The following is a 72,089-nucleotide window of genomic DNA, read 5'->3' as shown; positions in this document are numbered from 1 at the left end:
GGGTGAAACCGGAAACCCAAGATGGGGAATTAAGGGTAGGTGAATTGGAGGAGTTTAGGCGAAGGCGTTGGTGGCGACGGGCTAAAGGGTTGGCGGAATGAACAGTGGTGTCGCATGATTGGCAGAGGAAGGCATCGTCTGCGGCGCAGTACCATCGTGCTCGTCTACGAACGCAGCTGTCGCAGGCTCTTGCGGTCTTTCCGCCTACTGCGTTTGCTATGTTTTTTCTTGACATCATTTCATTCAACCTTGTTTCTTGTGCAGATTTATGAATTTTGGAGTAAGAAAATCAAAGAGAAAGGGGGGAGGGTGAAGTAGCAACAATGTAGTCAGACACAGCAGTGAGTTCGCGAAAAAATGTTGGCGTTGTTGCTTTAACTTAAGAGACGCCCAGCGTGTCATAGTCATGGCCCACACTGCAAGGACCCAAATCCCAATTATATATACATAAATTTATTCTTTTATCAATATATTTAAAATTGGATTAAAAAAAACAATAACAATCACTTTCTTTATCGACTTACTCCTTCCTTACTGCAACTTACTCTTCTACCATCAAAAACGGTAAGATATATATCATTTTCTTTAGTATAATTAGATTGAGGGGGATTCGAATTGTAGATATTGTACGACTATGCTTTTCTTTTCTTTTTCTTTTTTTTAAACTAATAAAGGCTACAAGTCTAAATACAATAAATAGCCTTACTTTCGAACTACAGGCCTTCCTATGTGTTTATAGTTTTTGAGATCATTGAATGTTATTGTTTCCAAAATTAATATTCATTTTCCTTGTTGGGTCTTATTTATATTTCAACCTCCCATAATTGAGGAAAAGTATTAGATGATATGATATAAAATTTACATTTATCCATAAGCTTAAACTTTTTGGTCAATCATATAATTATATAGGGTATAATTCATTTTCGGTATAAAACCTCACATGCCAATAAAAATATCTTTAATTTTGTGATTTTTTCCTTATTTAACCGATGTGTGTGACTTTGGTCACTTTCTCAACATGCCCAAGCTCATCCCTAATAGGTAATCCCCAACTATGAGAACATTATATTTACTATCCTAATTCAACTTCTTTTGATCTAGCAAGAACAAAAAATATATTAACCCAAATGAAAATTTTAACTAGGTCCTACTTGAGTTCTATACTCTCCTAAACCTTACGTTGACACACTTGAATACACACTCTATTAACTTAAATATTAGAGCCTTAATGACTAGCTAGCTAGTAGGAATCATCATATATAATTGTGCATTTTTCTTCATTAGTAGATTCAATCGTCTTAAATTTGTGTTAAGTATTTGGGATGCGCCTTATAACAATTCCTACAATTTACGAGTGGAGTTTTGTGTAATTATTGCATCTGATAAATTATTTAGAGAAACAAAAATATATATATATATATATACAAAAAAGAAAGAAAAGGAAAAAAGAAATTGTAAATGAAAATAAAGTGGAAAAGAAGAACAAAAGGAGTGGAGGGTTCGGGAAGAGTATGTTTTGTTGTTTTCGCTTTAAGGGCTATGACCCACATCGTCTTGCTCTTTTTACACTCTATTTGAATACCGATGTGTCTTTCAAGCCTTTGCACTTTGAAGGTTATCCATGCAATAACAAACAGATAGAAATCTCTCTCTCTCTCTCTCTCTCTCTTTTTTTACTTTGTGGGGGTATGGGAGCCATACTAAGGTCTTATCTATTTTCTCATTGGTTGACACCTTAAATATAATCCTAATCTCTGTATTCTCATTGGCTACCTCTCTAATCCCAAGGATTTCCATGGTGGGGTACACCATATGAAAATGAACCCATTTAGTTTTCAACTTGAATATGACTTGTTTTTTTGTGGGCTATTTTCTTGCTTTCTCTCTCTCTCCCTGTCTCTCTATCTTTTCTCACTTAAAGAGTTCAGTTCTTGTTTCAAGCTTAAATAATGGGTCCATTTTGGTCCCTCTTCAAATTATTCTTTCTATCTTTCAAAATTAAAATTCTACACATAACCGCCCTCCCCAAAAACAATAATTAATAACCCATCTTTTTCAACTTTCGCTTCCATAGTCATTCGAAAAAATTGTATGGAGTAATTCTTACGCCTTATTACAAATGTATGTAAGATATTCCTGAGAATGTTTCATTCATTTCAATATATATTTTTGTTTTTTTGGGTAAGATAGTGTGGATTTTTAAACTAACTGATACATAATACTATATAAGTTTTGTATTATTACAAAATAGGGAATTCCTCCTCAAAATATTATTATCATACGTTTTTACCCATTAAAGATATTCCTATACTAAAGTTCACTCATTTATTTTTATCGTGCGACTCTTATACAAGATTTCTTTGTATTTCATACTTATCTTTTCTTTTCCATTTTTAACTTTTTTTTTCAATACTAGCCCTTATGTGTTACGTGAAAAATCTATATATAGTTCTATTTTAATACATATTTTTTTGGGAAATATGGAAATTTGATCAAATATTTACAAAATACAACAAATTTTCAAATTCTATCAATAATAAACATTGATAGACAGGATATATTTCTATCAATAACATTAATAGACAGTGATAAAAGTTTTTCAGTTTTCTATCGTTGATAGAATCCAAAATTTTGTTATAGTTCGTAAATATTTTAATTTATTTTACTATATTTGAAAACCCCCCTACTTTTTCAAGAGATAGTGAAATGGTTCTTCTACATCGTTGGATTTAGATGCTTGTAATTGTTCGAAGATAAAAATGAAATAGGAATAATTTAGGGGTCTTTTCAAAAATATAAAAAGCGACAAAGTATTTACACTATATAGAACAATTCCGAAAATGGAAGAAGCCCAAAGGCCCACCATGTAAAATACCAAAAATGACCCGTCAACAATGCGCGTAATATATTTGATAACGCGATTTGTAGACAATCGTTTAGATTTGACTATTGTTTGGTAGACGATCGTTTAGATTTATTTTTTCAATTCTATCATTTAATTTGGTTACACGATTGTTTAATTAATTGGATTACACGATCGTTTAGATTTGGCTACACGATCGTTTAGATTTGGATACCCCAAATCTAAACCATTTTTTTCAAAATTTGGTATACGATCGTTTAGATTTGACTACACGATCGTCTAAATGATTTTTTTTTCAAAATTTAGTATACGATCGTTTAGATTTGACTAACGATTTTTTTTTTCAAAATTTGATATAAACGATTTTTTTTCAATATTCTTTATACACAATCTTTTAGTTTTGGTTACCCTAATTTAAATGTATAACCAATTTTTTCAAGATTCTTTATACACCATCCTTCATATTTGTAAACGTAAAAAAAGAAAAGAAAAGAAGAAAGACGATAAGATGCATGTAGTGTATAAAAAAAAAAAAAAAAAGAAGAAGAAAGACATGCACAGAAAAACAAGAAAGACGATAGAACGAAATAGATTTGGTTACCCAAATCTAAAAAAGAAAAAGATGGAAGAAATCGCAGGTAAAATAGGAGAGTATAGAGAAAGACGATAAAAAAATCGCAGAGAGGAGAAAAAGATGGAAGGACAAACCTTTAATATATAAAAAATGGTTAACTTTATGGGCTTTGTTACACGGACAGTAAATATTCCAGTACTTTGTTATATTTAGGAAAGTTTTCCAATAATTTATTTTGAAGTTTTAAATAGAAAATAGCTTATTATCTATTCAAACATATCTCCATATAACAAGTCATGGTGTTCTATATTCTACAATATTTTAAATCATGATCGAATGTAGAATATATGATCTATTCACTACCTAATCATTTTTCCTCGAATAGTTGTAATGGTAGTGCAAATTATTATTTTGTTCAAACATATTTCTATTGTTAAATCATGGTATTTTATATTTATAATTTAGATCACACCATAGACAAAAGGATACATCACTTTAGATATGTTGGAGAAAACATAATCGCTTCTACCTATAAAACTATCAAACATAAGAATTTACGTAGTAAACTCCAAATTCAGAGAAAACCACCCACAACAAAGAAGATATTATACGAAAAGTTGTTACAATCACAGATAATGAATCTCTTCCCAATTCTAAATTATAAGGATACTTCTCAAAACATAGTTTCACACCGCTTACACTTTTTTTTCCCAATTTTAACTAGAGTGCACATTGCATGTGCAAAATGTTAACTGATATAAATTGGAATCAAAGGCCACTTCTTTTATAGTGTTTGGAACTTATTACTTTTGTGAACTTTTACAGTGTATAACAATTCCTCTTCAAATATTTTTTTTGAAAACCCAACAAATTTCACCTTAGCAAGATTTTTAAAGAATTCACAATCCTTGCAACATCTATTGATAATTTCATCGATAATCAAAAATTGTTTCAACTCAAAGAACTATGACTTACTTCACCATATAGAGTATAGACCACTTGGAGTATCATCACATTTCAAGACTTTTTCTTATTTGTCACATGTTGATAAACCATCAAAAAGTTTATGGGCAACTTCCACTCACACCCTGAAGTTCTTCAACTATCAACATTAACTTCTACCATAAATACCTTGATGAATTGTCAAATCAATAGTTCGGTGCAAACTTGTGAAAATCACTTACACGTATCGTTTATTATGGTAAAGCGATCGAACATACTATGAAGTTGATCGATTTTATCATCCATGAGAAGAATAGATCGTCATCTTCGTGATGATGGAGAGGACATGTTAGTGCCTTAATATTGGCTAAGTACATTTTGTTTAAAGTTTCTAGCGCTTGCTCTTGAGTTGTTTTTAGATTGTCTCAAAATGTGTTTCAGAGTGAGATCTTGTGTCTCTAAAGTTTTTTAGGAAGATGTTGTAAGGCCATGATCCAAAAGTAAGTCCCGTTGAAGAAGAACTCCAACGAGATAAACTATTTTGACTAAGTGTAGGAAGAGGCATTCTGCAAAGAAGGATGCGATTGAAGAAAGGGTAATGTAAAGAGAAGTATTTGAGCCATCGCGTGAAGTAGGTAACGTGTTAAGGTTGCTGGCGTAGAAGAAGTTTGTATTTAACTCTAAGAACTAGGCAATTGAGGTAGTAATGCGTAGGGAAGTACGTAGCCTAAGAGTATGGCAATGAGGTAGGTGTTTGGTTGAAGTGACTAGATGGTCCTCTAAGAAAGTAAATGTTTATTGCTTCCCAAGACAAAAGTCAGACAATTTAAAGATGTTTTGCTTTCCAAGGAGATAAGGTTGGCATCTTAAGAAAAATGTCTAATTGTGACTAATGTTTAGCTTACGTGGCAAATTTAGGTTGGCTACATAGGTGAGGCAAAACAGTAAGGTGACACGTGTAAAGCATGGAGGTGACCCTTGGCTGTGAAACATCGTTATATATAAGACCAAAGACTGGAAGAAAGGACAAAAAAATGTTAAACTTTTTACTCAGTTGTTGAGAGGAGATTTCAGAGTGTTGAAAAGTCGGTTGAGGGAAACCACTAGGCAAGAACAGAAATCTGAATGTTAAAGGGAGAAAGAGTTAAGGCTAAGTGTTATTGTGAGTCATCCTAAAAAATGATTGTTTGTTCATAAACGTTTTCTTGAATGAATGATTTTCTGAATAAATATATGTTGTTTATCACATAAACGTTGTAATTATGATCTTTACAAACGAAAGGAAATTTTTTATGAATGTTTGTATGAAAAGCTTTCTTGTGAAATCCTTTTGTTGATGTCTGTTGTGTGATATCAGTATTATGTGTGATATGCTAATCTAATGTCTCTCATTTGATGTTGATGTTGTTTATGTAACAAATAATGGTGATTGATTTATCGCAAGACGCTGGTGAAAGTAAATCCCAAGTCTATGCGGATGAATGCTGGTAGAAGTGAATGCCAGGTCTGAGTGAGTTTGAGTCGTGTTCTTGATGCTAGATGCTGGTAAATGTGAACCTCAAATCTAGGCGAGGAATGAAATAAGAGATGTTGGTGAAAGCGAATCCCAGGTATATCGCGTGATGATGGTGAAGTGAATCTTAGGTCTAGGCGATAAGGCTCTAGTAAAAGTGAATCTCAGGTCAGCGATGAGATTGAGATTCTTACGAGATGCTTGTAGAAATCCCAATTCAATCGTGTGATGCTTGTGAAAGTGAATTCCAGGTCTATTGTGTGATGTTGATGAAGCGTGTCACAGGTCTAGGCAATGAGACACTACTGAAAGTGAATTCCAGGTCTAGGCGATTAGATGTGAATGGGAGAATCCCAGGTCTCGACAGTTATTGGTGACTGTTCTTTGCACTGAGCACGTGGCACTATTGCACAAACTATGTTTGTATTTGTGTTGAGAATTTGTGGTGATGCATTGAAATACTTATGTTCTTGGGTTTAAGATTGTTGTTGTTGAATCTATTGCATTCCCCAAAAAGGTATTTCCTAAGTCCATCACTCACTACGTCTTTAACTTACGTTTTAAGTTTTCCCTCTCTAGGGTGTTTGGCGCAAAAGCCAAGTAAAGGAATGTAAGCCGGGTTGTTATGTAAACTTATGCGATGAGCAAGTTGTGTTATCCTATCTTTCATTTAAGGAGTCTTTAGGTAAGAACTTCACTTTTTAACGCCAAGGACTATAGCTCAGATTAAAGAAAGGTCGCTTGACGCTTTAAGGTTGGTGAGGCTAAAGACGATGAGTTTGAAAGGACTGGGCGAGGGAAATGAAGCCCTAAAGGTTGTCCCTAAAATGATTGTTGGGCGGCCGAAGAGAAGGATGAAAATAAGGTCCTTACACCTTTAAATGTTGTAAGGAGCAATATTAATGTGGATGAAGAAAGACGTGTAGATCAGAACGTAGGTTTATTTATGTGCCTTGCGAGAAAAGGAATGTAACTGTTAAGTGTGAACTTCATGTAAAGTGTTAAGTTAATAAAGGAAGAAGTTATGTTCATTTCACTGCTTATTAATTGTATTTTACTGCTTAGTAAGAATTGTGTTATGGCAAGAGCATTAGGCAATGAAGTAAAGTCTAAAGATTACATATTTTTCGTTGCGATAAGTAAGTCTCTAAGGTTCGAGGCGAAGGCTTCGTAATGAGACAAGTTAAAGTGAGTTATTCTGCTTACTAGGCGTTCATCATGTCATCTCTCTGTGAGGGACACGGTGGGTGTCTAGGTGGCACACCCCCATCTTGTCGTAGGAAGTGGCGTTTGGGGCAAGCCATGACAGATGTTAATTATGAAGATTATTTTCTTCCATATTTATCTTGCTATGTAGTTTATTTATGCTATGATTTTTTCATTTACTAGTGATTCGTCGATTTTCTATGGGGATATTTTTCATAATTTCACTGTCCATTTTAAAGGCAAGAAGCCTTCTTTTCTAAGGTTGACTTACGTATTTTTTTGTGAGTTTGATAATTACTTGTTATAGCGTGTGCACTTGAAGATGAGAGTTATCTTCGAGTGTGGTACCAAATCTTTTGCATTGTTCTTACAAAGTTCATATTGATTTCCAAAAATAAGTATATATGTCCTCAAGGTGAGTCTAAGGAAAATATATTCGAGGAACCATAAAATATGATCGTATGAGAAGAAAGTTTTCATATACTTAGGGGGGCCTAAATTTTCAAGTGAAAGGAGTTCACAAAAAAGAAGGAAATTTAACTTCACAAGTGAAAGAGCTAGTCTCACACGCTTAGAGGGAGCCTAAGGTCTACATCACTAATATATCATCAGACTTAGGAAGAGTGTAATTACGAGAGAGAAGCTAGGAATTTTACATCTAGGGAGACCCTAGGCGTTTCCCTTGGTGTTTAGATGAGTTAGGTTATATGGTTGCCACTGTAATCTTTATTATCTATAGACAAGTACAACATTGTAATTGGTTAACTTGATTATATTAGTGGGCTCTCTATCCTTTGCACTCTGACCCCCAAACGTAGGTGTTTTATCACCAAACTGGATTACAAACTTCGATGTATTATTGATTGTTTCTCTTTCTGTTGATTTGCTATTATCTCTGTGATTGTTAAGTTGTGTCGTCTAACATCTATATTCTATGTGAAAGAACCCCTCACTAAAATTTTAGAACACATGAGTATCTGATAATTTTATAAATATAAGTTTTAATGGATTTTAATTTACAATAATGAAGGAAAGTTGCATCAGGTGACCAAATCATGTTCTCAAACAACTAAGAACGCAATAAAAAATAAATCACGTGATGAGAATTGCTAAGAGACAAATGAGTTGATGGAATGTCAACAAAGATGCTAGTCAACAACTAGAATGACACAAGAAAGAAGTGTAGTGACACTACAAGAAATTGTGACTCTCCCAATGTATCCAATCATCGGGATATATATCAAAAATGAGTTAAAAAAGGATCTCCATATGCATAGAGGCCCGTCAATGCAGCCATGAAGCGACGTTGGACATTCTTAATTCCGGATGCAGGAATGAAGCGTGTCGAGAGTAAAGAACTCCTGACGCTTTTACGCATGGTGTCGGGAGTGCCACTATCCCAACGCTAGTTCAAAAGTGTCCGAAGATCTTCTATCTGACACCTACTAGAAGCATCGGGCGTGGGTAACAACTCCGATCACTTGTGTGCATCAGAAGACAATGTTTTTTTTATTTTTTTCAATTATTATCTTCATTTTTTAACCTATGGTACTTTTTTTAGTTCCGATTCAATTTAAATTCAATAAAAGTTTCAAACAAACCAAACACAAAATTAATAACTACATTGAAATACGAAAGTTTAATTTACAAAATTAGAATATATTAGTAAAAAAGAAAAAAGAGTTTTACAATGTTCGTTTGAAACAAATACATGAAAAAGAAAAATACATCATCTCTCATCACCAGACGTCATCTTCAAACAAGTCCACACCTACAATCACATGAAAGTAAAATACATGGTTTAAACTTCAAATAAACCTAAATGAATGCAAAAAAAAAAAAAAAAACTTTTTCAGTAACAATAATAGAACTTAACTCCATAATCAACCTACCATTCCATAACAACCCATAGAACTCACTCCAACATCAACCTATCTCTTAAGAACCCAATGTAACAACTTTGACTCTATGAACAAATGTAACAAACAATAGAATACAAACTCTTTACACAAAAACTAACTTTAGCGTGACCCACCCAAGGTAACAATGAAATTGAGATACCTTCAAAGTGACGTTTAAGTCTCCCCCCCCCCCCCTCAAACTCACTCCATGATCAAACTGTCCCATAACAACCCAACCTATCAACTTTGACTCTTTCTACATACAAATGTAACAATAGTTAACTCCTTCTAAACCTTTTTCTTCAAAACGGTTGCAAGTTTCTTCATCAACTCTTTTTAAATGTCTATGCAATTTTACTGGCTCTCCATGATACACCCAGTCTGTATAGGAGATGGATATTTCAACTATTAATAGATGTCGCTCCACACCATATAATAATTCCCAAATCGAGTCTATATATTTCTTGCATTGACACCTTGTTCGTTCGTAATCATCAACATGAAACTTTGCACCCTCTAAACATTGGGACACTCCCTCTTTATACTCTCTATACTCAACCTACAATTTATTTCTAAGTTTGATCCAATCCTTGTTCATCATTAAAAACCTAAAAGATTAATAGTTTTGATCAGTGAAAGTTAGCAAAAATGGAGTTGAGAGGACCTAAAACAAATTTAGACCTCACATTTATAAGTTCGCAATGACTATTTTACTTTAGTGTGGCACTCTAAGCACTTTCAAAAACACTGATTTCAAGCCTAAATACTACACCAAAACCAGCAAGAACAATGGAGGATTAATTCAATTACCAAAATCTTTCATTAAAGTATCAACAACACAAAGGGCAAGTGATTAATTTCGCTTTTTCCATGTCAGAAACTAATAAACTTATTGTTCATATCAATCTCTAAATTACATAATGGAATTCTTTATTTTGTAAGTGCAACATTAAAACTTAAGAACACCACGATAAGCATTAGAAGTTCTCCACTACTCCCAACATATTACTGAACGTGTCGAGTTTACCCTTATAACTCGTGACGCATACATGCATGGCGTAGGGAGATACACAATGATTACTGAAACGATTTCTTTCCGTTGATGCCTCACTGCACGCGTCAGTAGATATAAGGATACTTCCAACTCCTTTAGTAATGCGTCGAATGTTCCTCACTATTGATCGATGCCTTTGTTAAAGCATCGGGAGTTTGCCTCTACCTGTCGATGCATAACCTTATGTGTCGGGAGATGCGCAATTTCGCACAAGCCGTTTATTGTGTTGAGAGATATAGTATCTCTTGATGCCTTTTCTCCCGAAAGTTTAAATCGACATCAAGATATTCATAATTTCTTGTAGTTTGAGGTAGATAATTTATTTTTAATGTCAAATGAGTGTGAAGATGTTGCCTTCAAAGTTGATAAATAGATCCTAAGAACTCGAAATCAACATGTACATTTTATAGATCATCTTCCTAAAGCTCTGCACTTCTGCCATTTTCATCCCATTTTTTCTATATTTTCTTTGAATTTCTAGGTGAGAACTTAGTTCTTCTCTGAAAATAAAGATGGAGTTCTCCATTTTCATTCCCCTAACATTCTTACAACAGAAAAATATGAAACCAAAGAATGCAAGAGATTGCACTCCACAACTTGACACATATCCCTTTTCTTTCCTTTATGTATTTTCAATTTCATTCATAGTTGTATTATGAATTTGAAGATTTTTTATTTCCAACATCTCTACAAAAATTATTTTATAGTTTACAACTACTTTGTAACAAATCTATGCTCATCTCACAAATTCATATATGTGTGAAAAATATTGTAAAAGAAGAACAATCACTCATCTTTGTAGCTTCAAAAAAAATAAACTCCTCTTTTTCGTGGATGTAGGTCATCAATGTTGGAATTTATGTCCTAAAACTCGTAATTTGTAATTTAAATCATATTCTATTTAATAAAGTAGTTATTGAGGACTTGTTAGTGAAAATAAAATACTATAATGTTAAATCCAATAAACTAAGGTCTCAAGGCTATCTAGTGTAGACTTGAACTTTATGTAGAGACATAAATGTGGATCAAGTTCGAGTTTATTGCCCAAATGATCTATAGTATATGAATAAGGTTAGGCGCCTTATTCTGGGGACGCTATGGATGCGGCCCGCTTCGTAATTAGTACAAAAAATGTGATCATAAATCGTACATGTAGAGACATGAAAGTGGGGACATCCTATGTAAAGAGTTTTCATAAGACTTGAACCATGAAGTAGTCACTTTTAAGTTATAACACCGTTGTGTAAATAAATCTGACTATGTCGATTATGATGACCTAGGTAACTTAATTTTAATCCTGAGCTAACTATGAACTTCTGTTCAAATGGAGTTATCCTAAGATTTGCATAGGTGAGGTCAGCTCAATGACGTTGGCCCAATAAGCCTCCTATTTCAGAGGTAAGATCATGCGGATGGCTAGGAACATAGGGTACAAGACGGAATTCACTCACTTTTAAAGTTAGTAGATAGGTTGTTCTCTTAAGAACTAAATCCAAGTCTTGAACAATGGGCCCCATCCTCTCATTGGCTGAAGTGGGATTCGGTTTATAGATTGGACCTTAAAACCAATTGTTCAATAGTGAATTAATGAGACTTAAGGAACAAGATGTAGTCTCAAGGGTAAAACGATATTTTGACTCAGCTGAGATTACGTACAACCTGTGAAGGATTAACTTACTAATCATGGTTATATCAGATGGACAAAAATATATCTATAGTGAGAGGAGTACAACTACAAGGCTTTAGGGGAATAACCGTTAGTTAACAGATGTTAATTTGTCTAAAAGGGTTAAGCCAGTTAATATCGGATCATTGGAGCCCATGACCAGTAGGTCCATTAGGTTTCCTTGCTAGCTCATATGGAATTAATTTAGAATAATATGTTGGATTAATTCGAATTGTTCGAATTAGGTAAAGAGAGAGAAAATAATAAGTATATGTGATATAGTCGTCGGTTATAACTTTAAGATAGAGCTTTACGTTTAAACATGAGTATGTACCCAAAAATATGAATAAGGATTCATATTCAAAAGTTCAGAATTGATGGAAATGGTTAAGGTTGTAAAAAGTCAAAGTTTGACTGACTTTATATTCAAATGTGATTTGATTTTCAGAAAAAGGAATGTAGATTCATGCTCGAGAGGTCGGGATTAGTCAAGACGGACAAAATGATAAAAAGTCAAAATGTTAACTGTTGACTGTTGACTTGAAAAAGTCAAAGATTGACTTTGACTTAAATGGTCAAATGACCATTTTGCCCATTGACTAAAGTTATTGAAAAAATCCAACACTTTGTCGGATAATCCCACTAAATCTTAGTGGGGTATGTGAAAGCTCATGCTATTCACACCAAGCCCAATAAGAGAAATTGGAATGGTGATTAATTCCATTACTTGTAAGTGGAAAGTGAGGTGTTCAATTTAGGTAAACTAATTAAATGATTAGGTTATTTAAAGATCATTTTTCAAATATTTGAGGACTTTTGAAAATTTTTTGTTTTATTAAGGATTTATTTAATTAATTAATCAATTTAATTAATTAATCAATTTAATTAAATCATATTTAATTAAAATTAACTTAATTAATTAACCAATTAATTAATCATATTAATTAATTTGTTTATATAATGGTTATATAATGTTGAATGTATGTTATAGATTATTGTCTATAGTTTTATAAGAGTTATAAAATAAATTAGACTTTTAAAAACTATCGCAAAGATAAGTTGCATGCTCACCTAGGTTAAATACATATTTTCCAAATTTTCCCTAAAATTAGATTGATATCTTGTAAAACTGGTTACAAAAGGCTCATCTGATTCGATCTTGTCAACAAGTCAAATAAGATGGCTAAGGTTGGAGGTTCTTAAGTTGATGGTTTACAAAACATTTGCTACCTGGAGATCGTAATTATTTCTTGAGCCTAGTTAACCTAGTTTTATGAGCATGCATGAGAGATGTAAGGTAATAAAACTGGATTATCATCTAGACATCGTAGGTTAAAATCCAGTATAAGGGTTATACTCGGATGTTTAACCTAGACTTAGGATATGTTTAAGTTAACCTAAATATGATCCTATTTTTCTAAGTACCCTTTAAAATCGTCTTAGAACACTTCAACTAGAGAAAAGTAGCATACTTTTAGCTCTAACGTCCCTAAGAGTTCACATCGTGAGATCTATGCAGGGCTTTGGGCGATGCATAGGAGCGGACTCCCTTCGGAGAGTGTCTACATGGATCAATGTTAAGGTGAATAAGGGAACTAGTAAATGGGTAAGGGATATATGACAACACATCCCACAGTCTCTTCCATAGGATTGCATCATGGGATTCCTATAATGCACCTACTTGTCTACCCTGGAGTGACGTTCCCTTCGGAGGGTTGTATTATATGATTTGGAACACCGCAAACTCCTTATAAGGATAGTCTCTTTGATCGATTTTCATATTAACTTTCCACTTTTTGGAGCATAATGATTCTTATCTCTAAGATCTGAAAATGGAAGGTTACTCTTACAAGAATTACTAAGTTGTTAGTATATTATTGACCGAAGTAGCGGTAACTAAGTGCTATGTGAGTATGAGATATTCAAAAGTTAGCATTTGGTCAAGATTGTCTTCGTTTAAAGGAGGAGTAATTAACTACCCTTCGGTGGAGGTTATTCTAAACCTTTGAAATATAGTTGCAAAACATAATAATGATGGGTATACTATTAATATTTACTAAATTAATTAATTCTTAAAGGATTATAGTTTTTCACTAAATAGAATATGTTTTATTTTTTTCAGCATGAATAACTCAATAGTACAAGTCTTAGCTCCTGAAAAATAATGGCGACAACTATGTGATTTGGAAATCAAACCTAAATACAATACTATTCATAGATGATTTAAGATTTGTCTTAACTGAGGAACATCCTCAAGCCCCGACCTTAAATGCTAACCAAAATGTTCGGGAAACATATGATCGATGGGTTAGGGTCAATGAAAAGGGTGGTGTCTATATTCTTGCCAGCATGCCTGATGTTTTGGCAAAGAAGCATGAATTCTTACCAACGACTAAAGAGATTATGGATTAATTGATGGAGATGTTTGGTCAGCCTTCATGGTCCCTAAGACACGAAGCAGTTAAGTACATTTACACCAAGCAAATGAAGGAAGGGACCTCTATTAGAGAACATGTTCTGGACATGATGATGCACTTCAATATTGCTGAAGTAAATTGCAGTCCCATCAATGAGGCAAATCAGGTGAGTTTTATTTTACAATCACTTCTAAAGAGTTTTGTACCATTTCAGACGAATGTGTCTCTCAATAAAATAGAGTTCATCTTGACAATTCTTCTAAATGAATTCTAGCGATTCCAGAACCTTACCATGGATAAGAGGAAGGAAGTGGAAGAAAATGTTGTTAACATAGAGAAAGAGTTTATGGGAGAATCGTCCTCTAAGACTAAAGTTGGACCTTCACAAATCAAGAAGAAGGAAAAGAGGAAGACTCCCAAGAATAGTAAGGGAAAGAAAGTTGCTAAAGGTAAATGTTACCACTGCAACTAGGATAGACATTGGCTAAGGAATTTCCCAAAGAGCCTTGCTAATAAGAAAGCTAAGAAGAAGCACAAGGTAAATATGGTTTACTAGCTGTATAAACGTGCTTAGTCAAATATGACACTTCAACTTGAATACTAGATTCAAATATTTACTTCCTATTTCAAGAAACTAGTTCTTAAAAAGAATGTAGAATGTAGGATCATCCTCAAAGTTTGGAACATGAGCGGTTGTCTCGTTTGAAGCAGTGGAAGATCTAAAGTCGTTCTGATAGATATATCATACTTAAAGTTATTTTTTATGCTTCTCAAGAAGTAGAGAAATTTAATATCTGCTTCATGTATTTCAGAATAAATGTATAGAATATTTTTGAAATCAACGAAATGTTCATCTCTCTATAAAAAGTATTCAATTTTTTGTTCTGTTTACTTATAAACAACTTATATAAGTTAAAACCATTTGGAGCGAAATTTGTCTTTAATACTGAAATGTTTAGCATAAAAGAAAAAATAAAAAAGAAAGGTTTCTTCTAACGTCTATATAGTACTTAAGATTCGGTCACATAAATCTCAATGCGATTGGGAGAGTGATTAATAGTAGACTTCTACATTATTTAGAAGATAACTCTTTACCTTCATGTAAGTCTTATCTTAAAATGAATAATGACAAAAAAAAATTATCAAAAAAGGTGCTCAAAAGCAAAATACCATCAGAACTCGTACATTTGAACCTCTATGGACCAATGAATGTCAACGTTCAAGGGTAGTATGAAATTTCATCAATTTTGTTGATGACTATTCAAGGTTTGGTCATATTTACCTATTGCATCACAAGTCTGATTCTCTAGAAAAGCTCAGAGAATATAAGACTAAAGTTGAGATTGAATTAGGTAAAACTGTAAAACGACACTTTGATCAAATCGAGGTGGAGAGTATGTGGACTTAAGATTCCAAGATATTTGATAGAACACAGAATTCAGTCACAACTCTCTGCATCTAGTACGTCTAAGCAGAATGGTGTATCAGAAAAAAGAAACTGAGCCTTATTAGACATGGTTTGCTGTATGATGAGCTTTGCTCTTTCATCATCAAGGAATAAAGAATTTGTATAGACAAATACCAGATTCTTAGAGAAAAAACCTCACCATAAATCATCAAACCAAGTAGTAAATTAGTATTAGGATTTTCAAAGACGATATAGATAAACCTAGTTCATCTACTAAAGTAGTTGATAAAACTAGGAAATCTGCTTAATTACATCCTTCTCAAGAGTTGAGAGTGCCTCGAAGTAGTGGGAGGATTGTTCATCAGCCTGACCGTTACCTAGTTTTATTGAAAACTAAATCGTCATACTTGATGATGATTTAAGAGGATCCATTAACTTATAAATAGGCAATAAATGATGTAGATTATCTAGCTAACATCAAGAAATGGCTAGCTACACAATTTCAAATAAAAAATTTGGATATGTGTAATGTGTTTAGGGATCCAAATTATTCAAAACCGCAAGAATAAATCACTAGTCATGACTCAAGCATCTTATATAGACAAAATGTTGTCTAGATATAAAATGTAGAATTTCAAAAAGGATGGATTGTTGTTGAGTATATTCTAAAATAGTTTAAGAAATCAAAAGATTACATGCTTGTGTATAGAGCTAAGGATATGATCCTTATCAGATACAGTGATTCTGATTTCCAAAGATGCTAGAAAGTCTACATCAGAATCATTATTCATTCTAAATGGAGGAGCAGTAGTGTAAAAAAGCGTAAAGTGAAATTGTACTACCTCGTCTAGATAATTGTGCATCATAGCGACGTTGTAGTAACCTTGATACTAGTTAAGCAAATAATGGCTGCTAGGTTTACAAAGTTCTTCATGGCTAAATTGCTTGAAGGTCCCCTAAAGAGTTTAGATTTATGGAGTTTGTGCACTAGGACAAGCGGGAGAATGTTTGGGTGTATACCCTAGTTTATTGTATTCATATGTTTATTGTACTCATATGAGTAATTCTCTCATGGTTAAATTCAAAACTCATAGTTCGTAGTTTAAATTATATTCTATTCAATAAAGTAGTTATTGAGGTCTTATTAGTGAAAATAGAATACTATAATCTTGCATCTAATAAACTAAGGTCCTGAGGCTATCTAATGTAAACTTGAACATTATATAAAGACATAAACGTGGATCAAGTTCGAGTTTATAGCTTAAATGGTCTATTGTGTATGCATAAGGTTGGACACCTTATTCTGAGGATACTATGGATATGGCTCGCTTTGTGGTTCATACAAATAATGTGATCTTAAATCGAATGTAAAGAGTTCGCATAAGACTAGAATCATGAAATAGTTAATTTTAAGATATATCACCGTTGACTAAATAAAACTGACTATTTCGATTATGATGACTTGGTAATATAATCTTAATCCTGAGATAACTATGAACTTCTATTCAAACGAAATTATCTTTAAATTTTTATAGGTGAAGGAAACTCAATGGTGCTTGCCTAATAAGACTCCTATTTCAAGGGTAAGATCGAGTGGATGGCCAGGGACATAGTGTGCAAGACAGAATTCACTCCTACCCACTTTTAGGGTTAGTAGATAGGTTGTTCCCTTAAGGACTGAATCCAAGTCTTGAATAAGGGGCCCTACCCTTTCATGGGCCCGAGAGGGATTTGGTTTATAGCTTAGACTTTAAAACCAATTTTTCAATAGTGGATCAATGGAACTTAAGGAACAAGATATAGTTTCGGGGGTAAAACAGTATTTTGACCTAGCTGAGATTACGTACATCCTGTGAAGGATTAACTTATTGATAATGGTTATATCAGATGGACACAAATATATCTATAGTGAGGGGACTGCAAATACTCAGTTTTAGTAGAATGACCCGTTAGTTAACAAATGTTGATTAGCTTGGTTTAAAAGGACTTAACCAATTAATCTTGGATCGTTGGAGCCCATGATCTATAGGTTCATTAGGTTCTCCTACTAGCTCATATGGAATTAACTTAGAACAATATATTGGATTACTTCGAATTGTTTGAATTAGGTAAAGAGAGAGAAACTGACAAGTATGTGTGATATAATCGTCAATTATAGCTTTACGATAGAGCTTTGTTTTTAAATGTGATTTAAATATTAGAAAAATATGTATACGAATTCATATTCAAAAGTTTGGAATTGAAATGGTCAAAGTTGTAAAAAGTCAAAATGATTTTGACTTTTGGCTGTGAAAAGTCAAACTTTGACCAACTTTATATTCAAATGTAATTTGCATTTTGAAAAAGGAATGTAGATTCATGCTCGAAAGGTTAGTTTGGTTAAGACGGACAAAATAGTTAAAAGTCAAAACATTGACTTTTTACTTGAAAAAGTCAAAGTATGACTTTGAATTAAATGGTCACATGACCATTTTGCACTTGGACTAAATAAGTGGAAAAATCCAAATTTTTGTTGGATAATCCTACAAACACTTAGTGGGATAGGTGGCTACATGAGATGTAAACACCTAGTCCACTAAATTTCACTAATGGTTAATGGAATGTTAGGTGTTGAGATTGCCCACTAATTAAATGCAATTTTGCATGTAATTTGGTTATTTATAGGCCTCTTTTCAAATTTAAAAAGACTTTTGGCCGTTTCGATTTTTTTTTTAATTTCAAAATATTTTTCACCTCTAAAAAAAAAAACTCAAACCCTAAATCCCAACCTTCCAATTTTCATCTCTTTCTCAATTCCATTCACTTAACAGATCCCACAACCTTGTTTTAAGTCTGGAAGATAGTGGGTCAACACTAGTAGTTCAAGTTCGTGAGTAGTTTTTTAGGAATTGGAAAGCATCAAAGGTATGATCTTCTATTAACCCTAATTTTAGTTTTCGTTAGGGTAATTTACATGTTAATCTCTAATAAGTTAGATGCAATTAGAGAAAAAATTATTCTATTTTTCGATAGGAATGTGTGCTTTCCATCAATCATTTGCTGAACCACTTACATTCTCTTATTCGTCTTCCTTTCCTTGTTCACCTTCTTTATTTGTATGTGTGTTTTCTTCAAGCTTCCTAATTAAAAACGCCATTGATAAAGCAATGAGGTTGAGAGAAAAGTTCAAATTTGAACTAAAGAGCAAGGGAGCTTATTGTTATTATTATTATTATTTCTTAATCATTCTACCTAAATAAAAAATTGCATCAGCAAAAGTGTAAAAAAACTTTACCACTTAAGTGAACCAAGAAGCTTCTACATGTCCTTCTCCTCTCCCAAGTGTTTCACCAACTACCACACCTAATTTGGATTAATCTTTACTTTGGGCCTGAAATTCAAAATGGGGCCCAACAAATTTGGTATCAGAGCAATAAAGACAATCAAGAAAGCAGTTGTTGGAAATCAAAATTCAAATTTCAAGATTCAATGATTTGATGGCAGTAGCAAGGTTTGAGATTGAGAAATTTGATAGAAATGGTGATTTTGGCTTGTGAAAGGCCAAATTAAAGCCATTTTTAGACAACAAAAGGCATAAAAGACCCTTTTAGATCCATCCACTTTATCTAACACAATTACAGTAGAACAAAAGAAGAATGGGAGCTTGCTGCCTATGGTACTTTGGTTCTAAACCTCAGTGACAGTGTCTTAAGGCAAGTTATCGATCAACACACGACTTTCAAGATGTAGACAAAGCTGGAGACCTTATTTGCTACTAAGAATCTTCCTAACAATATGTATTGGATCAGTTTCATTGAAGCTAAAAGATGGAATTGTGAAACTCCCAAGAAATGTCAACATGTACCTCTTCTTTAAAGATGGAAATAATCAACCTTTAATGTTAGATGGAACCGGCTATGAATACGGTGAAAACAAATGTACAGAATTTAAAGTGGTCAAAAAGACTCTAAAGTGGATTTTGTTGAAAAAAGGTCAATGACCTGTTTGTGATCAAAGGAGTTTAAATGGTGACAGGAGATTATACAGTTTTTCCTAATGACTTAACAGAAATAGATATTTGGCATAAAAGGCTATCTCATAGTAGTTCCAAAGGGCTTAAAATTCTGTCTAAGCAAGGTATTTTACCTAAAGGCATCAATGACTAGTTATCACATTGTGTGATGAGCAAGGCTACTAAACACAGCTTTTCTAAGGTGAAACACTCAACCAAAGGGATTCTTTACTACATATACTCAGATCTTTGGGGTCCCAACCCCTATGCTAATCCTAAGTGGCTCAAGATATTTACTTTCTTTTACTGATGACTACTGTAAAAAAAGTTGGGTCTATTTTCTTAAAATAAAAGACCAAGTTCTAGAAAAGTTTGAATAGTGGAAACTAATGATTGAAAAGCAAACTTCTAAAGAAATTAAATACTTAAGAATTAATAATGGGCTGGAATTTGTAGTGATGAATTTAATCAGCTTTGTAGAGAGATTAAGATCACTAGACATAAAATAGTAAGGTACACACCTCAACAAAATGGGGTAGCTAAGAGACTAAATAAAATTATCCTAGAAAGAGTTAGATGCCTACTATTTGATGCTATTCTAAATGAAAAAAATATTGGGTTGAAGTTGTTGCCTATACTATATACACCTTAAATAGATGTCCACATTCTTCCCCAAACTACTTAACATTTGAAGAAAAGTGGTCTAGTCATCCACCTAACCTAGATAACCTAAAGGTGTTCAGTTGTGTTGTCAACGTTCATCAAAGTCGAGGGAAACTTAAACCTAAAGTGCTAAAGTGTATGTTTGTAGGCTTTACAGATGGTGTGAAGGGTTTTAAAATGTGGCATCCTACTGAAAAAAGATTCGTTATAAGTAGGGATGTTACATTCAAAGAAAGAGAGATGTTTATGCTAAAAGAAAATTTGATAGTGGAAGTCTACAAGGCTCTTACCACTAGAATTGATGTGAAAAATCTTAAAGATCCACCTACTGAGACTAGTCTTTAAGTAGAGACAACTGAATGTGAAAAGGAAACTATAAGAGAGCATGTTGAAAATGATGAAGCTCCACCTGTTTTGAGTTACTACTCATTAGTTACGAATAGATAGATGAGGGTGATTGTTCCTCCAGGTAGGTATACTAAAAATAACTATGTGAGCCTAGTTTTAAATGCTACTATTGTCCCAAGTGACCAAGAGCAAACTACTTTTGAAGAGGCAATAAGTTGTCCAGAAGCTAAGAGTTGGATAGAAGCTATGAGTGTGGAAATGCAATCACTAAGTGTAAATGAAACTTGGTCCCTCGCACCTCTTCCTAAAGGACGCAAACCTATAGCATCTAAATGGATCTACAAGCTGAAAGACTGTGTCTCTAGTGATAAGAAGCCTAGATACAAGGCTAGACTAGTGGCTAAGGACTTTACATAAAGAGAAGGCATTGACTACACTGAAATGTTCTCACTAGTGGTAAAACATACCTCCATTAGATTCCTATTGTCAGTGGTTGTTTCGAAAAACCTTGAGCTGGATCAACTAGATGTCAAAACATCTTTCCTACATGGACATCTAGATAAAACTATCTATATGGCAAAACATAAAAGGTTTGAGGCTAAAGGAAAAGAAGATCATTTTTGTCTCGTACATAAGTCTATCTATAGACAGTCTCCTAGATGTTGGTACAAAAGATTCAATGACTACATAAAAAGCATTGGCCTCAAAAGAAGTTCTTATGATATTTGTGTCTATGTAAACTCATTATTCTATAAGAAAAAATTTTACTTACTTCTCAATGTTGATGATATGCTACTAGCAAGGAGTTCTAAAGAAGATTTAACTTATGTCAAAAATCTCTTAAAGAGAGAATTTGACTTAAAGGATATGAGTCAGTCTATAAGGATCCTAGGGATTGAGACTGAAAGAGAAAAAAGTTCTTCTGTTATAAACAAAAAAACAAACAAGCTACTGTAAGAAGATCCTACCAGTCTCTATACATATTGCATACCACTTTAACCTATCATCGACTAATTCACCTACAGTACAAAAACAGACTTGGAACAACTAAACCACATGCAAATCATTCCCTACAATCAAGCAGTGGGAAGCCTAATGTATCTAATGATATCTACTAGGCCTGATCTATCCTACTATACAAGCTTGGTAAGCAGATACATGTCTAATTCAGGTAAAAGACATTAGGAATCAACTAAATGGATACTAAGGTATCTACTATGGTCAAAGGATTCTAACCTAACCTATAAGAGTACTCATTTGTCTAACCTAGAACTATATGGGTATGTGGATTCTGATTTTACAGGGGACTTAGACAAAAGAAGGTCACTAACAGGTTATCTGTTTCTATGTGGTCCTAGTCTACTAAGTTGAAAGCCAACTTATAAGCAGTCACTATTTTATCTACAACAAGGTAGACTACATGGCATTGACAAAAGCAATTAAAGAGGGATTGGGGTTAAAAGGATTGATGAAAGATTTTTGTATCACTCGATCTATACTTAAGATTTATTGTGACAACCAAAATGTCATTCATCTATCTAAGAACCCACAATACCATTTAAGGACAAATCCCATAGACATTAAATACTTGTTTATTAGAGAAGAAATCGAAAATGGGGAAGTGGAGGTTACGAAAGTACATACCTCCGAAAACGCATCTGATATGCTCACTAATCCAGTTTCCAAGTTGAAATTTTTCAGATGTTGTGAACTGATAGGGTTCCATTTACTTGAAAATGGATGAAAAACAAGTAAGTAATAGAAGGAACTTATACTCATTGGAATCGTGGTGGAGATTTGAAGATTTGAAGAATTTTTATTTCCAACATCTCTACAATAGTTATTTTACAGTTTACAACTATTTTGTGACATATCTATGCTTTATATAAATAGATCCCATCTCATAAATCCATATATGTGTGAATAATATTGTAAAGAAAAATAATCACTCATCTTTGTAGCTTCAAGAAATAAACTCCTTTCCGTGGATATAGGTCGTCGTTTGTCGAACAACTACATCCTCTTGTTCGTCTTCCTTTCCTTGTTCACCTCCTTTATTTTCATTTGTATTTTCTTCAAGCTTCCTACTTAAAAACGCCATTGATAAAGCTGTGAGGTTAAGAGAAAAGTTAAAAAAAAATTGTCCTAATCATTTTTACCTTAAATAAAAAATTGCATTAGCAAAAGTGAACAGAAACTTTACCACTTGAGTGAACCAAGAAGCTTATACATGGCTCTCTCTTCTCCAAGTATTTCATCAACCACGCCTAATTTGGATTATTCTCTATTTTGGACCTGAATTTCAAAATAAAGCCTAACAAATTTGATGGTCGAAAAACCTAGAGTTTTTATTATAAATACAAATGTATTTCATTATCATTCTCCCATTTCTTTACTTGTTTCATACTGAATTAAAAAGATAAGACAATTTCTTTAAAGAGTATGATATTTAGATAAAATAATCATTTTGTTTAATCTGAGTTATACCCAACGCCTAATTCAATTCGAGAGAGTGAATTAAGTATTGGTAGTTGCTTGTTCAATATTAGGTTCAGTTCTAGGATTCAGTATTTGTTCTACTAATTATAGTCTTAATCACTACGTGGCGAGTCATGGTCATTGCATGTGAGATACTCACTATGTCTCTAATCCTCACGTAGTTACTAAATCCTTGTAAAGTACAAGTTTTCCTATCGATTGCCCAAGCGTATGCGAAACAATAAGTTTCTTGGGAAGTTTAGGGTCAAACACAAGGAATTGATATAAAATCTTAGTTATAAAGCTTACTTCTTCATCTAGGCAGTATAAAGTAACTAATTTATTCAATATAAAGTAAAGTGTCTAAGCTAATCTAATATCTACATTAGAGAATCTGTAAAAGGTGGTGAGAATGGTGTAGAGGTGGAAATATGAACTAACCTGTATTAAGAAAAAAAGTGAAGGAACGTCTCTGCATTGCTAGGCGATTAAGCCATGTAGCAACCTTGATGCCATAGTGATTAGTCAATTAGCTCTTGCGATTAAGGTGAACACCTATTAATACCTTAATCACCACACTTGCTCGCTTCTCGGGATGCAAATGATAGTCTTTGGTTAAGTGATATCTATCTAGAAGTGTTTACATATAAGACTTATATCACCTCTCTTTTAAGGGTGGCAACCTCTCGATCCCAAGTCACCACACTTGTTCTCCTTTCAGGACACAAATGATGGATGTTTAATCGCCAAGGTGGAGTTTGTCTCCAAACTCCCTCTTGCACGCGTTAGCTATATCCTTCCTCTTACTATCTTGAGTAGTTGGGAACAGACGCTGGTCAAGCGATGATTATAGCTCAATAACACGATAAACCTTATAAGCTAGGCTTTTTATCAAGAACTTATCACAAAGCCTAAACTACTTATAACATATTGACAGATGAATAATAAAGGAATGATAGATTGAAAAGGTATAAACATGTAATGTATTAAAGAATGTAGGCCTTAGGCCACTGTACAATATGAACACTATACATTACAATGAAATACAAAAATGGAAAGTAAAAAGAATGAAGAATATTACAAGTTAGGGGAAGGGAAATGGTGGAATCTTTCTAATCTTCTCGAAGCTCTCATTACAAGATAGATCAAAAAAGAAGAACTTTTATAGAGGGCTGAAAGGCTAGTCCTTTCCATCGGCTACAATGGAGCTCTCTAGGGTTTGGCCCATTCAGGCCAACAAGTTCACTTTTATAAGCTATACATTCAAGTTACTTTTATAAGCTACTTTCGACAGGAAACTTCTATTCTTCTTATCATGTCAGCGCCGATTGCAGTCTTTGTCAAGTCACTTCAACTCCAACTACCATTTTTGTCTTCTAGTGAATCTTTTTCGCATGCTGATGTGGATCCTTACCTAGAGATGTTTGATCGTCAAACAAGCCTCTTATCGCATCGGACACACTCCTTTGGGATTCACTGACTTTCTTCTTTCTCAATAATTATGAGATAAAACACTAAAAAATAGGCTTGGAGACTTATGTAAGATGTATTCTCTAATAGTTATGAATTTACGATAGAAGATATGTGCTGACACATTTATCTTGCATTTTGGCTCCATTGTTCTGCCATAATAACTTGTATTTCTACAAGTTATCAATAGTCAACTATTTGAAAAAGCAAGTGACTACGACCTCATTAGGCAAGTGAGGAAGTAATTTTTTAGAAATAAATTAAAATTAGTTCTTCGGCTTTGAATCTTATCATACATATCATAAATGCAAGTGTGTGTAGCATTTAGGTGCCAAAATGTTTCTCACCTTAAATAAAGGTTAAAACATGAATATTGCATTCTTATTTACTTAAATAAAAATCAAGTTCTTTAACTTCAATATTTATATCTCAAAAGGTCATATATATGCGATATAGGCACCAAAATGTTGTTTGTCTTAATTTGAAGTTAAAATATGAAATCATTATCGTTTCAAAGAAGTCTAAACCTTTTTATATATAGAGAAGCATTTTCTTCATTTATTCGCCCTGAATTTGCTAAGCTAGAGTTAGTTCAACGTCATCTCTATGAATGAACTTAGATTAGATAAACAAATACTAGGAATATGAGATTGATTATAGTATAATCATTATTGCAACAGATAAGAACAAGGAGTCTAAATTACTAATCATTAATTATTCTCTATATTTGACCCTGACTTGTTCAGAAAACATGTATTTCTACTTATATTTGGGCAAGAGAGAGAAAAACTTGTACTCAATAGGAATACCATGAGAAGTTTTGTAACGACCCAACTTTCCGGACTAAGCTGAGGTCACTACCAAATACCAAAACTCGACCATTCAACATAAAATTTAAAACGGACCAGTTACGATTCATTAAAGCATTAGAAACCTTACAAAAAAGACAGTTTCGGGCCCTATTTTAAATCAATCAAAAAAAAAGTCACAAATAAAACTCAAGTCACCAGTTCAAAATCACAAGTCAAATATTCTGACAAAATACATAGCGGAAGCGATAAGAAAACCAGACGCGTCCATATGACCTTCACGCGTCCTTCCTGCCTCTCGTCGGTCTGCCCCTCGCTGTGCCCTTACCTGAAAAGTTAAAGAAGAGAAAGGGTGAGTATAAACATACCCAGTAAGGGACCCACTACTGGGCCCGTTAGGGGACAACAGTTTACTTCCTATTCGGGGGTGCCCTACATAACAGTCTAGTGGTTCCGTAGAACGCACATATCAGTCTAGTGCTCCCGAAGGATGCACATATCAGTCGAGTGCTCCCGAAGGATGCACACATCCGTAAGGCACACTACCCCATAGATGAAGCTAACCGTTACCCCTCAGTCCATACTAAACCGTCTACATCAGTCATACCCCAACGGCATTCATATTACAGTTCCGCCATAGGCTTTGTCAGTCAGATAGTATAGGTTTAAACAACTACGCCCTCAGTTGCTATACGCATCACCAATTCGCACACCATTAGGGAAAACCCTAAACCCAATCAACTAACCAACCAAAACCGGACTCACTGTCCTTCCCCGTCCAAACTCCATGATCAACATCCAGACCAATGCTTTACTACATACTGAACCGTAACTTCAAGGTCCATCAACATAAAATCTCAATCTACAATTAGCAGTCACAGTATCTTTACATCAGACAAAATATAATAACAGTGCTTAACAGTCAACACGCATACAGTTATTCAGTACAGTCACTAACGTGTAATCCCCTGTGGATTACCACGTTTTCAGCCTGGATTCGGGGTCCAATAGTAGGAAAACCCTTACCTGATACTCGGTTATGCCCCTCGATCGAATCCACGCTCAACGGATCAACCTAAACGAAACACGAAGGTTTTAGTTGATGACTTCAGTAGAAGTCGTTTTAAAAGGTCAGAAGCGACATCCGTTGACTTACCCAAGAAAAGGAAAACTACCTCCAAACAAGCCTACCGCGAGACCCGAGAACTCAAGCGTCAACTATGTACTACCTTCAAGGGAGAAAAGTAGGGTCATATCTTATTCCAATATTCAAACTCTAATCGGATGTAGCAACATTAGGGAATTCATCGAAAACAATCCTTACCGAAGACTCACCGTGACCCGGAGCGGAGGAAGGAAGGCTTAGGTGGCTTGGTGAAACAAGGAGCTCGGCTTGGCTTGAAGGCGTTCGGCTCGGCTCGGCTCGGCTCCACCTCGGCTCGGCTCGGCTCCACTTCGGCTCGGCTCGGCTTGGCCTCGACTCACAGCTCGGCTTGTGGCTCGGCTCAACTCGGCTCGCGGCTCGGCTCAACTCGGCTCGCGGCTCGGCTCAGTGCAGCTCGCGGCTCGGCTCGCTCGGCTCGACTCACTCGTATTCGTGTGTGGCTCGCGGCTCGGACTGGAAGCGGGTCTCGGGTTAAATGCGGGTCCTCGGGTCGGGTTGGATGAAAAGGGCAGCCACGATGATCGATTTTCCCCCGGCGAGCGATGGCGGCGGCGATTCGCGGACGACGCACGAGGAACGCAGCTGGCTGTTTCGTGGAGCGGCGGCAGATCTGCTGTTGTGTGAGGCCGAGAAGGAATCGGAAATGGATGGGGAGCCGCGGCGGACGACGGTGGCTGGTGGCTTCAATTACCGTGGATGGACGAGGCGGCAACGACGTGAGGCTCCAACATGCGACGGTTGCAGGCCAGCGTTGAACGGAAACGACGAAGAAGAATACTCGTCGGGTGAAGGAAAAACGGAAGAAAAAGAAGAAGAAGAAGAAGAAAATCGGGGGGGGGGGGGGGGGGTGGGCGGCGCGCGAGGGTTTCCTCTCTTTTTCTTTTTAAAATATATATATATATATATAAATTAAATAATAATAAAAAAAAATTATTATTAATATTAAAATAAAATGATAAATTACCTAATGATAATAATATAAATAAATATTATTTTATTATTTTATCGCTTTACAAAAAAAATCCTAAATTCCCGAAAAATTCACATAAAATACTAAAATTTTACCTCGATCTTCGGGGCGTTACATTCTTCCCTCCTTAGGGAACTTTCGTCCTCGAAAGTTTTATTTCTCGAACAGCTCGGGATAACGGGATCTCATGTCATCTTCTCGCTCCCATGTAGCCTCTTCCACCCGGTGATTCCGCCATAAGACTTTAACCAAAGGAATTTCTTTATTCCTCAACGTTTTCACCTCTCTAGCCAGCACCTCAACGGGTTGTTCGGTATAGCTCAAGTTTTCATCAATTTCCAGTGGCTCGTAATCCACTACATGGGATGGATCTGGCACGTACTTCCTCAACATGGAGACATGGAAAACATCATGAATTGTCGAGAGTGATGGTGGCAACGCCAAGCGATAAGCTACAGGGCCAATCCGCTCCAGAATCTCAAACGGCCCAACAAAACGGGGACTCAGCTTTTCCCTCCTTTCGAAACGCAAGACACCTCTCGTAGGTCCTACCTTTAAAAACACCTTATCCCCTACCTCAAACTCAAGGTCCTTCCGCCTCACATCTGCATAACTCTTCTGCCTACTCTGAGCGGTATGCATGCGTGATCTAATCTTCTGTATCGCTTCGTTAGTAGACTGAACTAACTCATGACCCATCAATCTCTGCTCACCCACCTCACCCCAGCAAACCAGGGATCTACAACATTTGCCGTACAAGGCCTCAAATGATGCCATGCCGATAGTAGCCTGATAACTGTTATTATAAGCAAATTCCATCAAATGTAAGTGGGAGTCCCAGCTACCTGGAAATTCCAATGCACACGCTCGCAACATATCCTCTAAAACCTGGTTCAGGCGCTCAGTCTGACCGTCAGTCTGTGGATGGAAAGCCGTACTAAAGTCCAACCTCGTGCCCATAGCAGTCTGCAAACCCTTCCAGAATTTGGAAGTGAAACGGGCATCTCTATCAGAAACAATCGACACTGGCACTCCATGTAATCTCACTATCTCAGACATGTACAACTGTGCCCACTTACTAGCAGTATAGGTGGATTTACCCGGAACGAAGTGCGCTGATTTAGTAAGTCTGTCCACCACAACCCAGATCACTGTAAAACCCCTCAGAGTTCTCGGCAGCCCTGTAATGAAATCCATGGACACGTTTTCCCACTTCCATTCCAGTATGCTCAAGGGTTGTAATAAACCCGCTGGTTTCTGCCTTGGTGCCTTAACCTGCTGACACACCAAGCATTTACTAACAAATTCTGCTACTTCCCTCTTCATGTTACGCCACCAATAAACCCGCTTCAGGTCCTGATACATCTTCGTACTACCTGGGTGCATGGAAAATGGGGAACTGTGAGCCTCAGATAATAATTCTGTCTTAACCGCACTATCTGACGGAACACAGAGGCGTCTCTCAAACAACAGTCCACCATCAGAGGATAACGAGAACTCAGCCGCTTGCCCTGCCTCTGCTAGGCCACGTTTCTCAACCAGATAAGGATCGTTACTCTGAGCATCAATGATCCTTTGCCTCAAAGTCGGCTGTACCGTCAACTGGGCTAACTGCATAGTAACTGCCCCCACCGACACTGCAATCTCAGCCCGCTCAAGATCCCGATGCAATGGGGCCTGTCGGGTAATAAGCGCTGCTGAATGTGATACCTTCCTACTAAGAGCATCAGCTACCACATTTGCCTTGCCTGGATGATACAGTATCTCACAATCGTAATCCTTCACTAACTCAAGCCATCTCCGCTGTATCATATTCAATTCTTTCTGAGTAAAGAAGTATTTCAGGCTCTTATGGTCCGTGAAGATCTGTATCTTTTCACCATGTAAGTAATGCCTCCATATTTTCAAAGCAAAAACCACTGCTGCCAACTCTAAATCATGTGTAGGGTAGTTCTGCTCATGACTCTTCAACTGACGAGAAGCATAAGCGACCACCTTACCCTGTTGCATCAAAACACAACCCAAACCCTTCTTGGAAGCATCACTATAGATCACAAAACTGCCAGAACCATCAGGTACAGTCAGAACCGGTGCGGTAACTAGCTTCTGTTTAAGGTTCTGGAAACTGTCCTCACATGCCTTGCTCCAAACAAAAGGAGCTCCCTTCCTGGTCAACTGAGTAAGAGGAGTAGCTATACGAGAAAAGTTCTCCACAAACCGTCGATAATAACCTGCTAAACCCAGAAAGCTACGAACCTCACTGACTGTGGAAGGTCGGGTCCAACCGGTGACTGCCTCTATCTTAGCTGGATCCACAGAGACTCCAGCCTTAGAAACCACGTGACCCAGAAAGGACACCTGCTTCAGCCAAAACTCGCATTTCGAGAACTTTGCATACAACTTATTATCCCGAAGTGTTTGCAAAACCATACGTAAATGCTCCTCATGTTCGGCCTCCGTCTTGGAGTATATCAAGATATCGTCGATAAACACAATCACAAAAGTATCTAGGAACTCCCTAAACACTCTGTTCATCAAGTCCATAAACACTGCCGGAGCATTCGTCAAACCAAAAGACATCACAATAAACTCGTAGTGTCCATATCTGGAACGAAATGCTGTCTTCGGTACATCCTCATCCTTAATTCTCAGCTGATGGTATCCCGACCGAAGATCAATCTTAGAGAACACTGTGGCTCCCTGTAACTGGTCAAATAGATCGTCAATCCTGGGCAAAGGATATCTGTTCTTTACGGTTACCTTGTTCAACTCCCTATAGTCAATGCATAGACGCATCGATCCATCCTTCTTCTTAACGAATAAAACTGGCGCACCCCAAGGTGACACGCTCGGTCGGATGAATCCCTTATCAAGCAATTCCTGTAACTGTACCTTCAGTTCTTTCAGTTCTGCGGGGGCCATTCTGTAAGGGGCTCTGGATATAGGAACCGTGCCCGGCTCCAACTCTATGGCAAACTCAACCTCTCTGTGCGGAGGTAACCCTGGAAGTTCCTCAGGAAAGACATCCGGATAGTCCCTCACTACTGGTTCTGATGACAGGGATACATCGGCCTCTCTAGTATCCACCACGCTCGCTAAGATACCCCAAGTACCCTGACTGAGCAGTTTACTGGCCCTGATGGCTGAGATTACCTGAGGCAACGACTTTGACCCTCCTCCCTTAAATTTAAAACTGGCCATCGAGGGAGGGTTAAACGTTACCTCCTTACATGAACAATCTATGCTGGCGTGGTTAGCGGCCAACCAATCCATACCCAGGATTACATCAAAGTCCAGCATATCCAGGACTATCAGCGTTACTTCAATCACATGGCCTGCTATCTCAATCTGGCATGCTTTCACCTTTTCCTTCGACAACATACATTCCCCGGAAGGAGTAGATATTGATAGAACATGGTGTAAGGGCTCTACCTCTAAGCGGGCATGCAACACAAATGCGGAAGAGATAAAAGAATGTGACGAACCCGAATCAAACAAAACTATGGCGTAATGCCCCAACACTGGGAGCGTACCTGTCACTACCGTGCCTGCCTTCTCAGCCTCAGTCTTGTTGGTAGCAAAGACTCTACCCTGATGTGGAGCACCTGCTCCCTGATTCTGCGCGTTCCCCGTAAGTCTCAACGGGCATCTATCAGCTGTATGACCCTCTTGCCTACACTTAAAGCAAGTCCTGGTCCCGAACAAGCAACGGCCCAGATGGTGCTTCCCACAAGTGGTACACAACGGCTTCCCTCTGGCAGCCTCCCCTGCCTCAAAAGGTTTCTGCTGGAAGCGGCGAAACTCACCACCTGATCTGAAATTCCGCTGTGGCACTGGAACAGGCTGCTGCTCAGCCTTCCTCTTCTGTCCCGATGTCGAACCTCTACCAGCGGTCTTAGACGAGTTAGCCCTCTCCTGTAAACTGAGATCCACTGCCAGGCGCAGTGCATCGGCATGAGTAGCGGGTCTGAAAGCTCGGACCAAACCCTGAATGTCCAGTCTGAGGCCTCTAACAAACTTATCAGCTCTGGCCGCCTCGGTCGCTATCATCTCGGGAGCGAAGCGGGATAACATGTCAAACTCTGCATCATACTGCTCCACTGTCATGTCACCCTGCTCTAAGTTCAGAAACTCCTGCCGCTTGGCATCTCTCAAACTAGCAGAGAAGAATTTCGCATAGAAACTCTCCTTAAACTGCTGCCACGTGATCTGGCTCACATCACCACCTAGCATTCTCTCTGTAGTCTCCCACCATGCAGTACCTCTGTCAGTCAACATAAAAACAGCACACTGAACTTTCTGATCCTCAGGGCATTTCATGTAACGGAATATGGTCTCCAAGGACGATAACCACATCTGAGCCCTGGTGGGGTCCTCCAAAGACCCATCGAACGTCGTTGGATTATACTTCCTGAAATCCCTCAGGTGCTTAGCCTCTGCTGACAACTGATCCGGCACAAACTGGGGCGCAACTGGTACTGGAGCCGGAGCTGGAGCAGGAGCTGGTGCTGGAGCTGGCGCCGGAGTTGGCGAGGCAGGCTTCTGCTGCTCCCGCATCTGCATAATCAAATCTCTAAACCTCTGCTCCATGGCGGCTAGGTCCGCATGAGTAACTGGCGCAGCCGGGTCAGGAGCTTGGGCTACAGGCTGCACCTCAGGTTGAACGCGTCCTGCTCCTCTTCCTCGGCCTCCTCGGCCACCCCTACGTGCACCTCTCCTTGGCGGCATTTCCCTAACAACCACCAACGATCCCTTTAGTCATAAATGGTAATTGAATTTGCAGTTTAACTTAGGTAAGGTAATGCATGTAGAGTTATACATATACTTTCATAGGAGCGTATCTGACGAGTGGCAAGGATCGTTTCAGCCATAAGGACACAAAACACAGACTCACATTATAAGCCAGTCTACAGAACCTAAAACTTAGGCTCTCATACCAACTGTAACGACCCAACTTTCCGGACTAAGCTGAGGTCACTACCAAATACCAAAACTCGACCATTCAACATAAAATTTAAAACGGACCAGTTACGATTCATTAAAGCATTAGAAACCTTACAAAAAAGACAGTTTCGGGCCCTATTTTAAATCAATCAAAAAAAAGTCACAAATAAAACTCAAGTCACCAGTTCAAAATCACAAGTCAAATATTCTGACAAAATACATAGCGGAAGCGATAAGAAAACCAGACGCGTCCATATGACCTTCACGCGTCCTTCCTGCCTCTCGTCGGTCTGCCCCTCGCTGTGCCCTTACCTGAAAAGTTAAAGAAGAGAAAAGGGTGAGTATAAACATAGCCAGTAAGGGACCCACTACTGGGCCCGTTAGGGGACAACAGTTTACTTCCTATTCGGGGGTGCCCTACATAACAGTCTAGTGGTTCCGTAGAACGCACATATCAGTCTAGTGCTCCCGAAGGATGCACATATCAGTCGAGTGCTCCCGAAGGATGCACACATCCGTAAGGCACACTACCCCATAGATGAAGCTAACCGTTACCCCTCAGTCCATACTAAACCGTCTACATCAGTCATACCCCAACGGCATTCATATTACAGTTCCGCCATAGGCTTTGTCAGTCAGATAGTATAGGTTTAAACAACTACGCCCTCAGTTGCTATACGCATCACCAATTCGCACACCATTAGGGAAAACCCTAAACCCAATCAACTAACCAACCAAAACCGGACTCACTGTCCTTCCCCGTCCAAACTCCATGATCAACATCCAGACCAATGCTTTACTACATACTGAACCGTAACTTCAAGGTCCATCAACATAAAATCTCAATCTACAATTAGCAGTCACAGTATCTTTACATCAGACAAAATATAATAACAGTGCTTAACAGTCAACACGCATACAGTTATTCAGTACAGTCACTAACGTGTAATCCCCTGTGGATTACCACGTTTTCAGCCTGGATTCGGGGTCCAGTAGTAGGAAAACCCTTACCTGATACTCGGTTATGCCCCTCGATCGAATCCACGCTCAACGGATCAACCTAAACGAAACACGAAGGTTTTAGTTGATGACTTCAGTAGAAGTCGTTTTAAAAGGTCAGAAGCGACATCCGTTGACTTACCCAAGGAAAGGAAAACTACCTCCAAACAAGCCTACCGCGAGACCCGAGAACTCAAGCGTCAACTATGTACTACCTTCAAGGGAGAAAAGTAGGGTCATATCTTATTCCAATATTCAAACTCTAATCGGATGTAGCAACATTAGGGAATTCATCGAAAACAATCCTTACCGAAGACTCACCGTGACCCGGAGCGGAGGAAGGAAGGCTTAGGTGGCTTGGTGAAACAAGGAGCTCGGCTCGGCTTGAAGGCGTTCGGCTCGGCTCGGCTCGGCTCCACCTCGGCTCGGCTCGGCTCCACTTCGACTCGGCTCGGCTTGGCCTCGGCTCACAGCTCGGCTTGTGGCTCGGCTCAACTCGGCTCGCGGCTCGGCTCAACTCGGCTCGCGGCTCGGCTCAGTACAGCTCGCGGCTCGGCTCGCGGCTCGGCTCGCTCGGCTCGACTCACTCGGCTCGGCTCACTCGGATTCGTGTGTGGCTCGCGGCTCGGACTGGAAGCGGGTCTCGGGTTAAATGCGGGTCCTCGGGTCGGGTTAGATGAAAACGGCAGCCACGATGACCGATTTTCCCCCGGCGAGCGATGGCGGCGGCGATTCGCGGACGACGCACGAGGAACGCAGCTGGCTGTTTCGTGGAGCGGCGACGAGCGGCGGCAGATCTGCTGTTGTGTGAGGCCGAGAAGGAATCGGAAATGGATGGGGAGCCGCGGCGGACGACGGTGGCTGGTGGCTTCAACTACCGTGGATGGACGAGGCGGCAACGACGTGAGGCTCCAACGTGCGACGGTTGCAGGCCAGCGTTGAACGGAAACGACGAAGAAAAATACTCGTCGGGTGAAGGTCGGGTGAAGGAAAAACGGAAGAAAAAGAAGAAGAAGAAGAAGAAGAAAATCGGGGGGGGGGGGGGGGGGGTGGGTGGGCGGCGCGCTAGGGTTTTCTCTCTTTTTCTTTTTAAAATATATATATATATATATATATATATATATAAATTAAATAATAAAAAAAAATTATTAATATTAAAATAAAATGATAAATTACCTAATGATAATAATATAAATAAATATTATATTATTATTTTATCGCTTTACAAAAAAAATCCTAAATTCCCGAAAAATTCACATAAAATACTAAAATTTTACCTCGATCTTCGGGGCGTTACAAGTTTAAGCAACAATATAGAGTTACCTGATTGTATCATTTTTTGGTTAGTATAATCTCTCATCGTCTGGACTAAGTTGCATACTTAGAACCATTAAATGATAAATCTATGGATAATTGAATCATATCACATACACACATCTCAAACAATAACATCCAACTATATTAAGACAACCCTTCTTCCGCGTGTCCTTAATTGGTACACTCAAATTTAAAGTGTTCCTAACTGGAACAATCTAAAACCAAAGTTATAGGTTCATTTTCTATGATGTTTGGAGTTCATCATTGTCTTAAAACATTTTCGATTTGAGACAAATGTTCTTAGCTTCTAATATTTTGTCAAAACCTAATATGATATAACAACTTTGACTCAGTAGTCATAAATAACGAACGGACAATTATATATATATATATATATATATATATATATATATATATATTATTAAAAGATTAAATTAAAAAGATGGGATATAAAGATTTTTCCCTTAACTATAGTTGATCATCATATATAATATTGTAACTAGCATTTAACATAAATTTGCTTCTACATTATTTTAAACTACATAATTTTCTATTCATAGAAATAAGGGGTTAATTTTCATAAATATAACAAACCGGAAAAATATTTATGACCCGTGTAACAAAATGAAAAAGTCCATGAAACTGCCATTTTTTTAAAATATTCCAAGTTTACCATTCCTTTTTATCGTCCTTTTTCTTTTCCTCTCTTCGATTTTTTTTCTTTCCATCTTCTTTCTTCTACAATTTTTCTTTTCCTTTCTGTTAAGATATTGTGGGCCCGAAGTTCTTTTTTGGTGGACAGGTTTAGAAAATATTAGTTACCGAATTATATGGGTATAAGAGCAAGATACGGGTGATTCAGTTCTATTAAGATATGCGCGATTCATTTTCATCCGTGATTATGGGAGAAAATATATATATAATGGTTGAAGCCTCGTTGAAAGGTGATTTTTCCAAAAAGACTATATAGGCAGAGCAAGATAGAGAGAAGTTCTGAAGGTGGGTTGGCGGTAAATTTGTGTGCTGACTTAATGTAGAGGAAAAGCATGAACTGTAAATGAAAAATGGCAACGGAACATCAATATGAAAATCACGTATAACTAAGATTATGTACAGAACCCTAATCGGATGATTGATGAGAAAAAGATCAAGGGGGAGATCTTCATGATAAAATTACTTAGTTAGAAAGTTGAGTAGAAATTTGTTTCAGGGGGAGATTCTAATTAGTTGTGATATGTCTCTATATTCAATGACAAAGGTCACTACTATATAGAGTAGAAATAAATGTGTAAACTTTGTACGGATTATCATAAGAGAATACTTATGATATGTTATTAATCAACAAAGCCCATAAAATTAGTCATTTTTTAAATATTTCAGGTTTGCTCTTCCGTCCTTCTTCCTCATTCGTCTGTTCCATCATCTTTCTTCTTTTATTTTTTTTTCTTTCTTCCCGTTTTCGTCTGTTCCATCAACTTTTATTCTTTTTGTCTTTCATTCTTTTCCTTTTTTTAGTTCAAGATCGTGTATCAAATATAAAAGATATTTTTTTTTAAAACTTTTTTTTTGTTGTTCAAGATCATGTACTGAATATAAAATACTAAAAAAAAAAAGTCGTTTAGATTTGGGTAGTCAAATTTAAACGATCGTGTACAAAAAGTAGCCAAATCTAAACGATCATGTACAAAAAAATCCTATAAAAAATCGTTTAGATTGGGGTAACCAAATCTAAACGATCGTGTACAAAAAAATAAATGATTGTGTAGACAAATCTAAATGATCACGTACCAAAAGAATCTTACAAACAAATCGTTTAGCCAATTTAAACGATCGTAAGACAATTTAAAAAATAAATCGTTTAGATTTGGTTTTCCAAATCTAAATGATCGTGTACCAAATAATAGCGAAATATGAGCGATCGTGTACCAAATATATTACACACATTTTGACGACATGGTTGATAGGGCATTTTTAGTATTTTTCATGGTGGGCCTGTGGGTTTTTTCTGTTTTCAGAATTTTTCTATACAATGTAAATATTTTGCCGGTTTGTTATATTTTTTAAGAGACCCCTATTATAAACATAAAGCTTAGATATTTGTTACGTTATGGATAAAGAAAATGAAATTTTAGAAAGCATCTTTATATATCTATATTTTATATAAAAGTTTATCTATGTATTATAAAAGTTATATAATAGGTAATCACATTATTTTTCAAAAAAGTGCGAGATAAACTAAATTGTAATAACTTTTAGCATTTCAAATCTCTTTTAGAAAAGAAATTTATTGAACATTTCCTTCAAAAAACAGAGAGAGAGAGAGAGAGAGGAAAAGAAGAGAAAAAACTGAAATGTATAAGTAACCACAACAGGACTCTCAAGAATTGTGATGGAGAGTTTCACTTAAAAGGAAAATACAAAACTTTTTCCTCCAAATAGATTTTTAATTAAGGAACAAAGAATCCACCTTCAAAAACCCTCCACGTTGCATTTATTGTTTCATTTCATGGATGGCCATTGGGGCCTATTTTGAATTGTGTCGTAATAGAACGAATGTAAGAGTGACAACAAACACTTCTGAAAATGAAGAAAATAAAAAGGACATGCAAAAATAAAGGCAAGTTAAATAATTAATTGCTTAGTTTGGAGAGGAGATGTGGTGAAAGCAAATCATGATAAGGTTAGGGTAAACTTTACCTTGCTTTACAAAAAAAATTCTCTAAGGCTTGATGATTAATAGGTTAGATGAAGCAAATATGTGTAAAAACAGTTTTGATCAATAGATACCAATATACATTCAACACTAAGAGGTTAAAATTTCCATAATGAAATTAATTTTCTCTTTGTCTATGGTCGACCTAAAGTATTAAAAATAATACCACAAATAATATAATTTGTAGATATCCAGAACTTTTTGAAGATATAGTCAAAATTCAAATCCATTTCTTAGAGTTTATTAATGATAAATCATAACACCGGTTGAAATCTATTAGCAACATAATGTATTGTACTCATAGTTTTTTTATATATTTGCAAATATTTTAAAGTTTTACTATGCAATTAATTATCATGCCTAAAAGTACAATCCAACCACAATTGTACTTTAGAGTTTTTACACGTAAATTATGGTATTCCTAGTTTTTACACGTGTAGTGATAATAGGTTCTTTTCTAACATTTGAGGTTATGAGTTGAGTTATATATGAGGTCCTAAAGTTAATTGTTCAAATTTGGGTAGTTTTTATGTTTGAGGTAACACAGTTGTGATGATGAAATTTTTCACTAAAGATGAACTGAGGAGTGAGAGGAAGAAGCCAGAGGAAGAAAGGATAAGCGAGAGGAAAGAATGAGAATTCATGAAAGTGTTTGACCCTTGCACTTGTTCTATGAACAAATCAACAATTTCACATGTCGCTAACCTCCACAAAAGACCATTTCTCAAGCATTTTTTTAATCCCTGGACCATTTTTCATTTGCATGTGTGGGAAGAGGCCATTCCAACAATTTCCCCCTAAATATGCAATTAATCAATATCATATTTATTTTTGGAATTTTTTTGAAAATAAAAAAAAAAATATTTACCCCATAGGAAAAAAAACAATTGAAAACAAATTTCGATTTCTTGTAACAAGGTTAATTAAATATTTTGTCAATTTTTTTTCTATTTTTAATAAATTTCGTTCATTTATTTATATACCTGTCTTTTTTAAATTTAAGATTATAAATGTCAACGGAAATTTAACTTAAATTTTTGTTATTATGTGTGTATAACGAAACAAATAAATTAATTTATAGGATTATTTACTTGTCATAAAACTAAAAAGAAAAAAGAAAAAAGAAAAAAACTTAAGGATAAGGTTTTTAAGAAGGAAGTTAAGACTTCTTTAACTTATTTACATTTAATTCTTTTTGGTCTTTTTCATGTTTCAGCCTTATATGATGTGGAATGGACCAATATCTGAAATAATATACAGAGAATTACATCAGCTCACGAAATCACATCACAAACTAGGCTTAATTTAAATAATAAAAAACATTAGAGCCGACAAGAAGAATAGTAAAATTAGAGGTTTACTTTGGATAAATGTTAACTTTAGTTTTAAATTGACAAAATAGCAAAACATAAAATTTTTAAATAATAAATGGAGAACAATGCCTTAAGTGCTCCTATCTAATTGACAAATGTGATTTTTAAATACATTTGTAACAGAATCCACAAGTACCTTATAATTAATACAAACTATGCACCCACACTTGGAACATGACTGCTCGAGGACGGAGGCTTCTTCAACAACAAGGAGAGCACGTCCTGGTGCGGTAGCGTGCTATGGAGAAGGATGGATAGTGCAACAAGCTCCACGCGAATGGGAAATCGTGACGGAAACGACTGAGTTCGTCGAGATGCGACGATGGCGGTCAGAGCTTCGCGGACAAACACCGGTTGGAGCAGACACAGTCCGCTTGCTTCAGATCTAGACGTCGCGACGCAGAGGAGATGGCTAACGGAAAGGGCAGTAGCTTGGGCTAACAACGAATAGGAACTTGACGGAGAACTAAGGTGACGGTGGCTGCTTCGACTGACGGAAGGAGATTGTCGCCGGAGATCTCGGTGGACAGAATAGAGCCAGGGGTGGCAGCGGCCATGTGATTTCGAAGAAGAAAAAGATGAAAATGGGGGCTGTGATTGAGATGAAGAAGATGATGATGAATTTAGAGTTTAAAAATGTAACGACCCAACTCTTTATACTAAGCTGAGGTCATTACTAAAAAGAAACAATGACAAGAGACACTTTTTTGAAACGAGGGAAGAATAAATTTTCATTAAAAATGGAATATTAAAACACTGAAACATAAACGCGGAAGCAAAACTGAGTCCCCATATGGCATGTCACGGATCCTTCTCTGTCGCTCGCCAACTTTCCTCTACCTTTACCTTCGCCTGAAATGTTAAACATAGAAAGAGTGAGTATAAACATATACTTAGTAAGGGACCTACTACTAGTCCCGCTAGGTGTCTGTTAACTTCCCATTAGAGTCCTGAAAATGGTACCCAATCTCTGGCACGTTCCCGAACACGTGCAACATGCGCTCCTGTAGGAACGAAAATCTGGTCTTCGGTGTCCCGGGGGAGCACCTAGGACATGCTGGTCTGTAGTGAACCCGGGGGTAACACTAAGACAATCGGGATGCGAGGACCCCGTCGAATCACTCGAATCATATCTATATACATGCTAGACTGGCGTCCCGTCGGACCACACAGTCCTAAATAGGTGGTGATCCCGAAGGACACTCATGCAGGTACGACTCTAATAGACAAAGTTAACAGAACACCCTATCCATAGCATGTAGCATAACATAACATCATAATATGGCATGAGTATTAATCTTAACGTCCTTAATCATGTGATTAATATATCATGCATTAACAATCATCAACAGTCATCAACAACATACTACCGGTCATTAACATAACATCAGTCATCATCATCAATCATCAACATAATAATCTCAGTCATCATCATCAACATCAATACAATGACAGTCATTATCAGTAGCATCAAGTTATGCATTTTAGCTACCATCAATGCATAATCATAATTACATGCGGTCTCTTGAATTCAGTTCGAAGGTCTAGTAGGAGAATCTCTTACCTGGAGATTTTAGCCAAACAAAGGTACTCCCTAGTTGACATTAAAATTCTCCAATTAACTTGATCCTAATGATAAAAGGAACACTTAGTATCTTAATTAATGAAATTGGCAATTGACTAACACCCAAAAATTCTCCCAAATTAATTAACTTTCTAAAAATTGGGTTGAAACCAATTCAACCTTGATTGGGAAAAATCCAAGATTTAGATCTTAAAAAAGTTTAGCCAATTGAACCTTTACAGAAACCCCAAATAGATCCAAAATTAAATTAATAAAATATTAATTTAATTTCTTTGGCTTACCAAGGTTACTCAAATGAAGGTTGGAAAATCCTCTTATCCTTGATGAAAAATTCATCACTTTAAATCCTCAAGCTTCCAAAGAGACCAATCTTAACTTCAACTGAGGCGGCGACAGCAGAGGGTTATCTTAGAGAAGAAGATAAATAACCTTTTTCTTTTTCCTTTATTTCCATCTTAAGCATTCTAATGCTATTTATAGACCCAAATAATAACAATAATATTTATTATTATTATTATTTCCTTTTCCTTTTCCTTTTAGGATATATATATATATATATAATACCAAAAAAATATACATATATCTTTATTTCCATTATCTTTCCTAAATAAATGCCTTAATCTTAGGCATTTATAACCATTAATAATAATAATAATACTTCTTTATTATTATTATTTTTCTCTCACCAAAATCTATAATAAATATATATTTATTTAAACTATTATTATCTCTTATAAATAAATATATATCTTTTTCGTCCAATCAAATCAACCATCTCTCTCCTTATGGATTATATTCTTTTCCAAACAAATATAATTATATTCCATCGTATAATTAACTTCACTTTTCCATATTATTAATTAAATATATATATCCATATATATATATACTCAATTAATTACAATTCCACCAAAACTAACTTTTCCCTCCAAAATCTCAAATTAACTTAAATCCTCAATTCTTTTAATCAATCAAATCTTTTCCAATAAATCACTTATAACTTCCAACATGAATTATCTTAACCCAACCATAACAATTTCACTCCAGAATCAATATTTATCTTTCTGCAGAATAATTAATTATCTTCCACAATAATTAATTATTATTTACCTTTCTTCCAAAATAATTAATTATCTTCTACAATAATTAATTATTATTTATCTTTCTCCAAAAATAATTAATTATCTTCCACAATAATTAATTATTATTTATCTTTCTCCAAAAATAATTAATTATCTTCCACAATAATTAATTATTATTTAACTTTCTCCAAAAATAATTAATTATCTTCCACAATAATTAATTATTATTTATCTTTCTCCAAAAATAATTATCTTTTCCTTTAACATAATAATTATATATATATATTTCCACGTATAATATAATTATTAAATCTCCAACAAACTTTCCACCCCACAATTTAATTAAATAACATTCATAATTATTTAATTAAATTCAACTTCAACAACACTAAAAATCCACAACTTTACTTAATTCTCTTAACCTACCATTTAAACAAAAACTTAACAAACACCACATGCCAAAACCTCTAATTAATTAAATATTCATCCAAGAAATATTTAATTAATTTCAATTCCCACCTAAATCAAATAATTCTCATTAAATGGATTCAAAATAACGTCCAATAAAATTTCTTAATTAAACAAAATTAAGATAACTAACTCCAAAATTATCTTAATTTTTGGGGCGTTACAAAAATAGATATAATAATAATAATAAAATGTTTGATGGGAATCATATCTTCCGTGACTTATGGTTGTTGTGTACTCTATATATTCAATAATAGTTATCTGTTTTTCTTTTTACTCTAATATGCGTTTTTTGTAGCTTTCGGGTTTTAGTTTGATGTAACGATCGGATATTAAGAAAATATCAATTATTTTAGGAATAGTTTAAAAAATAGAAAATGGTGAAATTGATGGATATTACATTATTTTTTACATGATTTTAGAAAGGGATTCAAATTTAAATCTAAAATTAATTAATTTATGTATATTTTTTTGTAAATAATTTAAAAAATAAAAAATGTCAATTTTAAATTTAAAATTACTTAATTTATGTAGTTTTTTTCGTAAATAATTTTAAAAATAAAAATGGGTGAAATTAATGAATAAAAATGAAAAATTAATGATTTTTATATATAATTTAGAAAATAAAAATGTTAAAATTAAGAGAACGTAAACTTAATTTATTATGTGTTTTTTTGGTAAATTATTTAGAAAATAAAAAATGATGTTGCTTCTTTCCTTCCTTCTTTCCCCAAATTAATATCCTTCAAATTTTCATTCGCGCGGCCATCTCCGTTCTTTCCTCCGTTTCGGTTGATAGTTAAGATCGCTTTCCACTGTTGCTTCCAATTGAATCTTTTAATTTAGTTTTCCTTCATAGTTAATCTTTATCCAAATAATTAATTATTACATTGTATTTGGCATTATTTTAGGGAGAGATTGAATTTTGAATTTAAACTTAACTAATTTATGATAATTATTTGCATTATACTTGGCATGATTTTAGGGAGGGCTCGGTATGATGTTCCTAAAAAATTGAATTTTTAAAATTCTTTTTTGTTTATTTTTTAATGTTTATCCTAATAATTAATTATTGCATTATCTTTGGCATCATTTTAGGGTGGAATTCACTTTTGAATCTATAATTCGAAAAATAAAAAATTGAATATTTGAAATTTTTTTCGTTAATTTCTTAATTTTTATCCTAATAAATAATTATTGCATTATCTTTTCTAGATTTTAGGGAGGGTTTCAATTTTGAATCTACAACTCGAAAAATAAAAAATTGAATATTTGAAGTTATTTTTCGTTAATTTGTTGATTTTTATCGTGATAATTAGGAGATGTTGAAACTAATGGCATATGTTTAGGGATTGTTGATACAATATAAAAATTTTTTGATTTAGTTAATAATTATCATAAGTGGGTGTGTTTACAAATACACTGTATTCGTGTATGTGATATTTTGTTTGATTTTTTGGTCTCAATAAATACACTGTATTTGTATATGGACAACTGTCATCCGTAGAAGGGTAATTTCGGGACAAAAAGAGTGAAAAAATATTTATGGCAGTTAATTTTGCCATAAATCAAAATAATATAACAGTTTGCTATTTTTCTTTTTTCTATCCTCATATTTGTTATTTTCACGGATTCCCTAAAACATTAACCCCATTAAAATTAAAATAATTGTAACCACCCAGGTGCTAGTTGCGATTAATTTTTCAAGCAAGGTTAGAGTGCCAAACTATTCTTTCCTAAATTATTTTAAATGATAAAACTATTAAAAATGTTTATAAACATAGCAAAATTTTATAGTATATCAATGAAAGACGACAATAAACATCTATCAATGTCTATCAATATCTAAAAGTGATAGACTGTGTATAGATGACCTTTTTGACTAGTAGAAAGAAGCCTCAGTATTCTCCAAGATAGACTTGCACTCGAACTACCACCAATTAAGAATTAAGGAGTCCGACCTACCTAAAACAACATTCAGAATGCGGTATGGACATTATGAATTCTTGGTGATGCTTTTTGGATTGACTGATGCCCCAGTAGCTTTTATGAACCTAATGAATTGAGTGTTTCACCACTATTTGGATCGGTTCGTCATTGTTTTCATTGATGATATTTTGATATACTCCGGAGATGTGAAAAGACACACGAAACACTTAAGAATTGTATTACAAGCCTTGCGATAAGAAAAGCTATTCAAAAAGTTCAGAAGTGCGAATTTTGGCTGAACCAAATAGTGTTTCTTAGTCACATTATACCCTCAGAAGGGTTAAAGGTGGATTCACAAAAGGTAGAAGCGATTGAAACTTGGGAACCCCCTAAAGCAGTCTCTGAAGTTAGAAGCTTCTTGGCTTGGCGGGTTACTATAGGCGATTCATGGAAGAAAGTGATGAAATTTGAGTGGTCGAATAGGACTTTCCAAGAAATAAAACGCGGACTTACTATGGCCACCTTTCTCACGTTATCTATGCCTGGGAAGGAGTATGAAGTATTTTGTGACGTATCCCACCAAGACCTAGGATGTGTTTTGATGCAACACAGAAAAGTAATAGCCTAAACTGAAATTGCATGAGAGAAATTACCCAACGCATGACTTAGAATTGACGGACATTGTCCATGTGTTGAAAATTTTGTGACACTACTTGGTTGGAGAAAAGTGTAGTATCTACACGAACAACACAAGCTAAAGTAAATATTTGACCAGAGGGAATTGAATCTAAGACAGAGGCACTAGATGGAACTTATTAAGGATTATGATTGCATCGTCGTATACCACCCCGAAAGGCCAACATCGTGGCTGATACGTTGAGTAGAAAGAACCTCAACTTAAATAATGGAGGGAGAATAGCCTTGCTAAGAGAATTAAGAGGATTCAAGGCTATTCTAAACACAAGAACAACTGGGAACTTGATGGTACAATTTTAGCTCAAACTAGAAGAAAAAATTGTTAGATCGCAACCTGAAGATCCTAAATTGAGAAAGTTGGTCGAAGAAGTAAAATGAGAAAGGAAATCAGACTACGCGTTTAGAAAAGATGGCACGTTGATAAAGGATAGGGAACTATGTGTCCAACAAATTAAGGCGTTAAGGGACAATATCTTAGAAGAAGCTCATAATTCGGCTTATGTGATGCTTCCTAGAAATACTAAGATGTATATGAAGGGATGAAAGCCCTTGCATAGTGGAATAAATAACAGAGACCACAACTCAAACTTAATTGGAACCTAAAAATACCAATACATTGGCAAATCTAATTTATTTATAGCTAAGTATGCAAAAAGAATATACATAGAAATACAGAGAACAGAAAACTTACGCACGTTGACAACTCTGGATCTACAAAACTCCAAATTGGGACACCACCACTTGGAAATCTTTCCATTCTCTGGGTTGAGATTTGGTTTGTAGGAACCAAAATTGGAGAAGGTGAATTCTAATTAAGAGAGCGATAAACTTTCCTTGAGAGAATTCCAATATGCCTCCCTAAACAGTTCTGTCATTTGCATATAACTCCCCCTTCTTCACACTAAAGAAGAGGGAAGTTGAAGAGAATAAGGGAATGTGGGAAAACCACCCACGTTCCCTATTAATTTTATTTTATTAAATTAATTAATTAAATCATATTTAATTAATATTTCATTTAAATCATAATTAAACGAACATCTCTCACATAACCTATAGTTTTAATTTAATTAATTTAAATAAATCAAATTTAATTAAATAAAATTTAATTTAATCCAAATTTAAATCATATTCAAATATAAATTTCTCTCATAACCTATAGTTTTAATATGTATCATATACACATTAAATTTTAACCTATAGATTTAATATGAATCTAATTCACATTAAATTAACATTTGAACTCATACAAATATTTTATTCTCTCATAAATTAATTTTGAATCATATTCAAAATTAAATTTATATAATAAAGTCTAATAAAAATATAAACTTTATATTATAATGTATCACCATACATTATATTAATTCCCAAAGTAAATTTGAACATTTCAAATTACAACCAATACAATTAAATCTCATTATCCTTTACGAGCTAGGAAGAGGACCTAGACCTACAGATCATAAGCTACAACGATACGAGATTAATTGGCTAAATTCATTAACCACATTAATCAATATTCGTTAACTGTGTGTTCACTCCACTAAAGACTCACAATTGAACTCTTCTCACTGTAGATATAGTTTTGTGTCCACGGATATAAACCAATACTTCCAAGTTGGTCCTTCACAAGTGTTCGTAACAACAGCTTGGTCAAATCACCATTTTACCCCTAAGTTACTTTTAGTCCTTAAATACCTGTCCTCTTTTAATGAACAACCTATTTATGGTCCAACCACTAAACAGAAACCCCTTCAGTACCATAGAGAGGGTAGGGGACTTTGTTCAAGTCCAAGAGACACCATTTAAGAGAACACTTATCTACTTACCCTAAAGTCAGGAATGAGTGAATTCCTTCCTGTGTGATTATGTTTCCAACTCCCCACTTGGTCTTGTCCCCAAAATGATATGTGTATTAAGTTGACAATCTGGTCTCTCTCACCCGTACAAACTAAAGGACAATCCCTCGCGAACAGGAGTTTATAATACACTTAGGATTAATAATAAGTTAGCTAGATCATCCTAATAAAATAGAAACTCAATTAGTTAACAGAGTTACATCTAGTGGTTACTATTTCATGGTCCGGTCTTATGTAAACGCATTGCATAGGATACCCTCACTCGCATGTCGCCTATATGAACACGTCAAATCAACGCGTTTGTATCAAATACAAAGTGAGTTATATCCATAGTGTTACCAAGATAAGATATCCAACCTTAACCCTATATTATAAACTCTTTAAGTTGATCTTGAACATTGATCCATGTATTTTACATACTGTTCAAGACTCATCAAACAACTTATGATGTTAGTTTATTGGATGACACTTATTGAAATTAAAATAATAAAACACTTTATTAATAACGGTCAATGGATTATATTTACTATTTACGAGTTTTTAGGACATAAAATCCAACAGTATAGAACTTTGAAAGCCTATTATTCGTGTGAGGGCATGCGGCAAGAGATAACCGAACTTGTAGCCAAATGTTTGATCTAATAGCAAGTCAAACCTTAGTGACAAAAGAGCAGCGGGTTATTGTGCCCCTTGCCAAGTTCTGAATGGAAATGAGAACACATAACTATGAACTTCTTGTTTGGATTGCTAAGGATGCCAAGTGGCTATGATGGGATTTAGGTCATTCTGGATTGATTCACTAAAACGACTCGCTTCATCCCAGTTAAGTAGACCATTCCGTTAGACAAATTGGCTAAATTATATATTGACAAAATTGTAAGTCAGTACAGAACTCTAGTGTCTATAGTGTCAATCCAAGATTTGCGATTCACTTCCAAGTTCTTGCAAAAATTGCAAGATGCATTGTGAACTAAGTTCCATTTCAGTACCATGTTCCTTCCACAAGCGGATGGTCAATCTGAAAGAACCATGCAAACATTGGAAGATATGTTGAGGGCTTTCGTTCTACAATTCAAAGGACATTAAGAAGAACGATTATCTTTTTGAATTTGCTTACAACAATACTTATCATTCGAGCATTAGAATGGCTCCCTTTGAGGCGTTGTATGGAAAGCGTTGCAAAACACCAGCTTGCTAGGAGGAAGTCGGTGAGAGAAAACTATATGGACCTGATTTAGTCTAGGCAATGACAGAGAACATAAAAATAATCAAGAAAATTTTGAAGACTACCCATTATAAGCATAAGAGTTATGTGAACAATCGTCGAAGGGCGCTGGAATTCGAGGTAGAAGACAAAGTTTTCCTAAAATTGTCACTATGGGAAGGTGTAATTAGATTCGGGAGAAAGAGAAAACTAAGTCCCCGATATGTAGGACCTTATGAAATTCTAGGACGCGTGAGACCAGTAGCCTATAAGTTAAGATTGCTTGCAGAATTTTTCGAAATCCGTAATGTTTTCCACTTCTCCATGTTAAGGAAGTATATGCTAGACTTTTCATGTCTCATCCAAGATCAACCCCTGGAGGTACAAGAAAACCTAAATTATGAAGAAAGGCCTTTACGAGTACTAGATAGAAAAGAGTAAGTGTTGAGAACGAAGGTGATTCCCAATCAAAATCCTATGGAACAATCATGGCATTGAGGAATCCATTTAGGAAAATGAGGGGTTGATGAAAGTCAAGTACCCATAACTATTTGCATCAACTTACTGAATTTCAAGGACAAAATTCCAATAAAGAGGTAGTAGTTATAAGGTCCTTATCGTGTATTACTCATACGAGGAAGGTCCTACGATGAGAATACCAAACGAAAACAATCATAAGAATAAATTATGATTCACTAAGGGGTTATGCAAAGGGATTACATGGCAAGTAGTTGGGTAGTTTAAGCTACCTCATCGAGAAGTAGTGACGTGACCCTTGTATCATATAATCGATGATTGATTTGATCTTCCCGCCCAATCCTGATTCAGGATAAGGGTTGGGCAGAGACACGTTGCGTTTTTAGATTGGACCACTTCTCTCCATCGGTAGAGGCAATCATTCCAACATGAAAAAATCCATTGAAGAGACCTATAAAAAGAAGAATTTTGGTCAGTTTGAAGTTGTTTTTATCCTGAGCATATTTAAGAAAGAATCATGAAAATATTCGAGACTTTCCAAGACGCAAAACGAGCTTAGTTTCAACAAGAATTTCAAGAAGTGCAAGGGAGCTCTTGCCCAAGGGAGTTAAGCTAAGGAACTAGTTGACTATGATTGTGAGTGGTTCTTATAAAATGTTTCCAAAATGAAAAGGATTTCTAAAATGTGCTTGAACCCTTAAGTGTATTTCTATTAAGACAACGAACTAAAGGATTTCTTTTATGTTTTCTAACTCTTAAAATGTGTATGACTTACAAATGAATTGGACTTATTATGAACTGAAATGATGAATTCTGAAGAATGCTTGAGATTTGATAAAGCTTGAAATGAGATGATATTTTATACCCTATTCGATGAGAATGCCCCATACTTGCTGTGTGATCTGGTATGGGATGCCTTATCCATGTTGTGTGTTATGGGATAAGATGCTCTATTCTTGGTATATGTTCTAGAATAGAATGTCATATTCTTGTTGTCTGATCTTGAATAGATTCCCCATACTTGTTGTGCATTCTGCTATGGGATTTCATTTACTTGTTGTATGATCTGGCATTGGAAGACACGTTATGCGTAGAGAAATTGATGGCACTTGCTAATGTATTGAGATTACTACTCATAGCTGCAACTTGGCAAAAGAGTATGGTAAACTCTTGAGTTAAGGAAAGGGTCAAATATGTAATTAAACTTGCAAAATGATTCTATTAGATGATTGACATACGCGAACTGCATGCAATGCAATATGAATTACGAGGGATATATTAAAAAGAAAGGGTGTCCATGAGCTATGTTGAAAGATTTTATAAAGGGATAATTTCAATATTATTTATGAAAATGATTGATGATATTGATGATAATGTGAATCGCCTAACACAAGAGATTTGGTTGATTTAAACTCAATGTTTTATTGATGATTCTGTATATTATTCATATCGTATAATTTAACGAATTGAAATTGACGAGTTAAGGTAAACTTGATTTACTTAAGTTAATTCATAAAAGATTCCACTCAGATGTTTTTGTCTAACCTTTTAAACGTTCTGTTTTATCCCCTCCCCCCCAGGTAGCGAAGGACATCCAGCATTGAACTTGTATCCTTGATCGCCTATGTGCCTCCTTAATCGCTTCATTTTGGTAGTGGTCACTATCAACTCGCATAGCACGTAGTAGCTAGTGCGAGAAGTACGAGAGTTGTCATGAGTCATGTCTCGTAGTTTGTAATGAGTGTTGTAGGAAGTATTAAATGTATTCGTCTTTGACGTATCAATGAAATTTCATCCTTCTCCACAGTCCGCGTTATATTTTCTCATGTTGTCTTTTAACTTTGCTTACTAGGTGTTCTACGCATTACTTTGTGATGAATCTCGTGTAGAACGTCTAGGTAATCGCGTCTTCATTCCATCTCACAAAGTGTATTGGATTGATGGGTGACAGATTGTTTCATAGGAGACCTTCTCACCTAGTAATTTAAAACTAATAACATCCTCCCGTTCATACTCAACCTCTTTGAGCAAGATGTAACGGTACAAAGGTCCATTGAAAACCAACTTAACATCCAAGAAATGTCCAAACATGGTTTTCCTGAACATATATATCTGCCTAGGTGTTAGGAATTTTTAATGTTCAAGACTGTTTTTGCTAAGTGTGATCAACATGTCAAGTTTGTAAGGAAGAAGTCTGCATTGTGGATTTTGGTGACAAGATGCATCTTTGAAACAGAAAACACACATAACAAAACAAAATCAGTAATCTGTCCTAAAACTCAGAACAGTTTTGGGATAAACTAGATCGAAAATAACATAAATTAACAATGGAACTCAGAAAACATTGCAATGGGATGCCATGAGATAAGGGTTTAATATGAATTATGTGATGTGTTTCGGCCCAATCTTGGACAAAATCGTCATTGAGATTGTTCTAGAAAATGCATATGAAGTTACATTGAACAAAGATACCCACGTCCAACCACCATTTTGGGTTTTTTTTTTTTTTTGTTGAATTTCTCAATTTAAAACTTTCGCTGGTAGCACCTATTACTGCTAATTCCTATCAGTGATGTATGGTATCACCGATAGCTTTCAATTTGAGAAATGATTACTTCCCACACTTCTTGATTTTTTTCACGTTGACAGCTATCACTAATAGCTACAATTAGTGAACATCACTGATAGTTATTATTGGTTGTTATCATTGATAGCTATAATCGGTGATAACTTGTCATCATTACAAATATTTTTTCCTGTTTTTCTTAAATTGAAAGTTATCGTTGCTAGCAATTGATAGTTGTTATACATTGCTATCAATAATACATTTTAATTTTAGGAATATGTTATTAGTTGATATAATTGATAACAGCTATTGGTGATAGCTTTTATTACTGATAGTCACTGAAGGGTAGAGTAACTTTCACCTCTTAGAAATATGGTATCAGTTGCTATAGTTAGCAGTTACTACCGTATATAACTGCTATCAATGATAGCTTTCAATTTAAGAAATGTGATATCAGTTGCTATGATTAATATCTTCTCTTAACAATGTTGTAATCAATTGATATTCCTAATAGTTATTATAAGTAAGTTTTCTATATTACTATCAACATAAATTCATATCACTAACATTATCTATCAATAATTGCATTAGAAGGATCACTAATATATTACTAATAGCAACTATAAGCGATATCATTTAGAAGGATATTTTTTATAAGTGAAATCTCCTTGGTAAATATACCATTTTTGAATTGATAAGGCTTAATTAAGCTATCAATTGATATTTTTTTTATTGCTATTAACAATGATATTCTTCTATTGCTACCTAAATATCTATTCTTGATAGCAACTGAAGGATATCACTGATAGCATCTATAAGTAATATCCTTAATAGGCTACTATATATCAATGATATCAATGTAATGCAACTATATAGTGATATTATGGTTGTTTGTTTTTAGCATAAATGGACAAAGAAAAGACATTGGATTAGCACGCTATTGGTAATATCTTTGAATCACTAATAACATACTATCCATGTAATAGCTCCCATCATTGATAGTGTAAATGAAATGGCCATGTTTCAACTTTTGTTGAAATAAATTATTGATTTTAGGTTATGCTATCAACTTTTTGATTATTTAGAAATTCAAAGTTCAAGTTATCAGCGATAAATTCATGAAAAACATATTGACCTATTAGATATGATGTCATTGATAGAACTCATCATTGATAGCATAAGAAGAAGGAAACTAAAGGGTAAAAATGGTATTTTAAAAAACTTTACCATATGACTAATAAAAAATTGTAATTTTTGTAAATATCGTTCCCTTGTGTTATAGATTATATTTACTTTCTAACTTGTGTTATACGCTGCAATTTTCCAATAATGAAATATAAGAATTTTTTTTTTTTTTCCCTCTTCAGTTTTTAAAATAAGACGCTACTTATCCTTTTAAAGATTACATTCCATCCCGTTAAATTCTAGGGGAAAAAAATCTTAAATTGAGAATTAAAATTTTAAAAAATAAAAAAAGAGACTAAAAGTGTAATTTAAAATTTAAATTCTAAGATTTTCTTCCCTCTACTCGTGACTTTGGTAGGGTCATTCCTCTTGTCTCCTATAGTATGTCATTCTTATTATGATGATGTAGCCATATAATACATAGCCCCCACAGATATTGTCCACTTAGCTTCAGTACGTTGGACATTGATGTAACAATAATAAATGTGTAATCATAATGTTTATTTTCAAATTTTTAATTTTTAGTTTCTCATATTTTGATTTTTAAAAGATCTAAAAAAAGTGTTTCAATAATCTCCTCTCTCTTGACTTTTTGTTAAACAAAAATGAAATCATCACAATGACAAATATTTCGACAACAATACTATACTAATTTAAAAACAATGATTTCTTATTCTTATGAGATTGTCACTTATTAATTGCTACATATGCTTACATTTTTATACTTTTTATTACAACAACTTATATTTTATTTTTTAAATAGTTAATTTACACAAATATAACAAAACTAAAAAATATTTACCACTTGTGTAAAAAAAAAAAACAAAAGCACATACAATCAAACAAAATATTTTCATAATTCTAGGTTTGTCCTTGCATCACTTTTCATTCTTCTTCTTCCTTTTTTGCGATTTTTTCTCTTCTAGATTTTCTTTCTTCTATCTTTAAACATTTTATTCTTCTCTTTAAATCTCATATTTCATCTTGATCACCACTTTCGACAAGGTTCTTTAAAGCTACTTCACCTCCTCATATTCAAGAATATCAAATATCGTTTAAATATCATTTTGACATGATCTAAATGATCATTTACCATTGTCAATACAACCGTTTAAATTTGAAGCCCTTTATCCATTATTTAAAAAGAACTACATGATCATGCTAATATGATCTAAACGATCACTTACCATAGTCAACATGATTGTTTAGCATGATCAACATGATCGTTTAAAATTGAAGTCTTGTTCTTATCGTTAAAAAGAACTACACGATCATGTATCATGATCTAAACAATCGTACACCATTCATTTCGACTGTAGTACACGATCATTTAGAAGAAGATTACTCACTCACATGTGTGGCCAATTAATCGTATGTTGACTAGGGTATTTTTGGTATTTTCCACTGTGGGCATGTGGGCTTTTTCTGTAACGCCCCAAAATTTGAATTTAATTTTATTATCTTAAGTGTAGTTATTGAAATTTTGGATGTTTTGAATTAAGAGATTTATGAATATTTGATTTTTATTAGACATTAAGAAAAATATCAAATGGTGGTGGTGCTTGGGAGTTGTGTTAGCTGGATGTATTTGAGGAAACTTGATTAATTATATTTGGCTATGTAATTAATTAAGTTTTGAGGATAATATAATTATTTGATTAGGATAATAAAATTGGTAAAGATATTGTTTGTAGATACAGATGATTGGTTGGTTGAGAAGGGAGATTATGTGATCTATTGGGAAAAGTTGAAAAAAGGATAAAAGGGAGATTAGTGAGATTGTTTGAGGAGAGAGAAGATTTCTTGTTTGAAATAAAATAAGGAAAAAGAAAGAGAAATTTTTATTGGTATTCTATTGGTGTTTAAATAGGCATAGGGACCCGTGCACAAAAAAAAGGAAAAGAAAAAGAGAGAAAAGAAGAAGAAACCTTAATTCTCCTTTTGAGCCCTAGCCACCGCGCCGTCACCTACCTCGCTGCAAACCACAGCCTGCAACGCCGTCCGCTTTCAGCCACCGAACGTCCCGACGGTCTTCTCTGCTCGTCTTCTGCCGAGCAACCGGACCGTCGTAGCCCTAGCCGTTAGCTGTCGTCGGTCCCTTTCGTTCGTCGTCCGGTTGCTTTACCCAAGCCATGCCATTGTCACGTTTCTTCGCCGAATTTTTCTTCAACGCAAGTCATTTCGCCGTCGCCCAACGCACTGCCGCATCGTCAGTCGTCGTCCGTCGGAGACCGTCGCAGCTCGAGTCGCACTCGCACCCGACCCGAACAGTCGTGCCAGTGCCTACACCGTAGTCGAGTTGCATGTCGTACCTGTCCGAGCCACCTTGCACGCGCGAGCCACCTGTCCGAGCCGCCTTCTGCTTTCTAGCCAAGCCGCCTAGTCGCTTCACCTGTTTTTGAGCCGCCAGCCTGTTTTCGGTCCTTTTCACCTGTTTTGGTAAGTTTGATCAGGTTTTGGAGTACCCAACTAAGATTAAAATTTTTAGGTCTTGAATAATTTAATTTTGGGGTTAAATTAAATTATTTCTCTTACAAAGGACATCTTGGATCAATTGATTTTTGGAGCGTGAGATTTCTCCAGTTAAGGGCTACCTTGTTGCAACCTCGACCTTGGATAAGTTAATTCGACTAAGTTCTTGGGTCCTTGATCGTCTAGTGGTTAGGTTATTTAAATTTGGTGTTTCTCCTAATTGTTAGGACTTCGTTGCTTGGAAAGCGTGATTTTGCTGTTAGAACTCATTTGAGCGAATCTCCAGGTAAGAGATTCTACTACTAGACCAACGAATGAAAATAGGAGATCGCATGGATTTTTTTGTTATGCATATTGATGATTAGATTGCATAACAGCATGACAATTAATGATAATATGATATGACATGATGATATGATATGACATGATGATATGATGGGGCATGATGACATGATGATGCTATGTTACTGTATGCTATGGTTAGGGTGTATGTTAGCTTATCCTATTAGAGTCGTACCTGCATGGGTGTCCTTCGGGATCACCACCTATTTAGAACTGCGGTAGTCTGACGGGACCGCCAGTCTGGCATTGATATGGACATGATTTGAGTTATTCGACGGAATCACTCGCAGCCCGATTGTCTTAGTGTTTCCTCCGGGTACTCTACAGACCATTTTGTCCTAGGTGTTCCTTTGGGTTCACCGAAGACCAGATTTTGTTCCTATGGGATCACATGTTGCACGTGTTCAGGAACGTGTCAGTTCTTGGGTACCATTTTCAGGACTCTAATAGGAAGTTAACAGGAACCTGGCGGGACTTATAGTGGGTCCCTTACTGAGTATTTTATACTCACTCTTTCCATTTCTATTTTTCAGGCAAAGGTAGAGGTAAGGGCAAAGGCAAGCTGGCGAGCGACCAGAAGTGACTGTGGCGAGCCATAGGGATCCTTTGCTTCCGCCTTATATCCTAAGTTCAGACTTTAATGTTTGCATTTTTGTTTATTCTTTAATTGTTATTTCCTTAAAATTAGATAGGGCCCGAGTTAGGATTTTATTTTTATACTTATTTCTAGTCACATTTGTTTATGCTTTTCAATGAAAATTTTGAGGTTTTGTTTTATTTTTATCCAAACTTTACAAATTTTATTTATCTTTTAAATTAGTAATGGCTTCGACTTAGTATAAGGAGTTTGGTCGTTACATTTTTCGTTTTTGAAATTATTCTATAGAGTGTAAATATTTTATCGATTTGTTATATTTCTTTTTTAAAAACCCCTTTTAGATCATATTATATCACCTCATTTTACAGTTAAACTAAATTCAATTTGCACTTCGTTAGTAATTTAAATATTTTGTGATAATAAGATGGATTTGATGAAAAAGGGTAAAAACAACATTGTTATGGTCACTTTCATATAAGTAACAATTTAGTCTCGGTTTTTGATTTGCCATGATTTAATTCTTGTACTTTTAATTTGGTTTTATATTTTCTATATTGTAACAATTTAGTTCATAATGTAAAAGAATTCATTAAAATTTGATGTTACTTTTATTAGTTTATGATGTAGACTTTGTGTTTTATAAAAATATTGTGTCTCTAATTTGTTTATCAATTGTTCGATACGAAATTTTATTAAATCTTCACACTAATTTCTTTGAAACTAAATCGTTACAAATTCGAAACTTAAAATGTAAGCCTAATGCTTGATGATTGACATTTTAGGAAAACCTTTAGGAAAAGCAAGTACATGCATAAATTCATTTTGCAAAATCAAGTTCACAACTTCTCATCATGCGTTAAAAACATTAAACATTACATTAGCCTCTACTTATTCCTTTCGTCAGAATATTGAACCATCCCCATGAATAGACTAATGTGATGACTCATATCATCTTCAACATCCCTAGAGATTTACATGTTCAATTCAAGTTCCTTGGGCAGTTAGCTCGAATGCAGACTTCTCAACACATGGTTGCCTTGACTCTTATGTAAACATAATAGGTACCTCATGATAGCAATAAAGCTAATGGTTTACTCGCATTCGAGCATTTCATACAAGCACTACAACAAATAACTCTTTTTATAGTCATTCATTATAGCCTTTTATTCAATGGGCTATAAAAAAAATAGAAACAAAAAGAGAGGGAAATGAAAAAAAAAAAAAAAAAAAAGCAGAGAGGTAAAATTTTTATCTTAAAAGGGCGCATTCAAATTTCTTTAAACCTATTTTTGTCTCAACACTTCGTCTTCCCATTTCTCTCCTCTCTCTTCTTTGGAAAATACCCTTTTTGCATTGTCAAAACCCAAAATGTCGTCTCACAAGACTTTTAGAATCAAGAAGACAGAAGAGTTTTAGAATCAAAAAGAAGCTTGGGAAGAAGATGAGGCAGAATAGGCCGATCACGCACTTTATCCGCCTGAGAAATGACAACACGATCAGATACGACGTAAAATGCAGGCACTGACGTCGCACCAAGCTAGGGTTCTGAGGTTCTTTTGATTCCTAACGTCAATGTTTATTGATTTTGTTAAGTTTCAAGCTAGGGTTCTTAGGTTCTATCGCACCAAGCTAGGGTTCTGAGGCGTCGCACCAATTTACTTTTGTTTAATCATCCCTACACTCAAGATTGAATCGCACCAATTTACTTTTCATTCACAACCCGTCTGCTTGTGCCTATCTCATGAATTGGTTGCTTAATTGGTCAAGGGTGAGCTATCATTACCGAGCTGAGAAGGCTCACCAAGGCTAATATTTGAATAGTGTCAAAGAAAAATCTCCCCAAGGTTGCCTTGGAAGATGATGAAATGGTGCAGGTCATTGATAATTAATTTATTTTCATTTTCATGTCATGATGAACTTTCTTGAATTTCATATTACTTATGTTGTGTGGGGTTAATTTGGTGATTTTTTTGGTTAGATATTTGGGGATCTTAGTGTTGCCAAGGAGGCTCTTGTACATATAGTGACCAAGCTTATAGCCAACCTTTTTTATAGAGAAGGCACTCTCTCAACCATTCTGCCTGTTTTGTCGTATCTTCCTCTATCAGTTGATGGTTCAAATAGTCTAAGCTACAATGGTAGATAAGGTAAAAGACATGGACATGGACATTCATATTCAAGTGGTTGTAGGGGGTTACAATGATTTTGCTGATGGTAATGGTTATGGAAGCTACAGTGGCTCACAAATACATATATGAGCTTTCAACTCCTAACAGAGCCTCTCCTTGACATGTCTGATTATAGAAATGGGGAGTGTGGTTCCATCTTCTTGTAGAGGTTAAAATGCCAAATAAGATTTTCAAACAATTTCGCCTTCGCACTTTTAATTGAAGACAATTTTATTTTTTGTCTTACTAATTAGTTTGTTCTTTGTAACTACACTGTTGATTAAACATTTCGTATTGAATCAATGTAAAATTTTAATTCTTTGGTAAACTTAGATGATTAGTAAGTACAAGAATGGTGTATGTAATACAGTGGATTTTCTATAATGAAATATTTTCATTTTACCTTTATTTCATCGTTTGTCTTCATTACACATTGTTTCGTAAGTTATTACTTAGTTGCTATGGTAGCTATTAAATGTTAATTGCTAGTAGTTTAGTTGTTTAACTTTTATTTGGCTATTATTTTTCTAGTTCGTTGAATGCAACTTGCTTGCTTGTTTAAAGTTGTCATCTCTCTTTAATTCTTGACATAATACTCTTCCCACCAAAGAAGCCTTGGTATCATGCACATTCTGTCATGATTTTTTTTTTTTTCATCGTTTTAAATGAAGATTTGATTTCTTTGCTATATTATTCATCATATTTAGTTGATAAATTTGAGTTGTTTGAAAGATATTGATTGTTGTCCAGCCAACAAGATGTGGAATTTGGGTATCTTTAAATGATGACCTCCAACATATCTAAATATTTAAATGATGAACAGGAGAATAAGCCTTGCTAGAATAAAGCTGTTAAGCTAAAAGCAGAGTATGAAAATGCATTGGAAAGTCAAAATGCTGAGAATGAAGATGTAAGATTTAAGCTCTAAAATGTTAGATATTTTTGTTCAATTTTGGAAATGTTTATGTGGGTTATTTTGTTCAGGATGAAAAAGAGGTGGGAGAGATTGGAGAGAAAGAATTAACAGAAAAAGAGTAAGATGAATCCGTTGTTAGGGGTTTTTCTGTAATATCAAATAGCTAGAAAACAGTTTCTTTCACTGCCTGTTTACTGTTGTAAATGCATAATCTAATTTAGTGATAAAATTAAGAACTACTTTTTGGATTCAAATTAGTTTCGTTTGAAGCAATATATAATACAAAATGCTTGGAAAAAAAAATTCTGTTATTTTACTAATCGCAAAATATAAATTTGAAACCCATTTTAGTCTTAATGTAGATCGGTTTTTAATTATGTTTACTAAGAATGATGAAACTGTTCCGACGACAATGCTAATGCTAATTGTTCATTTTTCACATGTTAGTATGAGAGTATGAAATAGTGGTAATTGACTGGGGCATTCAATTTATTATGTTTTGCGACACCTGTAAAAGTTGCTTCAATATAAAAGTAAGTTTGGTTTATTGTATGCTCGATGTCTTCTTTATTAGTCACTTTTTCAAATGTCAAAAATTGTTAAAATGGAGTGAATTTAAATCTGTTTTGATTTGCTTGTGTTAAGTAGTTTTAGTTTTAGTGGTTATTGATGAACATCTGAAATTTAGTTTTGTTTTTGGATGGAATATCTCCTTTCTAAAGTTTAGTTGTGTTTATGGATGGAATATCTTTGATTTGCTTCATCTAGCTCAGGCTTTGAAAACTGGTTTCTAGTGGGAGAAAAATGTGTGTATCTCTGTTAACATCTATGGCTATTCAACTTGTTGCAGTTCTTGTACCAATTTTTTGTGTGACCGCTTTTAAATCTTTTGCATTTTCAACCTCAAATCTTGAGCTTATGTAACTTCTAAATGACATACTATCACTTCTTGTCTTGCATTTGCAGTGCCCTAACTATGGAAATAAATTTCAAATATTCAAGTAAAGTAATCTTGAAAGAATTCGATTGAGGAGATTACTCGATTTTGAAATGATTAGCACACATCATTTACATCCATATTGAAGATTAACTCTGTCTAAAGAGCTACAATTATGCCTTTCTTGTAGCCAACCTTTCTCTGGTAAATCTTAATTTTTTATAGTTCCTAAGTTTTTATTGTTGTTGGATCATAAACTGTTAGTTTATCATATTTTGGTTTGCTTCATTTTGGCCGTTATGAGTTTCTTAATAAGTTTTATAAGAAGTTTCGTGTTGGAGTTTGAGTAATTTGCTTCATCGATGGTTTCTTATGTATCATTTATGAAAAATCATGTGTGCCCATCAAGTGTTTATTTATTTTCCTTGGTTTGATGCAATGTATGATATCAATCAACTTGTTCTCTGCTTTAGGTTTATATGATCTCTTTTGGTCATGTTGGTTTGTTTGCAACACTTAATGGTAGGTTATTGTCATTGTAATCACAAATTTTATTTTAAAGAAACATTTATCTTTATTGTGATATTTTGCTTGGAGAGTTTGTGTGTACCTTTTTTTTAAGAACGATTTGATTGAGTTTGTGTAATATTTTTCTTGAAGGGGAGGGGTGAAAATTTGATTACCGGTATGTTATTTTCTAAGCTTATTTATCTATATTTATTTGCTTAATTGACTATTATTAGTATATTTCATAATTATATATTGATATATGTTTTATATATTCATGTAGGCGTGGATGAAATGATACCTTATCAAAGTAAAAGAGAACCAACAATGACAACTCAACTACATTGATAATATAACCTTGAATACTTGATGAATCAAGTGCATTTTGAGAGCCAGTGTACTTTATCTTAGCTTGTTTAGTTTGAATAACAATTTTATTTCAAAAAAATATTCAATACTTCATTTTGTAATGTTGATATTGTCAATGGAACACTACAAGAGACGGAGGGACTCTCGACACACAGCAATGTCGGAATAAGCGAAAAAAATGTCGGGAAACGATGTTCTAACATCGTTTACTGCGTCGGGACACACATTGGAAGAAATGCATCGAGAGAAGGATTCTCGATGCGTGACCAACAAGGCGTCGGGAATAACTCTCTCAACACATATTTTGTCGACGCATCTCACCGTGTCGGTAATAACTATCCTGACGTTTCTTATACCGACGCACGTCATGGCGTCGGAAATTACATCTCCCAATGTTTCCTTATCCGATGTCGGACATGCGTCGACAGAACTATCCCCAACGTGTCGTGTACATCCTATTCCCAACATTATGTTGCGTCATAAATTCATTTTTTATATGTAATTTTTTTTTAAATATGTAATTTTAATTTTTTTCTAAAATATTTTGCTCAAACAAATTCTCTATTTTTGTGAAATAATGATATTCGTTTTGGATTAAATTAAAGCAAATTCAATATAAATTAATAAATTACAAAATACAAACACAAATTCAAAAGGAAAAGATTTAATATTTGTAATAGGAAGAAGTTTAAAAAGCATAATAGTGAAGGTGGAAACCAAATTGGAATGAGTGAATTATTAGAGAGAAAAAAATTCAAAGAGAAAACGATGTACGTAAAAATCACATAACTCTTCTGTGAATCGTACTAGTAACTCAGACTGAAGAAGAGTGAAGTTGAGAGCAAAATAGAAACGTGGGAAAGCCACCCACGTTCCCTATTAATTAAATAAATTAATATTAATATTAATATTAATATTAAAATAATTAATTAATTAATTAATTAATTAAATATGAATTAATTAATTAATTAAATATGAATTAATTAATTAATTTTATAATTAATTAAATCATATTTAATTAATATTTCATTTAAATCATATTGAAATGAATATCTCTCACGTAACCTATAGTTTTAATTTATGGATCTTTTCAAAAATATAAAAAAGCGACAAAATATTTACACTGTATAAAACAATTCCAAAAAGGAAAAAAGCCCAGAGGCCCATCGTGTAAAATACTAAAAATGCCTCGTCAACCATGCCGTCAATAACGCACGCATAATATATTTGCGATCTTTTAGATATGGTTACAATTTATACGCGATCGTTTAGATATGGTTCAATATATACGCGATCGTTTAGATATGGCTATAATTTATACGCGATCGTTTAAATATGGTAACAATTTATCTTTTTAATTCCATCGTTTAATTTTGTTACACGATCGTTGGACCCAAATCTAAATGATTTTTTTTTTAATTTGGTACACGATTTTTTAAATTCTTTTGTACATGATCGTTTAGATTTCTTTACACGATCGTTAACTTTTTTTACACGCTCGTTTACATTTTGCTACTTCAATCCAAAATGATTTTTTTAAGATTTTTTATACATGATCTTTTCTTTTTTTTACACAATCGTTTACTTTTTTAAATGATCATTTACATTTGGCTACTCCAATCTAAATGATTTTTTTTTCAAGATTCTTTATACACAATCTTTTTGTTTTTTACACAATCGTTTACATTTGGCTACTCCAATCTAAATGACTTTTTATCAAAATTATTTGTCTTATACATAGTCGCTTAGATTTGGTTACCCAAATGTAAACGTGTAAAAATAAATAAATAAATAAATAAAGACGATGGAAAGATTAAACGACGTAAAAAAGAATCAGAAAATAAGAAGATGTAAGTATTAAACGATGTAAAAAAGAATCAAAAAACAGAAAGACGGTTGAAAGAAATCACAAAATCAGAAAAGAAGAAATATGATGGAAAGAAATGGCAGTGAAAAAAAAAAAGAAATATAATGGAAAGATTTAACGATATAAAAAAAATTGAAAAATAAGAAAGATGATGGAAAGAAATCGCAGAAAAAAAAAAGAAAAGAAGAAAGACGATGAAAGAAATCGCGAGAATAAAAAGGGCAAACCTAGAATATTTTAAAAATGACTAACTTTATGGGCTTTGTTACACGAACTGTAAATAGTTTGGCGTTTTGTTACATTTATATAAGTTTTCCTTTAATTTAATTAATTTAATTAAATCAAAATTTAATTAAATCAAAATAAACTAAACTAATAATTAATTTTCCAATTAATTAATTTCAAAATTAAATATCTTATATTTAATTTAATCCAAATTTGAATCATATTCAAGTATGAATTTCTCTCCTAACCTATAGTTTTAATATGCAAAATATAGAAATTAAATTTTAACCAATAGTTTTAGTATGAATCTAATTCACATTAAATTAATATTTGAACTTATTCAAATATTTTATTCTCTCATAAATTAACTTGGAATCATATCCAAAATTAAATTTATATATTAAAGTCTAATTAAAATATAAACTTTATATTATAATGTATTACCATACATTGTATTAATTCCAAAAGTAAATTTGAACATTTAAAATTACAACCAATATAAATAAATCTCATTACCCTTTACGAGCTAGGAAGAGGACCTAATGGACCTACAGATCATAAGCTACAACGATACGAGATTAATTGGCTAAACTCATTAACCACATTAATCAATATTCGTTAACTGTGTGTACACTCCACTAAAGACTCACAGTTAAACTCTTCTCACTGTAGATATATTTATGTATCCACGGATATAGACAAATACCACCACCACCACTATTACCAATTTTTGGATTCTATCAATGATTCAATGATAGACATTGATAGACTTTTATCATTGTCGATCAATATGACTGGTAGAAGTATATCAGTATCTATTAAAGTCAATCATGGATAGAGTCCAAAGTTTTGCTATATTTTGTAGATATTTTGTTAAATTTTTCATTTTTTTACAATTCCTCTATATTTTAACCAATATAATTATTTTTCACTTCCTAAAATTAATTAATTAGTTATATATATATATATATATAATTAAAGAGTCTTTCCAAAAATATAACAAATTGGTAAAATATTTACACTCTATAAAATAATTCCGAAAATGGAAAAAGTCCACGAACCCACAATGGAAAATACCAAAAATACCCGAGTCAACGTGCAAGATTAATCAGCCACAAGCCTGCGTGTTATCATCTTCAAAACAATCATGATACACGATCGTATAGATAATGATACATGGTCATGTGGATAGTAGCAACATGATCATGTAGTTTCTTTTTTTAATGGGAAAAGAGCTTCAAATCTAACTGATCGTGTTGACCATGCTAAACGATTGTGTTTTTATAGTAAGCGATCATTTAGATCATATCAATCTGATCGTGTAGTTTTTTTTTAAACGACATGGTAATGATCAATGAACAAAGGATAGGGGAGGACTCCTAGTTTGAGTTGAATTCATGATCTTAGGCTTCTAACCACCTCATCTGAAAGGGCTTTGAGTTACCTCTGGTCTTTTCTCTTCAAGGAGAATCAGGGCTAAAGTCAAATCAGATGTCTGCAAGAAGAGCTGCAGAATCTAAAAATCAAGAAGGAAGAAACAATCAAAGTAGTGACACCTCTCTTCTCTCGACTTCTAAGTCTGATCAATTCATTTTCATTTTTCTTTTCGAATATTTGCACGATTTCGAATTCGCTTCACTTCTCAAATTCTTTAAACCTTTACAACTAAGGAAAGCAGCTGAACCCCTTCCACCACAGTAGCAATATGGTGCATCCTCTACTTCCGCCAGTCTTTGATTCTTTCCTCTTCAACAGAGACGAAAACAGCCCGTGGGTTCGTCTACATCGAACCTCTTTAGCTCAAGCATGAACCTTTGATCTTGGGTCGAGCGCTAGAACCTACTAAAAAGAAAGGGAATAAAAGAAAAGCCTATCCGTTGCTATCAACTTTGTCAGTGTCTACTATCCTCTTTCGTTAGTCAATTTGGAATGCTTCCAGTCAGGGAAAAGATCTTCAAATCTACACAATCGTGTTGACCAGGCTAAACGATTGTGTTGCTATAGTAAGCGATCGTTTAAATCATATCTACATGATCGTTTAAATCATATCCAAATGATCGTGTAGTTCTTTTAAAATGATGGAAAAGATACTTCAAATCTAAATGATCGTGTTGACCATGCTAAACGATCATGTTGCTATGGTAACCGATCGTTTAGATCATATCCACACGATTGTGAAGTTCTTTTTAAACGATGGAAAAAAGCTTCAAATATAAATGATCATGTTGACCATGCTAAACAATCATGTTGCTATGGTAAGTGATCGTTTAGATCATATCCACATGATCATGTAGTTCTTTTTAAATGATGAAAAAAGAGTTTCAAATGCTAAACGGTCATGTTGCTATGGTAAACGATCGTTTAGATCATATTCACACGATCGTGTAGTTCTTTTTAAAAGATAGGAAAATGGTTTCAAATCTAAAACGATCGTGTTGACAATGGTAAATGATCATTTAAATTATGTCACAGTGATATTTAAACGATCTTGATATTCTTAAATATGAGGAAAATGGAGTAGTTTCAAAGAATCTTACCGGAAAATGGTGAAGATGAAATACGAGATTAAACAGAAGAATCAATCGTTTTAAATAGAAGCTAAAGAAATCTGGAAAAAAGATGAAAAAAACTCAAAGAATAAGAAGGAATAGAAGTGACAAAACGACCGCAAATTCAAGAGAAAATCTGGAAATTATGAAAATATTTACCGGCTTCATGGGTTTTCTGCATTTTGTTACACAAACCGTAAATATTTTACCGGTTTGTTACATTTATGGAAATTTTCCTATAATTAACCACAATACCTTACAAAAACACCATTTTAATTAAAACCACTAACATACAACTTAAATTAATTCTCAACAATACCAAAAAATCCAAATCCACTAATTAATTAAATATTCATTCAACAAATTTTTAATTATTTCTATTTTTCACAAAATCAAGTAATTATCAATTAATCAACTAAAATTAACACTCAATAATTTAAACATAATCGAATAAAATTAAGATAATTAAATCCAAAATTACTTTAATTTGTTGTAAAACCACTCTATGATTTTATTTTATTTTATTTCTTTCTTTTTTATATTTCTAAAATTTGTTTTATTTTTTTCTTCATTCATTAACTTTCCATATTTATAGGTTAAATATTTCTTAATTTATTATTTTTCTTTCGATATTAATCTTTCATATATGTTTAATATTTGGGGGATTGTTATGGATAGCAAAAAAAAAAATGCTAAACTTTTTTATATATTTTCAAAATATGCAAAAAAAATTAAAATAATTAGATAGAATTCGATGGATTTTTATATATGTTGTAAATAGGTTCAATATTTTGCTAATTTTGAAAAAAATCTCTTAATACTTTTATTTTTTTTATTTTTTCATAATTATATGTTTAATTTAATATTGAATTTTGAAATTTTTAAAATTTAGATTAATGTATTATTTGGTTTTCAAATTTTAAATCTAATCTTAAATATTATTTTCTATTTAGATATATTTATTTCATATTTTATATTTATTAAATTTATTTATATTTATATGTTTAATTTAATTTTAAACTTAAAATTGTTCAATATTTTAATTTAGAACCATTTTTAATTATAGCAAAATAAACTAAGATATTTACAACATACAGTAAAATTTTGAATTCTATCAATGATAATAAACTTCTACCATTGTCTATCAGTGTCATTAATAGAAGCATATCAATATCTATCAATGATAGAATTTGACATTTTGTTATATTTTATAAATAGTTACGTTTGTCAAATTTACTATTTTTGATCATTCTCTTCTAATTTATATATTATTTTGATCTTCCAAATTAAAATCTTTTATATGTTTATTTATATATTTTTTTAACTTAAATTTCAAATTTTGCAATATGCATATTTATATGTTATTTAAAATGTTAATTTATTATTTAGTACTATTGAAATTAGTTAGAATTTTACATCATATAATTTGATTTACTAAGATAATCATTTAAGTTATCTTTAATATTTTACAACCACAACATTTACATAATAATATATTTGAGTTCTGAATCGACACGTCATTTAACACAAATGAATTGAATGAGAAATAATATTTCAAATCAAATTTTAACAACATATGATTAAATAAAAACTATTGTATTATATATAGTTATTAGTTTTGCATCAAGATTCACGTGTATTTAATAATATCAATGTTTTATAACTATTTTTATATTTTAATTAATTCAAATATATATTTTTTTTCATAATTAAATTATACTTAACCAATAAAAGTAAAAAAATGTTAAAGAAAAATAACACAAGAAACGAGAAAATATCAAACAAGTTTATATTTTTGTTTCCTTTTTTCTTTCAAGAAATAGAAAACGTGAATTAATAAACATTATTTTATTTCTTATTCTAAACAAACAAGGAATAAGAAACAGAAAATAAAAATTGAAAACATCATCAAACAGATCCTTAGAAGCTATAACTGTATGTTTTTAACGATTCATATAGAATAAAATTAAAGAAAATTGTCGTAAATAACATTAAATTTGTGAACATATTTTAAAACATAACAAAAATTTAAATTCTACTACGATGGAATATAAGTTTTTAATACGTTTTATAAATATTGTGATTTGTTGAAAGTTGATTAATTAATAAGAAACTCATCGAGACTAAATTAGTCATAAAAGTAAACTAAGGATATGATAAATATAATTATTTATTATAAATGTAGATATCCATAATCTATATAGATTATCAAATTTTATAGAACTCTTATTCAATTTCATGTTCTAACCTTCGTCATATTCAATTTCATAATTTAACTTACTATCTTTATAAAATATATTACAATCGAGTTCAATTGATATTGTTTTCTTTCTCTCTTCTATCTCATTCTGTTGATATTCGTTTTCTTTCTCACTTCTATCTCATTCTCTTGATTTAGCTGTGTCTTACTTATTTTCAAATTTTGACAGTTTCTACATTTTTGTTTTAAGATGTTGAAGGCTATTTTTCGAGAAAATCCCTTTGGAGATAAGAGGGTATAAGAAGTCCACGTGGTTGGTTTGAAAGAAAAATAGAAAAAATAATAAGTCAGTGACGTATAAATAAGTTTGAAGGACAGGAAAATGAAATGAGAGTAACACTTGCCAATAATGTTTCAATAAAAGGCATCAATTTTCAATGCTGGGCCTAACAAACTTATAATGTCAAAACTCAAAACACAATTTTAAATAAACATTAAAAAAAAAAATCTCATAATTTAGGTGGATTTGATTTGTGCATAACATATATAAATTTTATGGGATAAAATTGATGTTAATTAATTTTTCTTTTTTCTTTCTTTCTTTTGTTCTATTTTATCTTAACAACCGTCAAAATTAAATGTGCCATCCATCAAATAGATAAAAATTGATTGAAAATGACTAATTTTATTTAAATCCTAACCAACTAGTTATTTATTTAATTTGTTTTGATTTATATTCTATGAAACTGATATAATAGATTGATATGTACCGTTGGAACATGGCCCAACAACTAGGTTTCCAATATATATTGGCTTCTCAAGATATTATTGGAACATTTAACTATCAACATATATACAAATGTGCACTTCATTAACAACTTTTATTTTAGTTTATTTTAGTACATGGAAAAGAAAAGTTTATAATGATTCTAATTAATATATAAGATAGTTTTTTACATTGTTCAATTCAGATAGTTGTAATTATTTTAAGATAAAAGATAGGATGAGAATTTATGAGATTTTGAAAGATAAGGATGTGATTGTTTTGTTCAAACATTCCAATATATGTAAATCACACTCGTTCATTTAGATATATCACTTATCGACTTGAATAATTGTAATGTAGGAAAAGATTGTTGGAATTTATGTCCATAAACTCATAGTTTGTAGTTAAATTATATTCTATTCAATAAAGTGGTTATTGAGCATTTATTAGTGAAATTAGAATACTATAATCTTGAATTCAATAAACTAAGGTTTAGAGGCTATCTAGTATAGATTTAAATTTTATGTAAAGACATAAATGCGGATCAAGTTCGAGTATATAGTCTAAACGGTCTATAGTGTATGAATAAGGTTGGGTGCCTTATTCTGGAGAAACGTTATGGATGCAGCTCGCTTTGTAGTTAGTACAAACAAGGTGATCCTGAATCATTCATGTAGAGACATGAAAGCTAGGGCATCCTATGTAAAGAGTTTACGTAAAACTAGAACCATGAAATAGTTGCTTTTAAGTTATAACAACGTTGACTATATAAAACTGACTATTTCGATTATGATAGCCTAGGTAACTTAATCTTAATCTTGACCTAACTATGAACTTTTGTTCAAACGGTATTATCCTTAAATATGCATAGTTGAGGGCAGCTCAACGATGCTGGCCCAACAAGCCTTCAATTTCAGGGGTAAGACTGGGTGGATGGCTAGGGACATAAGGTGCAAAATGAAATTCACTCCTACCCGCGTTTTAGGGTTAGTAAATAGGTTGTTCTCTTAAGGATGAATCCAAGTTTTGAACAAGGGGCCCCACCCTCTCATTGGTCCGAGAGGGATTCGGTTTATAGGTTGGACCTTAAAACCAATTATTCAATAGCGGATCAGTGGAACTTAAGAAATAAGATGTAGTCTTGGGGGTAAAATAGTATTTTGACCCAACTGAAATTACGAACAACCAGTAAAGGATTAACTTACTGATCAAGGTTATATCAGATGGACACAAATATATCTATATTAAGGAGAGTGAAACTACGGGATTTTAGTGGAATGACCCGTTAGTTAAAGAATATTGATTAGCTTAGTCTAAAAGAGTTTAGTCAGTTAATCTCATATTGTTGGAGCCCATGATTTATAGGTTCATTAGGTTCCCCTGCTAGCTCATACGAATTAACTTAAAAGAACATGTTGGAATAATTTGAATTGTTCGAATTAGGTAAAGAGAGAGAAATTGACAAGTATATGTGATATTGTTGTCGGTTATAGCTTTGAGAAAGAGTTTTATGTTTAAATGTGATTTAAATACTAAAAATATGAATACGGATTCATATTTGGAAGCTCAAAATTGATGGAAATGGTCAAAGTTATAAAAAGTCAAAATATTGATTTTTTACTTTGAAAAGTCATACTTTAATCAGTTGTATATTCAACTGTGATTAGAAGTTCAGAAAAAGGAATGTGGATTCATGCTCGAGAGGTCCAAATTAGTATAGACGAACAAAATGGTAGTTAAAGTTTGACTTTGACTTTAATAGTCAAATGACCAAAATGTCATTGCACTAAGTTAGTGGAAAAATCCAACATTTTGTTGGATAATCTCACTAACACTTAGTGGGATAATTGGCTACATGAGATGTAGACATCTAGCCCACTAAGTTCCACTAATGGTTAGTGGACTATTAGGTGTTGAGATTTAATAAACTAATTACATGCAATTTTGCATATAATATAAAGGGGATTTTTCAAAAATTTGAGAACTTTTGTCATTTTGATAATTTTGACCTACAAAATTATTCTTAAATTTTTTTTCTCTTCAAAATATCTCAACACTAAATTCCACGTCCTTTTTTCCATCACTCTCTCAATTTCCTTCACCTAATTAGGTTCCACAACCCAATTCTAAGTTCGGAATTTAGTGGGTAGACTCTAATAGAGGTCTGAGATTGTGTTCGTGAGGAGATTTCGAGGAATCAGGAAGCTACAAATGGATTTCTATAAACCCTAATTTCGTTTGATTAAGGTAAGTTGTTGTATGTTAATCACTAATTAGTTAGTTGCAATTAGGGTAAAGTTTCATTCCTTTTTTCCACTGTGATTGTATTGTTCGTTCGAACATATACACGATCAGTTGTGATTTTTCAAAATCCATACACAAAAAAGATATACCACTTTGATCCAAATAGTGGTAAATCGTAAAAGGACTAAATGCCAATTCAAAGAAGTCTTTACTATTGGATCAAATGTTATATGAGTGTGATTAAGATCCAACGGATGTGCATCAAATAATGTGCAGTTCTTTATGTATACCCAGCTCAACTTAAATAGTTTGTGATGAATGATAAAATATAAATGATGAAAAATTATGTGTGAAATAGAAATGATTCTCCATCTTCCATTTTTCAATTCTCCATCTTCCTTCGTCTCCATTTTCCGTTTTTTTTTTTTTTTTTTGTTCCATCTTCTTTAAGCGGGCAAACCCTAATCTATCCACCTTGAAGCAAGCAAACCCCAATCTCCACCCTCCCTTTTGCAAGTTACCGTTTCATTTGAAGTTTTTCAGTTCCATCTTAAACTTCATCATGCACTTTCAAGAAGAAGAATATAAACAAAATATACGGTCCCATTTGAAGCATGCAAACACTATCTTTATTTTCCATTTTCCATCTTCCATCTTTGATCTTCAAAGTCTACAACCTGCAATCTCAAACACTTGAGGTTGAAGAGCGAAAACCTTCACTTAGAAGAACCAAGGTACAAAAGTTGTGTTTTCTTTGTCCCTTATGCGAAACTTTAGCTGATCTTTTTTAAAATTATTTATATTATTTAATTAATAAAATGTAGACAGGGTTTGGGGAGATTTTATCTAAAAACCACATTATCTTAGCCTATTTTGTTGGAAAAACAAAACATAATAGTAAGTCCTTTCAAAACTTTTTTTTTTTTTGTATAACTAAAAAGGACGTAAGAGAAGAAAACCATGACATAATCTAAACAATGGAGCGAAAATATGGAAAAAGTAATGCTGCAAGTTCAAAATCGAAAAATATGGAAAAATAATACTACAAGAATATCTTAAATGCCCCTACTCTAATAAAAAAAACTCACATTCCAAATACAATCATTCTCAAAACCTAAAATACCATACAATTGAATCAAAATCTTTATCTACCAAAACACTAAACCACCTAAAATCCTTAATTTTCCTCTCAAACTTCTTCATGCTCTTCATCTCCATTGAAGCCCATCTTGAAACTTCATCTCACTTGAAAGAGGGTGTCCTACAGTGATGATGAACAGAGCAACAAACGATGATTGAATGATGCAAACAAGCAAACTTCGATAAGCGGCGAATCGCAGATGAAAACCAGTAGTGACGACAAGGACAATATCGAAACTCCAAAGTAAGGAGGGTTAAAATCTTTTTGGTTAGTAGTATTGCTTCGTGCACGAAAAAAAAAGAAAAAAAAAACAAAAAGAAATCTCTTCAAAATTTCTTCGTTTTTCATGTATATAAATAAGAAAATGCCAAGATTTAATTTTCCTTTTTAAAGAATCTTAAGGACTTTTCTATATATATACATATAAAAGAAGAAAATGGGAAGATTTTATTTCCCTTTATATCTCACATTACCTCATTTATATATACTAAACCTTTATTAAATCAACAAATATATATATATATATATATATATATATATATATATATATTATTCTTTTTCCAACCATCACTACAAGAAGAAGGGATTCTACCAATGCAGAGATGCGTCGGTAGATGTCAGATCCATGTCGGGAAAAGCTACGCCGACGCAGAAATGGATGTTGGCAAGAGCGTCGTGAAAGGCACTTCTGAGCACAAACGTGACAACATCGGCAAAGGGTTATTGTCGATGCACTGTTTGCTGACATGGTCAACACGTTGGCAGTCGAAAACTATCAACATTTGTTAACAGCATCGCAAATACCTTACTACCAACGTCATTAAGCACGTAGTCAACGTCGTCTGGTATGCGACGTCAGCAGTGTTATCTAATTTAAATTCGTTCTAAAAACACAATTAACGTAAAGTTAACAAAAAGTTATTAAAATTCCAAATTGAATTATAATTAACGTAAAA

The 72,089-nt window shown here is 33.9% G+C and overlaps 1 protein-coding gene, 2 long non-coding RNA genes and 1 pseudogene across 3 annotated transcripts in view; 2 read left to right on the top strand and 2 right to left on the bottom strand.

Moving 5' to 3' along the window:
* LOC103488625 (zinc finger protein CONSTANS-LIKE 6) overlaps positions 1-703 on the bottom strand; it is a 2,360-nt gene extending 1,657 nt beyond the window's left edge. Inside the window, exon 1 of the mRNA XM_008447446.3 lies at positions 1-703. This exon is cut by the window's left edge and continues 518 nt beyond it. Within this exon, the coding sequence (XP_008445668.1) occupies positions 1-238 (238 nt within the window). The 5' untranslated portion in view covers positions 239-703.
* Positions 704-25,590: 24,887 nt separating this feature from the next.
* LOC127148619 (uncharacterized) lies at positions 25,591-26,515 on the bottom strand. The gene is made up of 3 exons (XR_007819709.1): positions 26,460-26,515; positions 26,330-26,378; positions 25,591-25,631 (listed from the first exon to the last, which is right to left on the bottom strand). It is a non-coding gene; the product is annotated as an uncharacterized LOC127148619 (long non-coding RNA).
* A 22,668-nt stretch (positions 26,516-49,183) lies between these two features.
* LOC127148671 (60S ribosomal protein L39-1-like) lies at positions 49,184-56,793 on the top strand (annotated as a pseudogene).
* Positions 56,794-69,817: 13,024 nt separating this feature from the next.
* LOC127148559 (uncharacterized) lies at positions 69,818-71,528 on the top strand. Its single transcript, XR_007819652.1, has 2 exons — positions 69,818-69,995; positions 71,260-71,528. It is a non-coding gene; the product is annotated as an uncharacterized LOC127148559 (long non-coding RNA).
* The last annotated feature ends 561 nt before the right edge of the window (positions 71,529-72,089 follow it).

The sequence above is a fragment of the Cucumis melo genome, chromosome 3, assembly GCF_025177605.1.
Source record: "Cucumis melo cultivar AY chromosome 3, USDA_Cmelo_AY_1.0, whole genome shotgun sequence".
In the NCBI taxonomy this organism is placed as follows: Eukaryota; Viridiplantae; Streptophyta; class Magnoliopsida; order Cucurbitales; family Cucurbitaceae; genus Cucumis; species Cucumis melo.
Note: the sequence above shows the minus strand (reverse complement) of the source record. Positions and strands in the feature narration are given on the sequence as shown.